The sequence below is a fragment of the Haliotis asinina genome, chromosome 3, assembly GCF_037392515.1.
Source record: "Haliotis asinina isolate JCU_RB_2024 chromosome 3, JCU_Hal_asi_v2, whole genome shotgun sequence".
NCBI classification, from domain to species: Eukaryota; Metazoa; Mollusca; class Gastropoda; order Lepetellida; family Haliotidae; genus Haliotis; species Haliotis asinina.
Window position 1 is genome coordinate 84,146,400 of NC_090282.1, and position 68,478 is coordinate 84,214,877.

The window sequence follows — 68,478 nt, forward strand, 5'->3', positions numbered from 1 at the left end:
ATGTACTGTGCAGAGTATCAGGGCTGTATGTCGAATGTCTGCTATAATATCGTATGTCTAGACAGAGGACCTAGGCTGTATGAATATGATGAAAGTCTGCTTTAATCATTTGTGTAGACAGAGGACCTTGCCTGTATGTGTATGTCGAAAGTCTACTTTAATCGTATGTCAGGACCGAGGACAGAGGGCGTATGCCGTGTATCTGCTGTATGTGTATGTCGTGTGTGTGCTGTAATCGTATGTCGGGGTAGAGGATATTAGGATGTGTGTGTATGTCGTGTGTGTGCTGTAATCGTATGTCGGGGTAGAGGATATTAGGATGTATGTGTATGTCGTGTGTGTGCTGTAATCGTATGTCAGGATAGAGGATATTAGGATGTATGTGTATGTCGTATGTGTGCTGTACTATTATGACAGAGTACCTAGCCTGAATGCATATGTCGTATGTTTGTTGTAATCGTATGTCGGGACAGACCGATAGTGGCTTGTGTCAAAGTAACAGTTGTTCTCTCTCTCTTGTTTCAGCACTTATCAAGTTCAGATGTTGTTTGTTGAAGTGCAGGTATTCCTTCACCGAACGATGATAGGCTTTGAATTAGCAATTAAAGAGTGTGCTCATTATAGACTCGTGTCCAACGTGCTTGTGCAGCTAGTGTGTATACAACCAACACGAGTTTGAGGGTGTACTGATCAGCAAAGGCAGTCCTTACACTTTCACGTCTAAGTGACGTTTGAGTTAAATCCCTTCTGTTAGAACTTAGTGACGTGCTGTTCCACCCCTATCCCACCAGCACACCTCCCGCATGTCTATAACCAGCTATCAGGTTACCGAAAAGTGCCACCCGACCCCCTCAAAACACTCCACGGTCTGGATACCGATATGCCACAACGCCGCTCAGACAACATAAGCCTTTGTATAGGACAGTCTTCACTCTCGACAAACACTTTAAAAGCCATATTTTCAACAACATTGTGATAGAAGCTTCTACCGGCTTCAAAGAAATTGAAATGGAAATACAAGGCGTCGTGGACGTAAAATTAGCCATATGACCTGAGCTTACGAACAGCGCTTAAATACTGAAATACTCAAGAACTTCTAATTTGCTCGTTGCTCCTAGGAACAACGGGCCATGCCAGTTGAGTATCGATCAACTGATTGTGTATTACACTCAGGTAGAAAGCAGGTACAACACAGGTAACAGAGGGGGGATTCCAGAAGAGCAGGAAGACATGCAACCGTGAGTAGAATTCTGACAGCATTTAGTGTATTTATGTAGATTTAGAAGTGCTAGACTACCTGTATTTGAATTGGTGTATATATATATATATATAAGTATTTGTTTAGAAGGACATTGATTGCCAGTTGGTTCATGATGTGGATTTATGAGATGAAAGAAGATTTATGAATCCTGTCCTTTGATATGGCAGTTACTGGCAAACACACATAACTGACACATAAACTGGTTTGTATGTGTTTCCGTATCAATTACATGGAACAATTTAGTATGTTAGATAAAATTTAGTTTGTTAATCAACATGCGGTCTTCGTTTATCGCAGGGCATAGTTTGGGTCATTCAGTTTCTTATTAGAATTACTTAGATGTAGTTATAAATCTTCCAATGCCTCTTGTGTTGTATCATATAGTCAAAGAGGAAAGGCAAGGAATGTATTGTCAAGGAAAAGCTATCGTCATGGAGACGGCTCAAATATTGAGTTGATAACGAACACTATGAGATTAAAATTGACACATCCAATAATGACTTGATGTATAAGACGTGTGGACACACCCGATATACGGGAGTTTAGCACAATCATAGATCCTTCACTAACTGATAGATACAAAATACCAACTCAAAAATAGTTTTATTGTTGGTGGTTATATAGCTGCACTATAGATCTGAGATGAACATCACCTCAGGGGAGTCCTCTTGGCTCGTTCAAGCGCCACTCATTGTATTATTTGAATTAAACTCTGTTACCTTACATTATGTATGAAATATCTCATGTCTCAGAAACTATCGACTAATAAATAAGTGCTTATTGTATTTATACTTCTGGCAACCGCATCACTGGAAGTCAAGTGAATAAAGCCCCTGTCTTGTGAACGGAGGACTCTGGGTATCCACCCTGTATGCGGCATGCCAAAAGGCGTTGATACATGTCAGCCTCTGTTATGTTGGGCCTCTGTGTGTGATGCCGATTAATGTTCGGTACGGTATCTCCGTGAGATAGCACTTTAAAAACGGTATCAGTTCGTAAAAGCTAAAGCACGTACACACATTCGAGCGCATGCACGCCAAACACACACATGAACGAGCGCCAAACAAACCACACACTAAAGAAACACAGACACACATCAAATGCAGACCGAAAACACACACAAACATGTATAAGACGCGCTCAAACGTGGACGTAGGAAACTAACGACAAAGTGACTTAGTTATGTTGTTAGTTTTTCCAAATCTTGAGATAATGAGGTAATCACCGATTGATTATCGGAGGTATGCTGGCGTCTGGAACAGAATGGCTGGCGTCGATCTGGTATTTCCGGCAGCTAATGGCTTGCTGTGGCAACATATCCGTTCTCGCAATGGTCGTCTCTCACACGGAAACCATTTCCTCTGTCGTGCTTATCTGTCAGTAAAACTTCTTATTCTTTTTTATTTGTTTTCCGATTCTTCAAATATTCATCTCCATATGTCTACGAGTAGACTGGCCAAATCCAGTCCTGATAACATGAATCCTACTGTTCCTGCCATGCATATCGACCGATGAAGCAAATCTCCGGTTACCTAACTGATCTGGACACGTTCATCTCTTGTACCTTTCCTACATTATATGTGGCAATAACAATTTGCAAACAAAAAAAAAAAAAAAAAACCAACATAAAAAACCCACATTATTTTGTTTTGGAGTTCCACACGGATCTGCAGGTGTTTGATAGTGTATTACATCAGAACAATCGTCTAATTATGTACAAGAATAACATTACTTCGTCCATGTTTTTATAATCTTGTTCATTAAGGTGCGTAATAAAAAAGTAACGTTGCCCTCAAAATATTCCCTTTAAACAGAGAATGTATTAAAAAATATATGTATATAGTTCTTGTGATATTCCATTTCCGGAATAATGCCATCGCCTTCAGTCTCGTGGTCGCGTTACTTAGCTCTGAAACTGGTGCGTCACATGCACCTCAGAGAACAGCTGCACTGCGCAAATGTCAATGTGACCCGTGCACTAGTGTACATCCTGTGGTGTGTATTGTTTATGTTTACACACTGTGTACCATGACGACATCGTTATGACAATGATTACAGTCATGCTGACACACCAAACAAAGCTGTCCTTAATGTGCCCGCGACAAATAATAAGGAAAAGATTATCTTATGGCTAAGGTAGTAAATACTTTGTGATATACTCCACAACCAGCATGATGAAACGTATCGATGTGTTTTTACTTTTATATGGTTCTTAACAAACTTATATCGAGGCCGGTGTGTGTGCGTGCTTGAGTGCGTGCGTGCGCGCGTGCGCCCGTGAGCCCGTGAGCGTGTGCTCGTAAATCTACCGTTCGAGATTTCACGCACTAAACTGCGTTGAACCTGCTTATTATCGTCAGAACAGGACGCATACAGACCTAGTTAGTCTGAAATGTACACAGATCTCCATGTTGACATTGTATATTCAGTGTTGTCAGCAGTGGTGAGTGATGACTGTTCCGTGATGTACAATCCCGGTTGTGGATTATACCTCGTCATGCGTGATGCACAGACAAAACCGGCTCAGTCGTAGTGGTTGTAGTGATGGGATGTACTGTTGACTGAAGACTGTGTCACTTTACCACCGACATTAAGGTGAGAGATACAATAGATATATAACTTAAATCAAAGTTGTGTACATGCTAAACAACGTCATTTCATACCTGACTCTCGCAGAATAATCTGTGGTCCATTGTTCGCGGCGGTTATGATTGGTGCAGTGATAATTATGTATTGTCACATCTGCCGGAAGGAAAGACATCTCCATACACGCGCATCTGGAGCGGCTCGCAGTGTGCTGTTGGTGGGGACTATAGTGGAATATCTGAGGTAGGACTAACCGGCCTGAACATTCTCATAAACTTCAGCATTTCAGCATTTGAAACCTCTGCCTCTTCCAGAAAGTAACTGTGAAGTCTTTGATTGTCGAGCATTTGAGAAGTGACAAGTCTTGACATGGATTATCACGATTGAGTAAATAGGGACTTACGATAGAGTAAATAGGGACTTACGATTGAGTAAATAGGGACTTACGATAGAGTAAATAGGGACTTACGATAGAGTAAATAGGGACTTACGATAGAGTAAATACGATAGAGTAAATAGGCACTTACGATAGAGTAAATAGGGACTTACGATAGAGTAAATACGATACAGTAAATAGGGACTTACGATAGAGTAAATAGGGACTTACAATAGAGTAAATAGGGACTTACGATGGAGTAAATACGATACAGTAAATAGGGACTTACGATACAGTAAATGTAACGACGCTGTGAAAACTAGTTTGAGTTACTAGTATATCGGCATGTGGTCTGATACAAATTTGTACGTGTATGGGCATTGTGTGAATCACAGTCTTGTCGAATCTGGGATAAGGACAGAGTTTACCGGATCAAGGTAGCTAAGGGGCGTAACTCCACACAGTTATTAGTAGTATCTACAACCACTGGATCACTCGTGTCCTGTGTGAGTGAAGAGTCTTGTGGAATACCTTGGTCTCCCTAATCCAGTGTATGGTAGTGGGCGCAGGGAAACAATAACTGGCAACAAGACCAAACTCTTGGAAGCCAGACAACAGTTCCACTCCAAAAACCGAGTCTCACGCGTCTGCCTCGCACATTCGCACACCCGTGAAGAGAAGACTATCAAATATTCAAGCAATGCACTTTTTTCCACACGCATGGAGATTGTTCATTCAGAAGTGGAATGACTACTGCGAGGTCTTGGAAGGAATAAAGACCATCCATAATCTCCATTCCTGATAATTCAAACACGAGGAGTTGCAATGAATAAACAACAACGGCGCGGACACAAATCAAACAATGCACTTTCAGCAAGGTTATTGCAAGTTTTATTGACGTAAAAGCTCTAAAACTTTGATGAATCCGTTTTTCGTCAGCAGTAATTAACGTCCAGATTTTTCATTATCGAGCAATGGCCCTCTAAAGCCGTGTTTGCGTCCCTCGTACAACAACGTACGTGTCTGTCAGATATAGTGTATAACATACTGAACATTGCAGATATTGATGAAATATGTTTCATGCTAAATGTTAATTTTGTTTTGTGCTTCCAATCTGTTTATATGACTCCAGTGGTATTTGTTGTGATGTAGGGTACGTTGACTTGTGGGGTTGTTGTGATGTAGGGGGTGTTGACATTAGTGGATACGGCCCTAGGCTGTGTTGTGTCAGGACTATGTTGTTCAAGTAAGTAGTAAAGATACTTTTAATACCTTTTTATTCATATTTCTGCCATTACAGGGGCTGTGGTGCCAGTTAATAGTCACAAAGACTACAGAAAACCAACGTCGGATAAAGATGGCTCGATATTTTAACAAATTGTTTCCTTTGTGCTGTTGGTAAGAGAAATATGGCCATCAGATTTATTAAGTACCGAGGGAAGTGTTGACTCAGTCGATATCTGTTATAGATCAGTGGATCGCCAATCGAATCCAAACCAGTGAGATGGGGATAAAATTCTGCCGGTCTAATGAAACTCGGGTGTATAGAGACTTCACGTGTAGATAAAAGGGAGGAACAGATCCATTGGACAACGCAGGAATATCGAGACAGACAATCCAATGTAGTAACACTTGAAGTAATGTCGGAGACAACAGGATTCGTCCACATACTAACTCAATCCAATCTCAATCCTGCCATTTCACTTGATATCATTTCCCCAATTCCCCCCTCTGACAAGTGTTTCGTGTCTTTTATCTACATGTATATGCGAGTAAACGTAATACTCTTGAGTTATCTAAATCCATTAAAACCTACTTCACTTGTACAGCGGATTAGAGACAGACAGGTATACAGGCGTGTATCCAACAGACAACAGCTGCAAAGCTTATCACAAACCTTGGTTACAGCAGCGAATTTGAGAGGTTAAAACAATAAGTTTTGTTCAGCATTGTCAGTTGCGGGCACGTACAAGTGCATGTACCTTGTCTGAAGAGGCACTGGAAGGAGAATTCAGGTGGATACTTGATGTCTGTCGTTTTAAGATGTATTGCCTTTGTTAGTTCTTGTCAGACACCACTTATCCAGGAGTTTGTTCCTCAAAGCGATCATGGAGTGACGACAGAGATGTCTGTGTTAAAGTATAAGAGTTACGGATCATCTTAGCGCTAAGATCGCTTTGAGGTATGGGACCCAGGGTCTAGATTTTCGAAGCTCTCTTAGCGCTAAGAAAATCTAGGCTCAGTACTGTAATTGTCATTGTAGAAAGTTCAAACTGAGGCGAGTCAGTCAGTGCCCATCAGATCAGATGGTCATATACTGATGTATGTGGTAATGTTCACTTTGGTGTATGTAACTGTATGGTGTTGAATGCAGAGGCATAAAGAATTCTAACGCAGGAACTATTTCGTTCTATATGGCTTTGAATGAGATGTAATATGGTAATGGTAGAATCATCAACTCCCCGCCATTGTTCTTCAGTCTATCATTTTTTAAGAATGTTTTTACCAATCAGGCGCTTAAAAGCCATTTTTTCGTGTCATCCCCACAGATAGAAAGCCTTATATTTAGACAGTAATAAAGGCTTGCTCAATCTTTTTTGCAACAATCATGTGTAAGCCCGTGCTTGTTTCCATAATGGCAGTTAACGACCCTGCCACTCACTTCCAGGAATGCAATAACTGTAGACGTGGATGCCACATAGCACTAATCAGTTGGAGGTTTTCTTTTTCTTTATGACATTTGGATTAATGCATAGAGGTTTTCCTAATTCTGGAATAGGATGAGAGGGTAAGGTTGATCGAACAAGTCTCGGAAAGATCTTACACAACAAGTCACGACATTCGCCCAGTGTAAGTGCTGGATTTGTGACTACATATGTCAAGATAGAGATGGAATTTTCTCACAAACCCGCACTCACTCATCTGGATCTCCAGTGTTGTGCAAATAACATTAAAAAACCCTTAAATATCCTTGTAGGCATTTGAGGTATTCTCTGAAACAGCCATCATTCAATCAATGTATTGTCTGCAAAAGACAGTATTTCATGAAGATATTCTAGAAAGTCTCTTTGTGACCGTTTGTGTCCTCGCTACAGCTAACATCATCTGACGTCATCAAGTTGGCCTGATCGTGTAAACTTCCTCCTGGCTTCAACGGGTTTTTGACATCTTTATATATATTGTAGCATACATGCGACTCCCGGGTATGCAATGTTTATTGTGTCTACACTACAGCTATTATGTCTAAATTATGGTAATTTTTTAGCAAGACGATACGCCTGTTATGGATCAGTGATACATCATCTACAAAACCCCCTGAATTGGGGGGTTACCTGGGCATGTTTCCAGCTTGCTTTGTCAGGAATCCGGGTGAGATCGGTACAGCCATTGATTCAATAATCACCTCCTGGTTTTTTAACGTTTCAAGTGGCTTGCAATGTCTATGTCACAGCCAGTACGGACATATATTATATCAACATAACGCCAGTGGTGGATGTTCTTTTTTCATCGCTGTGAAGTCTTTACTTTCTTAGTTACAACAGGATCCGCTGCTCGAGGATAACGAGGGAGTATGTATTGACTGGGTGGCAGCCTCCTTCCCCATGTTGGTCACCATCTTCCATCTGTCCTACTGATGACTTTCCTTCTACACTAAGACGGGGCGTCGTAGTGTGACTGAGAAGAGTTGGGGCCAGGGTAGGATCTGGGTCTGGTTAGACTGGGTCGTGAGGGCGACTAACGGGGTCGTGGGGTCGGGCTCTCTGACTGGGTTGATGATTGTCTCTATTTCACATGAATGCTAATGTCCAATACTGAATTGTCTTGTCTAGACACGATTATTACAAATCGCCCTTATATACGCTAGCGATCTGTCAGTGAAACACCACACACCGAGTAATGATCAACTGAAAAAAAATGTTTAAACAGTCGTTGAACCCAACTCCCTCACTCACTCGATCGCAAGATGATATCATTCCTATTCCCAGTGATATCATTCAACCTTCTAGGCACACTCAGCATTAAGAACACAGCAAAGAGTAATCGCAACACTTCTTTGATGTTAAAATCAATATCGATTTCGTTTCCAGATAAAACAAACGTATTTATTAGCGCTCTCCGGCCCTTAAAGGGTAGTGAAAGCGAAGTGACAATACCGTATACAATGACCGGCGTCACGGGAGGCCCAAGGAACAGCTAGGCAGAATAGCACCTTGTCAGCAAACACGGCTGTGATGGCGACGAGGAAATCCTTGTTGAGCCCAACAACACACAACAGGGTGCTCGGGCCTGTTGGGCGCTATTGATTATTGCTTAACGTCAGCGATATTTGATAGAGATGGACGATGTTATGGTGTGCACAGTGACCAGGTGCGCTAAGTGGCCAACTATGGGACGACAGGCAGTCACTCGGGCGTGCTCGGATAAATCATGGTGTATTCTTTGGAATGGGTTCAGTTCAAAAGGCATAAAGTAGAGGAAGGAAAGTCGATATGAACTGCTGTTGTCGATGTATTGCCCAGCACACAGCCTCCACTCTAAATAGTGTACTGAGCGAGGTTCACTTTCACGCTTTTCTGTAATGACTTGAGGATTCGATTCTTATCTCCGAACATACATGAAATCGTCTGGCAGACATATTAGAACATCTTGGGGGCAGACATATCGGGACATCTTGGGGGCAGATATGTCAGTACATCTTGGGGGCAGACATATCTGGACATCTTGGGGGCAGACATAAAGGGAAATGTTGGGGCTATCGCCAAGATATCAATGCATACAAAAGGGCACACGTCAACATTAACTACAGTTGTCTGTAGGGGTGGCACGATACAGGTGCCTCACCATACGATACGCATCTAGATATTGAGGTCATGATACTATATACTATCGCGATATTTCCGACATTTTGTGCAAAGCAAGGAGCCACTACCTTGATGGTAAGTTGCCTGATGTTGAAATTATAGTTCACTGAAGATCTGTATGCAACAAATCCACTTCATTTCTGTGACGGGTAGAGATTATTAGAGAAAGGACAACTTCCAGTCAACTCTCAGCAAGTCACGTTTGCGGTTTTGTGTAAAAAATACAAGAGACAAATGCATTAAGACTAAAAATATGCAATCGACAGACGTGAAAAAACCTCCGAGCCGATATAAAATCACATTTATCGTATCGCAAAAAGCTTGGCGACGATGCACCGGCGCATCGGTGAATCGTGACACCCCTGGCTGTTCCGGACGTCGCAGTCTCCGTCCACGTGTTTCAAGAGAAAATAAGTCGAAGTGAGAAAAAACTCGCGGAAAACATGACTGACAGAAAAATCTGTATGTATCATCGGACAAAGAAACAGAGTGGTCTACCCGGAATCGCTCATCGGCTGACTTTGTACAATGATGTTTGTGGACATAACCCCCTGGTGCCCCTGTTCCAATAAACTGATTGTGCCTGGTGTTTGTGTGTCGAAATAGTTGTATTGACATCCCATGTTACCCTTCCATGGAGAAAGAAATTACTTAATGATATTCCAAGTTGATCTTGAAACACCAGAACACTGATGTATGGAATACTGAGTATTTAGTCTTTGAATAGATAAAGCATACGTTTTCAGGTTGTTTGGGGTCAGTCATGAATATTCAACTGTTTCGAGAATTAACGTTCCTTGATATTTCATACCGCGTCATACCGTTGTAAGAGGATGCAAAGCTGTTAGGATTATTTCTTTCAATTTTATCATGTCCTTCTTCAATGTGTTATACGTTAAGACGTAGAACGACATTTCCCTATGAGATAATGACTGTAGTCATGTTTTTCCTTTTGTCAGGTATATCCCTGGTATAGGTATATCTATAAAAGAACTGTCAATACCGATACCGATACTCAATACATGATTAAACGACTCAATAAATGCTCAAAGGATTGTGTAACACAGAATTTGTTTAAATATGTAGTCCTTACAGGACACACCTTATCCTTATGACGAGGTTGTGAACTGAACAGGACAGATACTATGCCATATCAGGAAATGCTTGGTAACCTAACCATACATTCATTCAAACATTTGATTCTATCTCGCGTTACACATTATCGTTCCTTATTTCAGCGAGTTTGACACTTATTACTTCTATATTGTGTGCTTTTGATACACGACCTAACCCAGCACAATTGGCCAACACATTAAAATAAATTAAATCATACTAAGTGTGCATTGTACTGCGATCAACCTTATTCGGTGGGTCTGTTATGACGCCCTGAATTGAAATTATTACTTCGTGTGGGCTGCTGGTGGTGTATGACAACTGATCGGCGTCAGCGCTGGGGGTCTCGGGAATAAAGATGTGTCTTTGCTTCTCACAGCAAGAGATTTACTAGGATTTATGATCTCCCAGCGTTACCAACATCGAAAATAGGTGTACAACAAAAATACAAACATTCATGCGTTAATGTATGGAGGGGAAAGGTTGCATTAAGGTTACGGTCTGGTTTGAGTTATTCCACGCATAACGTACGAATCTGGAGATCAAGATCAATTCGCAATGCAGGGTTGCGTCCTTTGACCCTATCAGGATGCGCTGGTCGATATTTCGTATCGAATGTTGATTAGCTTTCACAGATGCCATATACCGATATTGTTTCTGTCTTTCAGAACCACACGGTATGAGTCAGCTATGTCTACAACCGTATTTCTTAGGCAGTTGTACTGCTGCGTCACGCTTTCATGGGGATGAAATAGTCAAACACTCGGCTGTAAGCATACACAACCGGGGTGAGCGATGGGCGAGCTGGCTAATGCACCTGGCTAGTGATCCAGGGAGGTGGAGATGTCGGGATCGAGCCCACCTGTGACCGGGTGTAAAAGCCCAGGAGTCAAATTTGTGTACAGACTCTTTCCGTGTTGTCACAACCCCTAGTGTAAAGTACACACCCCTGCACATTTGAAAGAACCCACGAACCCGTTGGTATGTTACCAGATGGTGGCGACATGAATACAGGCAAACGCCTAGTTCCGGGTACAGCAACGTGCAGTAAACTTGGACAAAGTCTTGTGACTATGTGTCCCAGTCCACCCAGCTGTGAATGGCTACCTCGTTAGCAAGAACAGTATGATGTTTATCATTTTCATTGGTGCCCTCTACACATGGTGAGTCACGCCATAGAAGAACCTTTAAGTCAAAACCAGAGACATGATGGTGACGGTAAGGATCGTGCCACGCTTGTCATTTAATCATGAGGTATTGGGCATGTATTTTAATTCACAGCATAATCTACTTTCAACAATGCAAAACCCTTTCGATGCATTGTATTGACGGTTTCGAGTGGGAAGTGACTTAACCTGAGCTTCATCCAAGCACAAAACTTAAAACTTGCGCTTCTTCTCAACGCTCTGCAAATACACTCGACGCTGCAGTCGTTCAGAGCCGTCAGTTTTGATATGGCACCCACTCTTCTTAACCTTCTCCACCGTTTGTAACAAGCATTCATACTGAGACTACAGACACACGGCGGTGAGGTTGTCTTCGTTCTTGTCATATCAGGTTATCTGTCTGTAGCAGGGCACTTGCAGAGACTGGTACTGTCAAATCAGGTTATCTATCTGTAGCAGGGCACTTGCAGAGACTGGTTTTGTCATATCAGGTTATCTGTCTGTAGCAGGGCACTTGTAGAGACTGGTACTGTCATATCAGGTTATCTATCTGTAGCAGGGCACTTGCAGAGACTGGTATTGTCATATCAGGTTATCTATCTGTAGGAGGGCACTTGCAGAGACTGGTATTGTCATATCAGGTTATCTATCTGTAGCAGGGCACTTGCAGAGACTGGTACTGTCATATCAGGTTATCTATCTGTAGCAGGGCACTTGCAGAGACTGGTACTGTCATATCAGGTTATCTGTCTGTAGCAGGGCACTTGCAGAGACTGGTACTGTCATATCAGGTTATCTATCTGTAGCAGGGCACTTGCAGAGACTGGTACTGTCATATCAGGTTATCTATCTGTAGCAGGGCACTTGCAGAGACTGGTACTGTCATATCAGGTTATCTATCTGTAGCAGGGCACTTGCAGAGACTGGTACTGTCATATCAGGTTATCTATCTGTAGCAGGGCACTTGCAGAGACTGGTACTGTCATATCAGGTTATCTATCTGTAGCAGGGCACTTGCAGAGACTGGTACTGTCATATCAGGTTATCTATCTGTAGCAGGGCACTTGCAGAGACTGGTTTTGTCATATGTGACCTGAAAAGGTCACGAAAGTCAATTTACAGATTATATGGACAAGTGACTGAGAATATACAATACATTCCCAAGGTATCAAATGACCAATTCTGTCGACACCAACGACATGGACACTGATCAACAAGCAAATCTAGTTCCGCCTCATCACACCCAGTGCCTCCTCTAGACCCCCACGATCGCTCCGCTGAGGAAGTAGTCGGTAGATTCGGAGAATGCCACAGACGAATGCTCAGTTACCGGGGTGTAGATGGTACCACACGAATTCTACAGTCGATGTGGGTGAATGGGTAGTTCAGTGGCACCAATTGTCAAGGACGATAAACGCTAAAAGAATAACTAGAAATCATATTGCATGCTGTCATTTCAAAGTATTGTTCATCGGATATGTCACTGAAATGCATTCTGTTGTGAATAAATGAAGTGTAGTCTTATCTGTCTTCCCAGTAGCGTGTAGCAATGTTTAGTTTGGGATTACGTACCTTTACAGCCCTGTAATCCATAAGGGATCCGTTTCGACATTTGACCTAGTACATTCCATACCTACTGTAGGTCACAGATCCAGTTAGACTACATAAATAAGGAATTGAACCCTTCTGATTTCATCGCCATGAAGAAATGGTCCTATAAAATGAAGGATGTGTTGAGGTTACTCTAACGTGTGTTGTACCGAGGCTGTTTCAAGTTTGTGAAGTTGTATCCTGTCTGAGAAGGGACTGGTATTTGAGAAAAACAAATGCAAATCACCTGCTTTAATGGTGACCTGACTTGGACTTCATACATGTTCCCGAAGATCCTGTCACGACGTTGTGAAGGTATGGGTTATATCCTTTGCCAAAATGGTCTATGTCCAACACTGAAGGCCGTTATTTTATAGTCTCATAATACACTTCTCGAAATCTGATAGGAATATTCTGCCCTGATGAATGTAAACTTGAAATTGATACTGTCGTTGAACTGTCGATTTGAATAACACTAAAAATATTTGCACGTATCGTTATGCTTTATAATATCTCACTCTTGAAACTTCGGGTTAGAATATTGGCACTCAGTAGCTCATGCTTGTTGCAAGAGTCAACTCACGGGATAGGGTGGTCAGGCTCGATGACTTGGTTGAAACACGTCATCGGTTCCTACTTGTGAAGATCGATGCTCATGCTGTTGGTCACCGGATTGTATGGTCCAGACACGATTATATACATAATGCCGCCATATGGCTGGAATATTGCTGAGTGCGTCGCAGAACTAACTCACTCACTCACTTATGCTATTTCAGTAGTTAGTAGTATATATTTAAGGTTTGTGGGTTTGTGGGTATCTTATATGTGTCAAAATGCAAACTATGTTTGGTTAAAAATATAGATGAAAGTCTGTAACGTTCCAGTTAAAGGCTCCTCCTGTCACTACCGTCCCTGTAAATCATGTGCCTTACAGTGTCTGTAAAAAGTAATCTGGAAATCCATTTGCTTGGTCTACACTGTAGGAATTTACAATGTGGTTGTGTGTTAACATACGTCCATTGTCAGGGTAAGCAAAGTATAAGATTAAGGAGACGGTCCCCGTTTTATTTGCAAGGTATGCTAAGACTGAATCGAGTAACCGCCACACCTGTATGTCGTAATCCGTTCGTGACATATTGTCGTAAATCAAACTCGAGACAAAAGAAGTCGTAAATTTGATAGAACTCGATGACCCGAAATAAATAAACTGTGAATCGTAGGGTTAACTCGTCTCCAAAACTGACATTACTCAGAAATATATTCATAAATCTGTCCCTGTACATCGAGAGACAAACACAACGCTCCACGGCTGATACAGCAACGCACGCGTGTAGTATTGTGATTGAGCTGTCAATTGGATCGATAAGTGTGGGTAAACAATACGTGTATTTTGTCCGCTGTTTTTTTTCAACTAATGTATTGAATATCGGACACAATGATTAATTTGCGTTGTGACACTCTGCAGAAGACATTTCGATAAACGTGAAGGTCTCCTTTTTCAGCAAGATCTCTATAACATCGTAGAGTGTGGCGCTACCTCAAATATAGACACATGAGTACTGACACGTGCATTGATGCACACATCCTCGATAGGGGCTGGTACGCACGAACGTTTGGACCATACCTACAATAAGAATATAGAAGCATGTAAACCTATTAAGTACGGCTGACCGGGCCTGTCTATGGGACATACCTGGTCGGATCAAGAGATGACGTTTTAAATCAACAGAGATTCAGATGGTAGTCGGGTTGATTTAGATGATGGTATAACGAATACTAAACCCCGTGTAATGTGATTCATTTAACTCATTTAGTGCTATACAACGTCTCTAACGTGATTACTGATCATATAGAGAATATCAAGCATAAAATATTGAAGATGTCCTCCTCATGCTTTCAATTCCGTATGTTGTACATTGAAATTCATAGAGTGTAATTTGTTTATTTCCAAACGAATACTTGTACAACATTGCCTTTGCTTTAATAATAATCATAATTATAATAATAAAAACCTTGTACAACAGCCCAAAAAACCCAGAATACTGAAGATAACACATTTAAGATCGAACGATGACAGAGAGGTTTATCTAACATTTGTCAACTTATGAAGCAGGTACTTCGAATCTGTGCACACAGTATTTTATATTATTCATAAACGAAAAAATAGCAGTATCTCTACAAGTGCAAATCAATTCGTCCGCCCTATAAGCGGTTTACGTACTTAAGTGGCTGACAGATGTCGAGATCCCGGACACAAACACTGCACAGACACTACTAAGTGTGGGCTCGTAATTGATGGATGGATTTCGACCGGCTTATATCGACAGGTCATTGGTAGTCAGAATATCTCCACAAATCGGAGAGTCAATCACAGACATTGTAGTCATGACTCTTCTATGTCTAGGTCTGTACTCCACAGCGTTTATCTTTCAAACAAATATGTTGCGATATTACCCTTTGTGTATGAGATTGATAGCGTCAACTTTCTGGTGATGTGTGGATTGTATATAAATGCAGTCTGACCACATAGCATAATATAGAAACACAAACTCCAGATCAGCAAACTGTAACAAAACAAGCAACATATACAATGCACTTCTGAAGAAACGCGGAGTCTTTGGCTGGCCGACTGGCTTGGTTTACCGCGGCAGGTAACAGACAAAAACTTACCATTTTTCATTGCAAGTTATGGGAGTGTGGAGTGCCAGTGGCAAAACATACCTGTGGGAGTCGTTAGTAAAGTTTATTTTTCAGTATAAGGAAAAGAAATCAAATGATTTTCAAACTATAAGCAAATGACCTTGTAAAGTGAATTTGACAAAAGCGACACCCCCTCGATCTCTTCGACTCACATAGCAATCTGGTTTGGTGTTTGTAAGACCATTCACCACTGATCAAAAAGAACAATGGTAATCCACAGTTATGGTCAGTCACTATTTTCAAAGCAATTCTAAACATCACAACAGCGTGATCTGATTCACTAGACATTCAGCGGGTGTTTTCATATTACATACAACAAAAACGGCACAGCCTCACTCAGTCCTGGGACCTACTGCTGCCCATGTTCCTGTGAGTATTTCTGCGAGTATTCCATATATACGTTTGATTTCTTCACACCTCCCGCACATGTCCCAGTTTGTCCCATCCAACTCCGTCCCACATCATGTCGCTTACTCATCACAACTGACTATCATCTGTGTCACCTAGACCCCTCAGCTCCACACTATTCCATTTAAGTCTAGCACTTTCCAAGGTCTCCTCCCATCTCATAAGTCAGATCCACAACCTAACCTATCCTATACAATATCATTAAAGTCAATGGCGAGGGACAACTGTTTATTGTTTACCGGTAAGCACGTCACAGACAAGTTGGGGGAAGATACTACTACTTACTACTACTACTACTACTACTACTACTACTACTACTACTACTACTACTACTACTACTACTACTACTACTACTACTACTACTACTTTCACCACATGCTGTCACTAAAGAGAGCTATATGTACGAGAAAGTATAGAGACGGCACAGCACATTTTAATAAATAAACAACTTTGTCGGCACAAGGGCGCGCGCTTCTCGAACGCCTCGCTGTCCTTTTTCTGCACTCCTCCCTGGTAACTTCAGTGAACTATGTCAATATTTTCATGATTGTTTGTTAAACAACTTTTTTAAGGAAACAATCTACACAAAACCTCAACAAACGAATACACAGAACGAACCAAGCAAATGATCTGTATCGACCGAACGCACCAGTTCTTGTATGGCTTATAACAATACTATTAGCCCCAGTAACCAGAACACAGCTTCAGTATTGGTAACACCTCAGGGCGAGTTGGAAGTGGTAGGGCAAATATTTGCACGTTGTAATGGTATGTTTTCTTTACATGCGAAATGGCCATTTCTCTTCAAGTGGAATCACATAATCCGAAGGGTCAATGCTTTAGCCACAGGTAGGCTGGTGTAGCCTTTGGATTAGCTGTATTGCATTGGAGACAGAATCACAGGGTGCTGATATTTTGGACGTTGTACGATGGCAATGCGGCTGTTTCATGGTTAATAACTCATGCTTTTGTCTCGATATAACACTGTGCTGAGTTCAGACAGTATTTTCATGTTGTTTCTATACAATCATATTACGTGAAGAGTTTCTTGTGTTTCTTGGTGAGGTTTCAATATGTGACAACGTATCGTGAACTCGGACAGTAGAGTGGTGATTCCAAGTTACCACTGTGACGTACACATTCTGACTGTACGTACGTCAGTTTGTTGTCACGTACGTCATAGTGCCATGGTGATGCGGCTGTGTGTAACCTATGACTATAACTAATTGGAAAGCAACAAATCATGTTGATGATACCACGAGGAACTCGGTGGTTCATCGGATACCATGACATACCGACGAGTGCCATTACGCACGATGTCGGAACCGTGACAACCTTCACTGTTCTGTGACATGTCGTCGAGGACCGTCACATAGCGTCGTGTGCTACAGTACCATCGCATACTGTTGAGTACCTACATCCAGTCGATTGACACATTACACGCCATCGAGTACCATCACATTTCATCATGTGTAGGGACGTGGCTATCATTATTTATAAAATAAGCCAGATCTTACACATGACTATTGTTAAATACTCAATACTATCTAAGTAAAAAGCCTTTCAACATTTTTGTGTGTTTATCTCTCTGTGTGTGTCTGTTTTTTCGGTGTTGTTGGTGTCCTTTTGAAGTAAACACTATTAATAATAATATATATCATTTTGCAGGCGGCTCGGTAGGTAACAAAAAAGTACTATGTCTGGCCGGAAGTACGGGAGCGATAAAGAAGTAGCGGCTGTGACCTTCAACATGAAGGAACAACGGTGTCTGGAAAAGTCCCTACAAACCCTGACTCTGGAGAAAACATACTCCCTAAAACTGCTCGACCTTGACCACAGAATCATCAAAGTCAACTACCGGCGTCTGAAGGACAAGGTGTCCAGAATCAAGTCCAACCTGTCAGCGGACGAAATTTCAGATCTACGACAACTCGAAGCAGACGGCAAACTGCGACCGGCGTACAATTCAGTGAACATCAGTGGAGCTTTAAAAATCGCAGCAGCATCCAGGAGACTTAAATTTCAGAGGCCTTTACGAGACAGGGCATCTAGTGCCCATCCTCGTCTGACAGGGCATAATGAAGGAACCTCTCAAACTACTCCCACTCTACCTGGTCTCCGCAGGAGCAACTCAGTAACCGGTGTATTCATCGATGCTCCAGCCTCTGACGTCACAAGGCGGAGATTGTCTGTAGACGTGATTCCTAACAATGACAAGCCGAGACCTTTCAGTGCTTTCACAATCGGACAATCGAACGCTCACGAAACAAATGGCGATGAAGTGAATAAAAGACCCGCTACATCGACATGTGTAGGTTTCGACAAGACGAAACTGATTGTGTCCCGACCCACGACTGGGGCGTCATATAACAACGTTTCTCACGGACACACACATTCCCCCTTTTCTTCTCACTCTCAGGCTGAAAAGGATGCACGCGCACCATCAGCTTCTCTCAACCGTCGTCAGAGTCGGGAGTTGAAATCCATGTACCCATCTGATGATTCAATAGACTCCAACTTGGGGGATGATTTGTATGAAGAGCGGAGACAGGAGCTTCTAGAGGAGGAGCTGGCCAGAGCGGAGGAGCTCGAGCTCCGGAAAGAGGAGTTCCTTCTGAAAATAGACGAGTATCTGAGACGAACGAGTCCCCTCGAAGAGGTGGACGAGGTGGCGATCACTAAGGCCGAATCTTTGAAAAGTCTCATTGTAGGTGAGAGGGTAAGTTCTGCCAAGATTGGAAAACGGCTCACAAAGAGGAGACAGGTGAAAGTGGATTTCGACCATACTCCGACGTTTCTTCACGAAGCAGATTATCGTCGGCGTTTGTTCAATTTATGGACAGATATGAATAAGTGTCGGTATCTTCGGGTACCAGAGGAACTGATAGACCTCTCCGGGATCCAAACTTTAGCTAAAGACCAGATGCTGTTGTTCGAGGTATTACGTAAAGCTGAACAAGAATCACTCACGGCGTCTGCTCAGTTGTGAATTAGTGTGGAGGTTTCAGCAAAATGTAGCCTTTATCTTGGTGCGGACACTGCGAATGGGATAAACACAGAGATGAATCACGAATTTAGAACGTAAATGTCAGCATTTGTGAGTGAGCCGATCTGGATTCCGCTGCTGGTTGCGAACTCGTTTTTGTGGTAGTTCCTGAAGTTCTGCCTGCTAAACACATTTATTGATGTCATGAAATAAGTCACGTTTAGTCAGTATCTCTCCAAAAGTCGAGAGGAATGTCATCTCCTGTATGTATTCTTGTACAGTGCAAGTTGCGCCAACCCTATACTTGTAGGTATGTTAACACCAATTTATGAATTTATTGCACTCAGTCACATTGCGTATAGATACAGGACATTGTCGGACGATGGGATTTTTGAACCCCTGAGATGATACGCATTCGTCCAGGTTAGGTCATGTTGCTTAAAGTATTACAAAATTTAAAACATATTTTATGTTAGAATACATAGAAATGATAATTCGGGTTTCTTGGAGTTTGTTTGTGCACAAGATTGGCAACGTGCGCTATATGAATAGACTGTCATTATTGGTATTTCATGGGAGTGCTTTTGTCCGTGCTGTCTGCATGCATTACCACAGAAGCAGCAAACCGCAATGTTAGCTGTTGCCGAGATACCTATGGGTGTTGGTGACATTACACGGGTGTAATGGGTCGTCCCTCATGGTGCTACTTCCAGTTGGTGCATATCACCGGCGTTATCATCGAGTCGCTGGGGTCCGAAGGGATCGATATTGAGCCAAACAAGTGAGATAGCGAGTGTTCAGACACTATTTCCTTCGGAATCTGTACAGTGCCCGCTCCTTGGGCGTCTACGCAAACAATCACTGTATTCACGACATAAGGGAACATCAAAGATCAAGACACCACACTATGTACAACGTGTGTAATATGATATCTGTCACGTATTTTAGATCAGCCTGAGTGTGCTTGTAACGAATGAATGACAACGTTATCCACCCTTACTGTTATTACATCTCCTTGGATTCTACACAGACTGTCATTAGGACTGCAACAGCTGACGGGTCCTCGACATCTCCACTGCAACAGCTGACAGTTCCGCGACATCTCCACTGCAACTGGAATGGTGGGGTAGCCTAGCAGTTAAAGCGTTCGCGGCGTAAAACAAACAAAAACTCACTCCCTCACTCACTCTTCTCTGTAACAACTTATCTAGGCATTGGCCAGTTCGTCTTTCTTCTCCTGTCCACCTCGAAAGAATTCTGTCGACTATGTTCTGTCATTGACAGACATCACCATCTGTCGAAATATTCGAATTTACCCGATTTCGAAAAGAAACCAACTATTGCTTTCTTAACAGGTACTATATTCCTATATCATAAGCTAACAGATATCGCTGAGCAGTTTAGTGGGGTTTTGTGTTGAATACAGGGAGCAATAAGGTTTGCTGTAAACAGATATATTCGGTTTGAGAGATTACATGTGAACTGAGTGTGTTCACACATGTACTGAGTGTGTTCACACATGTACTGACTGTGTTCACACATGTACTGACTGTGTTCACACATGTACTGACTGTGTTCACACATGTACTGAGTGTGTTCACACATGTATATGCTAGTATACAGAGTTGTGCTACTCTAGAACATGTTTGCGAGACTCGTAGTTTGTCACCACCTTCTCTTCCCTGATATTTTCAGTCAGTGAAGAACAAACTTAATGTCACAATGATCTATTGCTGAGAAACATCTGGTTACGTTTAGGTCGAACGGTGATCCGCCGTGCCACCAGCCGTACAAAGGGACATCGACTGATAACAAGAGGTAGACCAAAGACGGGCGTTCCTGGGGCAAAATGACAATCAGCAGGACACGTAGGTTTCTGTATTGTGAGAGTACAAAAGACGAAAGAACGTACAATAGATTATAAATGCTTGGGGTGCCTAGGTCGGCAGTATAACGAGCGTTAACATATTAACTTTTGAACCTTTACTGTGAATTACAGTTCAAGACTTTGATCATACTGGCTGCCTCTCCCCGTGTTGTTTGAACATTTTGAAACATGCAATAACTCATAGTCGTTCATATTCTCCTATATTCGTCCATTATTCTCTTTGAATCGTCTACAGAACTAACCGAGATTCCAGTACGTGGAAAATGTAATCCTACCGTATGTTGCTTTGTTATTCTCATATTACCACACCCCGTGCCCATCCCTTCTATCACAACATAGAAATGCATTTGACGAAAAAAGTCAAATATACTGAAATATTCTAAAGGCTCATTTCGGAAGCAAAATAAGCATAGAACTCATATGACGTTCTTTAGTGAATTTGGACCTGGGGAAAGCAAACGCAACAGCGTCTTCACTCGAGTTCGAATCTCATTCCATGATGCTCCATGGGTTTCGAGATAGAATCAAAAGCTACATTCTGTTTGAGTCAACGTAGTTACGTGCTGTCATCGTCCGGTTATAATTTCACGTTTTGCCAAACAAACAATAGACGTTTTCTTTTCATAATCAATGTAGTTATGGCCTAGCATTCTTCCTGCAATATGGATGTGATTGCGGGGTCTTCTGGTGGCGGGCGAGGAAACAATCAGTAGTTTCATGGAACTACTGTGCCTGCAGCATAACATGAAAGATGCTAAACAACATACACAATAGTACTAGAATCTGGACTCTAACACAATGTAATCACAAATGTACCCCACATAAAGTGTAATCCTAAAAAATTATAACATGTAGAAGCCGCGATGGTTATGCCGCTGACTCTGTGACCTTGAATCTGAGGGTGTGGGTCCGAACCCAGATGGGACGCAACAAAAGTACTAGAATCTGTACTTTCCGGAGAAAGTGTAATTCCGAATAAAAGATGTGAAAATAAGTTACTCACAAAGATATAATGAACATTGAATAAAAATTATCAATGAAGTGATATACTCGGTTTAGAGTTGATCATTTTCATATACAACCTGTGATAATCCGGGTTAGAATTGGAATTAAGCTGTCCAGCCTTCAGAGGTTACTAACGGGATCGGGTGGTCAGACTCGCTGACTTGGTGAACGCAGATATCTACATTATGTGTATAAGATGTCAATGATGTCCGTCAGTGACTCGCCCACTTACAGATTGTCGACGTCTAGCATATACAAGTTGCTAAATATGGCATTTATGAAACGGCAAACGAACATGCAAATTTACAAACTTGCCTGTTATAACTAAGTCCACAACTGACACATAATCAGCATTCGTGGCCTCATAGGCGTGTCCAGGAATATTCAAGCTTCCCCCTCGTTCACATCCACCTCCCACTTTCCCAGCTTTACCTCAAAGTGGTACGAGGGGATGTCAATATGTTTTGAGCCTTGAGCATTTTTCATACCCAGGTGTCACAGCCTATGGCACGGCATTGAACCTTGGGGTGTAGTTGATGTGATATATAAGTTTTGGTATCCTACTCTCAGAAGTTATTGAACAGCTCACATTGACAGAAAGAGACCCCCCTCACGGCAGTGAAAATGAATAAAATTGAGTATAGAGCAGTAATTAAGTTTTTAGTTCTTCAAGGAAACACGGCGATGAAAATTGAAGAAAGGCTTTCAGATGTTTACGGGAGGTCTTCCCCTTCATCTGCTACCATCAAACGATGGGTCAATGTATTTAAGCATGGTAGAGAGAGTCTTGAAGATGACCCCCGTCCAGGTCACCCAACAGCAAGCACTAGTCAGGAAAACATTGACAGAGTGCGTAGACTTGTGCTGGAAAATCGTCGAATCACACTCCGTGAGTTAGAGGAGACCACAGGCATTTCACACGGATCCATCGAGACAGTTCTTCATGAACATCTCGTCATGTCTAAGGTGTGCGCAAGATGGGTGCCAAGAATGCTTACAGATGAAATGAAGCAAACAAGGGTCACCATAAGCAACTCCATGCTAACCAGATACAACAAGAATCCAGAAGATTTTCACTTTAGGCTAGTAACCTGTGATAAAACCTGGATCCACCACTATGATCCTGAGAGCAAATAAGAATCCATGGAATGGAAACATGTCACTTCTCCCAGGACCAAAAAGTTCAAAGCCTCCAGATCAGTGCAGAAGGTAATGGCGACGGTCTTCTGGGATAGCAAAGGCGTCATCCACATAGATTACTTACCAAAAGGAAGAACAATGAATGGGGAATATTACGCTAACTTGTTGAGGCAAGTGCGACAGTCAATCGAGGAGAAGCGCCGGGGTAAGATCAGACGTGGTATTCTTCTACATCAAGGCAATGCTCCAGTACACACCTCTCGCGTTGCAGCCGCTGCTGTCCAGGAATGCGGGTACGAAATCTTGCCGCATCCCCCCTACTCTCCAGACCTGGCACCAAGTGATTACCATCTGTTCCCAAATCTCAAGAAACACTTGCGTGGTCGTAGATTTCAGGATGATAATGAGCTTATTGCTGCTACTGAGGCTTGGTTTGAGGACCAAAATGGCGCCTTCTACAGAGATGGCATCAGCGCCTGGCAGAAAAGATGGAACAAGTTTCTTGACTCACACGGGGACTATGTTGAAAAATACATGTGGTTCATACCAATATTTTGTGTTTTTCTATGCAAGGCTCAAAACTTATTGACATCCCCTCATATATCAGATCGACTACATCTGGTTCTTCCTGTTAAGTGAATTGCAGGTCAAAATAAAGTAGTTAGTGAAACATTTTTGTATTTCCATTATTGCTGTCGTTCCATGAAACGATTGATTGATGTCACTGACACATCTGTCAGTTGTGGTGGAAAAGAAATGCATCCTCATTGTATCTGTCAGCGAAGACATGAGTCATATGCTCACAATGTAACCACCTGTTGTCACTTTTGTGACTACCTCGAGTAGTAGGTTACGGGAAGATACGAGCAGTCACTAGTGAGTTCCTGTGAGACTGAGTGAAAAAGGGAGACAAAGTCCTAGACTAGCCTCTCATATTTTGACATTGTCATTACGACCCGACACTGAGCTACAAATAGTAGATGTATCTACAAAAGGCTTATACACGACCCATACTTCTTTCACAATTTCACCATCCATTTCAGAGCTCCGTATCACGACGGAGAGACAATACGCCAAGAACGGAACCTGTCCACATATACATACAGTATAGTTTGTACACAGAGTTGTGAGTGGATGAATTAAACGAAGAGAACGTAAAATGGCAGTGAGCTCAATCAATTTGAGGGTCATTCATTCAAAGGTACCTTTGCACAGAAGTGATAATCCCTGATAGAACTTACCTGTCAACATTATATCATTGTGTGATTGGTATGTTTCTAGCAGTACATAAACGGTTTTGAAATAGCATGTAGATACAACTGCAGTATTTTTACAAAATATTTTATCAATTTTAGGGTACTGGTTATTTAGAATGAGGACTATTTTCCATGGATATACAACTTCTTTATTCTGTATAGGCAACGTTTCGAGACAAATTTTAATGTTGCTGTCAAGCAAGTGATACAAGAGAAGTAACTTTGGGTGATGTGTGTGTGTGTGTGAGCGCACCCACTTATACATGAGAGGTTTAAATGGGATTGAGGCGAAAATGAGTTGTTTACACAACAGAATGGTTATGTGTTATGTGATACAAACGCTACAATTATCAAAATTGAGAGTTGTTTTAACCATCAGTCAGAAAACACGTAATGAAAGGGTATGTGTCATTTCCAGTAAAATACCACATGTATTCACCACTGAGGATTACGTACTGTTTTCGTTTACCTGTCCACTTTTGGTGGGTAAGTGAGTAAGTTTGGTTTTATGCCACTTTTAGCAATATTCCAGCATTATCACGGTGGGGGACACCGTGTTATTGGGGTTTTGGGGGTATTTGGGGTATTTGGGTTTTTTGTTTATATTGTTGTTGTTTTTTAGTGGTTGAGTAATGTTAGATACGCACCTGCATACATTGAAAAGAATGGCCAACATCCAAAGTATCACTGACTGATATATTTATTGGTTGGTTGCGTCGTGCACACACACGTACACACACGTACACACGCGTACACACACACGTACACACACATGCACATACACACGCACACACACACACGTACACACACATGCACATACACGCACACACACACGTGCACACGTACACACACGTACACACGCGTACACACACACGTACACACACACGCACATACACACGCACACACACGTACACACACATGCACATACACGCACACACACACGTGCACACGTACATACACGTACACACGCGTACACACACACGTACACACACATGCACATACACACGCACACACACACACGTACACACACATGCACATACACGCACACACACACGTGCACACGTACACACACGTACACACGCGTACACACACACGTACACACACACGCACATACACACGCACACGCACACACACGTACACACACATGCACATACACGCACACACACACGTGCACACGTACATACACGCACACTGTTTAAACCTTAGTGAAGAATGGAATGATGACCAGTATAACTATGGCCTGCATTTACTGCATTGACGTAACCCAAGAAAATCAAATCAAATCCCCGTTTGTACGGTCAGGAGATAACAACACATTCAGCAACAGTTTAGTAACGTTTCTGTGTCAACATTTATTGTCACCAACGGCAGTATGAATCAGAGCCTTCTATGACGCAATATTATAAAACATATTCTCTTTAAAAAAAATATAAAAAAATAAAACACCATAGACGGCATAAAGTCACATTTCCACTTGCATTTTATGCAGCAAGACAGCAAGATTTTGCAACAGATTAGTTAAAACGTGTTAAAACAAATAAAAGGAAATTTATTTTTGGAAGATTCTCGAGCAACTTGTTTAGTGGACGTTAAATAATGTAACACTTTAGAGTAGTGTCCCTTGAAATTGCACGCGTAGTGATATAAGCATTAGGTGCCCTTTAGTTGATGTTGAGAAACATCGTTACTGATGCTAAGGTTAAAAAATATATTACTTTGGTGTTTTAGTGCACAAAAATAGTAGCAAACGAATTGCAAGTCGCTTATAGCTAAGAACTATTTTATATTGCGAACGTACCACCGGTGGGTGTTGTTAGGCTATTTCACATGTTGAATCATAGTTTAGAATAATCCTTGACTCGGGGGAATTTAGCCTGGACGACGTCATCGTCAGTCAATATTTTCAACGCAGTCTTAACAGTGGCAGGTTTGAACGAATTTGCTTTGGTATGCTTTAGTGTTTTCTCACGTAATACTCAACTGTGATAAATGTTTATACTTCGGGTCGGTGTCAGCTATGTAAACAATGATAATATTTCCATAGTTACCGGCCGTGTTGTGACTTACATCGTCTTTGATAAATTGGGACAAGTAAAATATTTTATTTTGTAGACATGGCTAAACAAATTACACAGCAAACGTTTGATGATGTTGTCAAAGAGAACATGGAAGATTTTGACATGTCTGTGGAGGATGCTATTGAAGATGCAGTACAGCAGTTCCAGACACAGGTAGAATGGTTTCTTCCATTACCTTATTTATATTGATTAAGATGTATTTCATACCACCTATATCTACGTTCCTCCATGCTATCAAACAACTATGACCATACATCATATATTGTATAATTACAAACTAATACAAACCAGAGACCATATACTGATATGCAGTCGCTGAACAAATCATGTAGTATGGTCTCTGCATTGAGAACAGAGTATGTATTTGGACTCGTACATGTGCAGTTGTCTTTAACATAGGTGAAAGACTGTTTCGTACCTTCCCTACTTTATTTTGGACAATATTGATATATACTCCATGCTATCTAACCACTGTGTGTCTCTTGTGAAACAACTGGAAGCTGGAGCTTTGGAATCATCAATATCTGACATGTGTATTCACTGCATTCCTCTATGTAGGTATGCACAACCAGCAGAGGGTTTTATGTGAAAAAATGAAATTATACAGTACACACCTCAATGAAGTCAAAATAACCTAGTGTGAGTTGAGTAGAGCTACTGTGCAATAGACTGATTCAGCATTGAGACACATAAAGAAGAAGACAAAGCCATTTGTACGATGTACAATTTGAGCACTCGGTGGTCAAAGCATGAACACAAACCCATAAAAATGAGTCCTGTTATGATTCACTTGTATATTCAATGAACTGAACCATTTCACTTGATGAATTATTACTGATGTGTTGCTTTTTGAATTTCATGTAAATGTTTCAACTTGAGCAACTGCACGTCATATTAAATAATTCATAATGAATAAGTATTCATATTTGTTACTATACACTTGTGAATCATACAGTTTTTACAGCTCTAGTAAAAATAGTGATGATGTTGTTGACTGGACAGTTGCAAATTATTCTAATAGTATTGTAATTGTAATAGTGGCACATTACCTGCTCATGGCACTTCATACATTATTATTCCCGATCATCGGACACCATCATACTATCAGATACTTTTTCAACTCCTAGAGATCATACAGCTATGCTGCCTATTGGGTGCAATGAACTAATCTCTCGCATTTCTAGAACATCCTCACGGGTACCAATTTTGCAGCTGGGTGAATTAAGACAATGTGGATTTAAGTATCTTGTCCAAGGATACTATACAAATGTGCCTTCCGTGGGACCCGAACTTACCGGCAAACAAGGATAAGGAAGAGCACCAACCTAACAAACGACCAGTAGTGGCATGTATGAGTGCTGCCCCATGTTGCTTGCCATTGTGAGTAAAGGGCCCCTAGGTTTTCCGCGATCAAGTGTAGTGCCATGAGTGAAGTGTGTGAGAGTCTTATGATCAAGGCGTGTGCAACTATGCACGGAATCAATTTCATCGTCATGCATTGTGTGTGCACTAGCTTACATTTGCTCTCCCTTTAACAAACCAAATGAGTTTACTTGCTTCCATTCATGACCTATGCTCCAGTCCAGTTTATCTTTGTTTGCCAGCAGGTGCCTCCACCGAGGATCAAACCCGGATCTACAGTGTAATAGACAGGCCCTTACCACTATGGCGCTCCACATCATATGTCATCATATGTATTGAGTAATACCCTGATTTTGTTTCAGTGTAGCCAGTAGACATAATAGATAGATGATGACTGTCAACTATTGTTGAAATCTGAACATGGAATCATTTTGGATAATGAAAACTGATGTTTGTTCTCCAGGGTGTGTCTCTTGACAACATCGTAAAGGATGGGAGTTTATACAGTGCAGGGGGTGCAGGTGGCGATGATGTCATTCACCCCGTCATCAAAGCAGTTCAGGATCTGTCTCTTGTATCCAACAACACTGATGTTGAGCAAGTCATGTCGATGTTGTCAGTTGTTCAGTCAGAATGTGATGTAGATTTGTCTCGCAGGTGTTTGGCTGGAAGTAACAACGCCTATCCAGTCCTTTCGGAAATGTGTCGGAAACACGAAGAAAATCCTGTAATGCTAACAACAATTATGAGAACATTTTGTTCCCTTGTCAATGGACAACCAGACTTACTGGATGAAAATGGCTGTGCGATGTTCACAGAGTATTTAAGAAAGTATAAATCAAATGCTGATTTGCTGGAACTTATAATTCGTGCTATCAGGTTTATGTGCATTAAACATGAAGAGAATCGACAGAACTTTGTCAGCAAAGATATAATTGTTATCTTATCTGAATTACTTGATGAGTCTAAAAAGAGTCCCAGTGTTGTTAAAGAAACATGTACATTGTTTCGTGTACTTACCAATGATGACGATGTTCGAGTCCCATTTGGAAAAGCCCATGAACATGCCAAGATGATTGTGACAGAAGGAAACGCCTTGGAAAGAATTCTCAACATTTGTAGAGGTAACTAAATGAAATTCTAAGAGAAAGAGAAGTCTGTATATTATGTGATAAATATGGCTAAAATTGCTTATTCTTGATCATAATCATGTTTACAGAGTATGAAAATAACAGCAACATACAAAGTGAGCTGTTCTCAACACTTGCCCGCCTTGCTGTCAGAGACGAGTTCTGTAATCAGGTCAATGAACTAGGAGGTCTGAAGCTGATCCTGCAGGCATTTGAAAAGAATCTTGATGAAAGGGTATGTCACACATGTAGAGTGAATGGGTTTAGTTTTACATCGCAACCAAGTCAACAAGCCTGATCATCTGATCCAGTGAGTGGAGGGGAAAGGAAAGACTGATCAATGCAAGGACCAAGGGGCATAACTCATGTTGATATCTCCTACACTGAACATGTCAGCTGGCACGAAAGATAATCTTTGTGTTTTTATGTTATGTTTTAGTGATTACTGTTGCTGATGTGTTTGTCAGTGTTACTATGGTTACAGGGGCAAAGGTGGAGACTTACATGCATTACAATAAAAGAAACCACAAAATACTGATTTAAAAAAACAGACTGATAAAATTTTTGTTATTTCAGACCATTTCAAAACAAGCACTTGTGGTGCTAAAGGCCTTGGCAGGAAATGATAATGTGAAAACAGTGATTGTCAAATCAGGTGGAGTGGAGCTGATACTTGCAGCCATGACAAAACACCAAGCTAATGCCTCCATTGCGGAGTCTGCATGCTCGGCCCTGGCAACTGTGGTGCTGCGGAACCCAGGTCATGTTGCCAAGGTGATGGAATGTGCTGGATATCAGCAGATTGTCCAGGCCATGAAGATACACATGGATGAACAAAATGTTCAGGTGAGCCACATTGTTTACGTATTTCAAATAATTATGAAACCAGTAGGCTGAGTGCTGCCACATTCTATTTGCCATGCCATCATGGAACTGAGGCGAACACAGTAATGAACCATGTACACCATTATTGTGAGGTTACACCAACATGTTTGCAAAAAGTCGTATAAAGTAACCACCCAGTCTCCAGATTATTCCCAAAAGGCCAACAGAGGGAAGAAGTAACAAAGCTTTATTGATCCAAAAGACCAACAGAGGGAAGAAGTAACAAAGCTTTACTGATCCAAAAGACCAACAGAGGGAAGAAGTAACAAAGCTTTATTGATCCAAAAGGCCAACAGAGGGAAGAAGTAACAAAGCTTTATTCATCCAAAAGGCCAACAGAGGGAAGAAGTAACAAAGATTTGTTCATCCAAAAGGCCAACAGAGGGATGAAGTAACAAAGATTTGTTCATCCAAAAGGCCAACAGAGGGAAGAAGTAACAAAGCTTTATTCATCCAAAAGGCCAACAGAGGGAAGAAGTAACAAAGCTTTATTCATCCAAAAGGCCAACAGAGGGAAGAAGTAACAAAGCTTTATTCATCCAAAAGGCCAACAGAGGGAAGAAGTAACAAAGATTTGTTCATCCAAAAGGCCAACAGAGGGATGAAGTAACAAAGATTTGTTCATCCAAAAGGCCAACAGAGGGATGAAGTAACAAAGCTTTATTCATCCAAAAGGCCAACAGAGGGATGAAATAACAATCAAAATCTACTCACTTGACTAATTTTGATAAAGCAAGAGTGGGACTGGACTGACATTACTGCTCTGCTCTGTATGGAGGCTGTTCAACACCAGATTGTTAGTGGTAGACTGCTATCATATGGCCTGAATATTCTAAAGTGAAATATATGCTAACATTGCTGATCAAGTAACATACAACATGACTACATGTGTTTTTATAGGCTCAGGAAAGAAGGCACATTGTATTGATCACATGATACAGTCCATATTCTTCATGCAGTTCTTTGTTTAGTCTTTTCTTAGAAACATTAATCATACCATTGCAGAAACAAGCCTGCATGGCGATACGCAACCTTGTAGCTAGGACCCGGGAGAACTGTGACAAGATTCTGGAGCAAGGGGCAGAGGTTCTGATCAATGAGGCAAGGAGACGGCACACAGGGCTTGAAGATGAGGCAAAGGCCGCTCTACGCGATTTGGGCTGTAAGGTGGAGCTGCAGGAACGTTGGAAGGGCGAGAAAGGACAGATTGTTCACTGATATCAAACATCAACCTTGGGTGGAAGTAGCTATTTTTAATATTGCCCATTTGGAAATACTAAGTTTAATCACTCAGGTTTAGGCTTTGTGCACAGGACCAATGTGTCTTACACTGTGACAGTCCTTAACTATCACTCTGCTGGGTATTTTGGCAAAGATCTAAACATAGTACACCACATTATCTGGAACATTTTCATCCTTCGACGTTCACGTCATGAATGACCTCCATTTCTAAGACATCTGCAGAAACTTTTCTTATTAATGTCACAGGTCCATGTTGGGTATGTTATGAACAAGACATTTGAGACCATAATCTAAGCATTCTGCTTCAATTCGCATGTTTTCAATATGTTATTTTTTAATCAATGTTATGTAATTTTCAGATATTCATTAAAAACTGCAATGAAAATTCAGACTAAAATTTTGTTCTTTAACCTCACATTGTGAGCAGCACAGTAAAATGTGGCAGATTGCTTTGTATGGATCCAAGTAAAATGTGGCAGATTGGTTTGGCTGGATCCACGTAAAATGTGGCAGATTGTTTTTTTTGGATTCAAGTAAAATGTGGCAGATCGGTTTGGTTGGATCCAAGTAAAATGTGCCAGATTGGTTTGGTTGGATCCAAACAAAGTGTGCCAGATCGCTTTGTTTGGATCCAAGTAAAATGTGGCAGATTGGTTTGGTTGGATTCAAGTAAAATGTGTCAGATCGGTTTGTTTGAATCCAAGTAAAATGTGGTAGATCACTTTGTTTGAATCCAAGTAAACTGTGCCAGATCGCTTTGTTTGGATCCAAGAAAAAATGTGGCAGATCGCTTTGTTTGAATCCAAGTAAAATATGCAGATTGGTTTGTTTGGATCCAAGTGAAATGTGGCAGATTGGTTTGGTTGGATCCAAGTAAAATGTGCAGATCTCATTGTTTGGATCCAAGTAAAATGTGCAGATTGGTTTGGTTGGATTCAAGTAAAATGTGCCAGATCGCTTTGTTTGGATCCAAGTAAAATGTGCAGATTGGTTTGTATGGATCCAAGTAAAATGTGGCAGATTGGTTTGGTTGGATTCAAGTAAAATATGCCAGATCGCTTTGTTTGGATCCAAGTAAAATGTGCAGATTGGTTTGTTTGGATCCAAGTAAAATGTGGCAGATTGGTTTGGTTGGATTCAAGTAAAATGTGCCAGATCGCTTTGTTTGGATCCAAGTAAAATGTGGGGATTCCATGCAATAATAGGTCCCTAGAAACTGGTGCTGGTTCAAAGAGAGGTCACAACATATTTTGTAATATAAACCAGTTTAAGTTTTCTCAACCATATATTGCTTTTGTATTTTTACTCTTTGACAATTAAGAAGTAGACCAAATTTCCTCTTTTCAAAAGGAAGACAAAATGTGTCAACACATCTTACCCTTTTTAACTGGTTAATAACACTGCAGATGTTAATGTAACATATGCATATAATATAAAGCTCTTTATGGGAACCTAAACTGGTCTGACCAGCTGCCATGCAACCACATTTTACGCACAATAAAAAGTACCAGTTCAGCACTTACCAGTATCCTGTTTGTTTGGATAACATTATCCTTTCTGCAAGACATTTGGACAACACTGATTAATCGTCTAGTGTACCAGCACACTTGTTGAGCCATGTGTCAGCTTCACATAGAGGAAGGCATGCTGTGATGTATGCCAGAGATGTTTACCCCCTCAGTGAAACACATCAGTACTGACATCATCATAATGTTAATAACACCAAGCAGCCTGAGACGTGTCACACCAGTATTTGAAATAGCAGCCTGTCCCACCGCCAGAAATATGTTATTTTCAACACGGACTACCTGATTCTCAAATTCGCCTGCCTGACGGTCGGGTTAAAATTTAAACATTTATATAAAGATAATATGTGGGCAGGGAGGTTTTGGTCAGGGATGGCAAGTTTAAAATCTAATCAGCCTGGTGGTCTGGCTGCAATTTGTGGGAGTTTCATACCTCGGACACATCATCTCCACGGTGAAATACAACTGGTGGAATGAGATACCAAACATCGTGATATCATATCAACTGTTCGGGTTCAGTGTGATGTCCCTACTGCTTCTTATGATGAATTCAGGGTGTGCTGTCAACCTGGGTCACAAGAAATATTCAGTTGAGCACTGTTGTCAAGGTATTCATGGGACCAAACAGAAATGTTGAGTTAACCTCACTTCAAGACATCCAACAACATTATATATCACTATGACATCTATACATATCGATATAACGCAAACAATTTGATATCATTTAATAGCATGCTAGTCATGTGATTAAACAAAACCCACATTGGATTCTCAGTAGCTCTTGATTTGAAACTATAACCTGTTATCAGTACTGCTTATTTGTAACAGTGAGTTATCACAAGGTGCTCAACTGTATATTGTGCCAGTGTATCAAGGTGACTACTGTATATTGTGCCAGTGTATCAAGGTGACTACTGTATATTGTGCCGGTGTACCAAGGTGACTGCTGTATATTGTGCCAGTGTATCAAGGTGACTACTGTATATTGTGCCGGTGTATCAAGGTGACTACTGTATATTGTGCCAGTGTATCAAGGTGACTACTGTATATTGTGCCGGTGTACCAAGGTGACTGCTGTATATTGTGCCAGTGTATCAAGGTGACTGCTGTATTTTGTGCCAGTGTATCAAGGTGACTACTGTATATTGTGCCAGTGTATCAAGGTGACTGCTGTATATTGTGCCGGTGTATCAAGGTGACTGCTGTATTTTGTGCCAGTGTATCAAGGTGACTACTGTATATTGTGCCGGTGTATCAAGGTGACTACTGTATATTGTGCTGGTGTATCAAGGTGACTACTGTATATTGTGCCGGTGTATCAAGGTGACTACTGTATATTGTGCCAGTGTATCAAGGTGCTCAACTGTATATTGTGCCAGTGTATCAAGGTGCTCAACTGTATTTTGTGCCAGTGTATCAAGGTGACTACTGTATATTGTGCCAGTGTATCAAGGTGACTGCTGTATATTGTGCCGGTGTATCAAGGTGACTGCTGTATTTTGTGCCAGTGTATCAAGGTGACTACTGTATATTGTGCCGGTGTATCAAGGTGACTACTGTATATTGTGCTGGTGTATCAAGGTGACTACTGTATATTGTGCCAGTGTATCAAGGTGCTCAACTGTATATTGTGCGAGTGTATCAAGGTGCTCAACTGTATATTGTGCCAGTGTATCAAGGTGACTAGTGTATATCAACGCACTCCTAACAAATATAATTACTGAGCCCATGTCATCTAGCACATGCACATACACAAAGTTAACAATGTACATACATATAAAAAGTTTATTGCAATGTATTTAAATGAACAGTATATATATGTATATATGAATTATGGTAACTGTCATCAGAATATACTAGTAACATGTTACTTCGTACATACAGTCCAGTGTCTGCTCTCAAACCTCATCTCCCTCACCCCATTCTCAACCTCTGGAGCATCTCACTGAGCATGTTAAAACAGCCATAACTTCGTGAATCAGTTCCTGGCATTCTCAATATTGTTATGAGAACAGCAAACCATAAGGCTGGTTTATACTTCATACATACATTGTGCCACATGTTAAAGTACATGGCATCATGCACAGATATTCAAGGGCTTAAAGGAGGAAACGTACGAGTTGTACCTAATTCTATCTCAGTATGAACAGACAGTCTTAAGTATTATCGTACACACAATACAGACAAACACAAATGCTCCATTCACTTCTATCTTCATTTAGAAGAAAAAGAACATAAGATGTGAAAATGAGGGAGGTGGGGTGGGGGCAATTTGGGCAGCAGCAGTGCCAAGTCAAGTTCACAAAACCATGAAACACATATTTCACTTGTCTCAATACTCATCTCTGTTCTATTTTGAACAAATGAAAACAGATATTTTGAAATTTACTTCCATTTGATACACTTCCACAGTTTCACCAACCACTTAATATTCAGTGGTGAAAACAGAAATAAGTGTACATTTTAGACAACTGGACAAATCAATATACTATAAGGTATGTAAGCATCTGTTTCCATTTTTGTTCAATGCTCTGATGAAAAAATATATGAAAATTTCTCCAGTCTATTCACTACTATTTTGTGAGATTTCTGTCACTATTGCACAACATAAGAGATAGAGAACAGGTTTTAACTGCCAAACCACATGACAGTGTCCAACAATGTATACCACTCAAAAATAGTTAAGGAACACCTAATTAATTAACATGCATTAACATCAGTTAACCTGTCACACCTGTAATATTAATGAATCACACCTTTAACCTTCTTCGAGTGGTGCAAGTCCAACAACAAATCAACTAAAAACAAACCAACTACAATACCACGTAGGAACTAGGCAACAGATACCATCTGTTGACAACACAAATTATAACTGCCTTCCACATAATGAGTGTCATGTAACTGAAAACACAGGAAATCTGTGATACGCCACATAAGAATGAATCACAGTTAAGTCTGAACGTTTCACATACGACTTGTTGCCATGGCTACATGGAAAAATCAATATTGAAAAACGGAGGCACTTCACTACATTTGTCATTGTAAATATAAGTCTTGTATACATACATTTCTCTATAAACCAATGATCATTTCCACATGAGAAATTCCACACTTCTAAGATATTGCTGAAAAAAGGCTTTATGCTACACCTTTATACACTGACCAGATCAGCAGTATGACTGCACATGCATCTGTTGATTAAGTAAGTGGAATTGGTCTTAAACCATACTTGGCAATAATCCAGTAGGTGACACCGGAAAGGAACAAACTCAACACCAATGGGAAGGTATACCCAGATCTTTATCATGACATGCAAACATTCATCACTACTCACTGACCCAGATTTTCATGAATCAGTTAAAGCTTACCTCAGCATGAGAGACCTCAGCATGAGAGAACCAAGTCATGCATTATGGATAGTGGAGACCTGGTCACCTCACACCAGACACTGGATAGTGGAGGCCTGGTGACCTTCACACCAAACACTGGATAGTGGAGGCCTGGTCACCTTCACACCAGACAATGGACAGTGGAGACCTGGTAACCTCACACCAGACAATGGACAGTGGAGACCTGGTCACCTCACACCAGACAATGGATAGTGGAGACCTGGTTACCTTACACCAGACACTGGATAGTGTACGCCTGGTGACCTTCACATCAGACACAGGATAGTGGAGAAATGGTCACCTTCACACCATACACTGGATGGTAGAGACCTGGTCACCTTCACACCATACACTGGATAGTGGAGACCTGGTAACCTCCATCCAGACACTGGATAGTGGAGCCCTGGTCACCTTCACAACAGACAATGGATAGTGGAGGCCTGGTAACCTCACACCAGACACTGGATAGTGGAGACCTGGTCACCATCACACCAGACACTGGATAGTAGATGCCATCACCTTCACACCAGATAATGGATAGTGGAAGCCTGATCCCCTTCACACCAGACAATGGATAACTGAGACCTCGACCTTTTCACACCAGAGACTGGATGGTGGAGACCTGGTCACCTTCATACTGGATGGTGGAGACCTGCTCCCTTATTCTCAAAACATTCGTAACCCTAAGAATTCTTAACTCCGATCATAGCCATTGTATTAAGGATGGGCTTGCAATGTTCATAGGGCTACGAACGTTTCGAGAATAGCTAGCCTGGTCACCTTCACACCAGACACTGGATAGTGGACACCTGGTCACTTTCATATCACACACTAGAAATCATACAAAGAAGCTGACAGGAAACATTCTTATAAAAATGTTAAGAATTTACATCCTGCATTGGACAATCAGAATTAAGTACTCAAGCCTGCTAATGCCCTCGTAACATAACAAATAAAATTGTGTCAACAAAGTAGGTTCCATCAGTCTACTGGTAAATTTCAAAGCTACATGACCACATCCTGCCATGACTACATAGCCATGTAGCAGTGCTGACTCAGACACAAGACATCTGTGGGAATAAGAAAGCATTTCAACAGGTCATGCCAACCACGCCCACTGGCATGAAGTCCATGATCACCTCAGCCAGTAGTATGTGAAATACACTCAGCAGCTACCACAGTCAAGCATAAAGTGAACCAAAATACACCAACCATATTTTAAACCTGAAATCCCAATTCTTTGAGTCAGAAACATGTTATGTTGTTTGCAGATCACACAATATGTCAACAACAGATGCCAATGACAACAATGTACACATATGACATTGGGTTTAACAGTGTTGGTGTGGTGACACTCATGAACAAACAGGAAAACTATGCTGTCAGTCCACACACAGCATGCATTCAACTAGGACATATCTGAAGAACAACTTCACATTGGAACATAAGGCTGTCAATCCACAATCAGCATGCATTCAACTAGGATATGGGCTGGTGTTATCTGAAGATCCGCTTTAGCTGGTACTGAAGGGACTTTGAGTTAGCAAGTCCAATGGCCAGAAGAAGAAGCACATAGACAGACATCATCACCAGGAACTTGTTCTGCTGAAACCAGGTCAGGTGACCTCTGCTCACACCAATTCTGGAACAGAGTAACATCAGTCACTGGAACATTTGTTCCAAACCGTCAGTACAACATGAGGCATCACATTTGATGCAATACATGCTTACGTCTCTTTTGACTTTTGAAATATAAGGGTTAAAACATTCACAAGAAATATGTGAACAACAGTTAGCAGCAGTTCAAATGTCGTTGAAACTAAAATGATTGCAACACAACAAAAGTTCCTGGGCAGTTCTCCAACTTGTAAATAATGCCACTAAAAGAAGCTAATTGTTACAGTTCTTCTCTCACGGTGAGTCTGAGCTGTGCAGAATAGTGTTTGATCAGCATTCCAAGAGACAGTGAGTCAATAACAAAGAATACCACGTTTGATGGAATGTTTTCATTGCGTGCGCAATAAACAAGAAGTTACTATTTATATAAAGTTGTATAACCCTTTGTTATTGAGTAGAATATGGTGACTAATATTCGTGTCATGAGGCAATGCAGTTCACTGAGCAGAACACACCTTAGTCATTTCAGGACTTGGTTGTTGAGTGATCCAGGATTGTTACTTCTGGGACCTATATCCTTCGGTTTTATCATGTTTCTAGTGAGAAGATAAGCTGCATCCAGTGGAAACAGACGAGTTTTAGAATGCTGATCAAAACCCTACCCTAGCTTACCCTAACATTTGGTCAGTTACGAGAGAAAAAGAGACAGCTATGTCACCATCAGAGACTCTCCGTGTTCGTGTCCATCTTTCATTTACTCACTGTGTAGGTTTTGTCTTCTCAGCATACACCAACAGGTAACGAACACGCATGACCTCGTTGTTCCGGACCACATAGTACTTCTCCGGGACATCTCCTGCCATGCTGCCAGCGACACGTGCTCTGGACTTCTTTACACCATCCTCAGATCCTGCCGGGCACAATCAATACATGCATGAACAACCCTCCACATACAAACACATGACAAAATAGGCAAATACTGTTCATGTATAAATACAGTTCAAGTATGAATACGGTTAAGTATGAATACAGTTCAACTAATCTTCACAATTTACAAAGCTGGGCGCAAGAAACTGAATAAGCACCAAATAAATCCATATTGATATCAAAAATGATTGTTGACTGAAAACACCGTTTAAATGACATAAAGATCTGTTAGTTGAGTCAAAGAAAAGGTGATGTTTTTCCGCTGATTCAATGTTTTATGTGAAATGCATAGTATTTCTCCTCTGATGAGGCGATGATTTTCGTAGACAGGTTTTTGGCATACAAATGGAAAAGTTGTCTTTTCCCTGAGTTCCAAGCAACGTTACTCGGTACATGGTGCACCGATTTTGATAATTTTTGGATTTATTCGAAGGGGAATTTATCGGGCTTTGTCATAGTAAGAATTGCAGCTGCATATTCCACAATTTCCCACCCAGAATTCGCCCATTATCGAGAGTGGGGTGTACGCTTGTGGGATCCTAGACATATTATTCTCAGCAAAACAAGCCCCTGTGTCTGGAAATATGGGGTGTATGGACACTTGTAACAAACCTGTCTTCTCCTGACATTTAACACTGGGGTCGTCGATCATCTCGCACACAGCTACACATCCCAGTTTGTCTCCCAGTTCGCTGCTGTCCCAGGTTAAGCCCGTTGGGCTGTAGGTCATTGACACTGCCAGCTCACTAGACAAGTACGTACCCTCACCGAACATAGACACCTGGAAAAGTGTCAGCATAAGTTGTATACCATCATGCCAGTGCCACTGGTGGACCCCAATATGTACAGTGTAATGTACTGAGTTTGAAATTGAATTAAGAAATGATAACACAAATACTGTATGTTCATAATGCCAAGAAACAGCTCTCTTCTTCAGAAAATCAATGTCTCCCACCTGGCACTTGGGTAAATCAACGTGAGTAAGGTCTGTTTTCCTTCAAAATATTACTATATTTATGACTACTCTTGGCCAGAAGTACATACAGACTTACTTTATTCATATGAGATGCTAGACCATTATGCAGAATAGAATGGAAGTTTTCTATACGACTCCCATGATACGCAAAGAAAACTTTTCTGTTGTTGCGGACAAGTTGAAATTTGGCATCATTTGTTTCACTGGGTGTCACCTCGAAGATGAAGTTAGGAGATGGCACCTCTGTTGTGTGACCAGTCATTTTCTGGATCTCCGCAAACTGCAAGTGTGAGCATGCACATGTTTACTATTACTTAGAACACAACAATTTGCTCCAATCAGTAATATTATCAGTGCTGTTAGGGGGTCACTAAAAATGGGTGTTTGATCTGTAAAGCAAGAACACATCTCTCTTCCTATATGTTAACTTCACCAGTAAAGATATTGTGCTGACTAATCAAACATCATTATCAAAGATTTCAACCAAAGACCCCCGGGTCCTTGAATTGGTACAACTATTGTTCTAAAGTGTACAACAGCAACATAACCCAGAAAAGTGTTTGCCTATTGAACTGATTATATCATAATACATAGCACCATTACTAACAGCTACAACAAACAGCTGGGAAAGTCTAAACAAGAAAACAAAGTCATCAATATCCCCCACAACGACAAAATATTCTTCATGAATATATCTACAAGTTATGATTATGTCAAATATTTTGGTGTGTATATAGAAAAGTGGAAGCAGGGTCATTAAAGGTTTAAACATTTCTGCTCCTCAAAGGAGCTCAACCACCAATTTCTGTCTATGTCAAAATGCCAAACTATTTTAATTCCAAGACTACCAAAAGGCACCAGTACAACAGTAGACCACGCTATGTACCAAGTTTACTGAAGAAACGGGGAACAGTTTTAGAGTTCTGCTTTGGAAAAGAACACAGTCTCCAGTTTCAGTCGAAATCAAACTTGTTGCCTTGGAAATGCAAAGATTATTTTATTCAGAATTCGAAAACTACCAAATGGCACCAGTACACCACCAGATCTATCAATGTGCCAAGTTAGGTGAAGAAACATTGAACAGTTTTAGAGTTTTGCTCTGAGAAAGAGCACTACCACTAATTTCAGCCAAAGTAAAACTTGTTGCCAAGGAAACGCTAAAAATATTTAATTCAAAATACCAAAAGCCACCAGTACACCAATGTATGTGCCATGTATGGTGAAGAAAATAGTGAACAGTTTGAGAGTTCTGCTCCAGAAAAGAGCACTACTACCAATTTCAATCTAGGCCATACTTGTTTCCATGGAAATGCCAAAAATATTTTATTCAGAATATCCAAACTACCAAAAGGCACCAGTACAATACCATACCTATCTATGTGCTGAGTTTGCTGGAGAAATACTGAACGGTTTTAAAGTTCTGCTCTCGTAAAGATAAATGTGCATGGATGAACGCACAGAAGGATGGAGCACATTATAGTACCCCCTGCAAAACATGTTGCAGGGGATAAAAATGATGCGGAATTACCAAAGTTCTATATTTTTTTTACTTTCATGGACGATACACTTACTTTTGATCTGACATATTGGAAGTTCTTAAAGGGCCTGGTTTCACGAACCTCTTGCTGAAGTAGCAGGCCGGTATATGACTCTGCCACAAAGGTGTGTTGATGCCTCAGGTTATCTTTACAGTCTGCACGAAATATGTCAAAAATATGATATAAGCATACAGTTGGTGCCTACCTGAGCCTTGTCAAGGGATGTGAGAGTGAATGACTTTGAGTCTAACACCCAGTGAATCAAGTCAATGGTCTTGCTGGGAAGTGATGGTAATGAAGAACCCACTCTCTGCACATTTGGAATATCCCGCATTGCCCGCTCCTATAAGTGAAGTAACATGAACGAGAATGTCAAGGATACAATTGCTTTACAGCATGCTACTCACTGTTTTCCAACACTAATGAACTCAGGGTGATTTCTAAGTCTCAATTCCAACACATCAGCTTTATCCAGGCAGGGTGAAACTGCATGGATGTCATTTTCCCCAATATATGTGAAACAAAGTTAGGTGACTTTAAGTCTTAACTCATATGCTCACGGTCTTGAACAAAATGTGCAGAAGTTAACATACATGAATACCATTCAAAGACCATATCCATGACATGCCAGGGTGCTGCAAAGCAACAACAAATGCAACACAATGATTGCAAAACAAAAAGGGTCTTGTTAAGGGTCAAAACTTATCAGCAAAGAGCTGTCAAGATAGTTACAAGTGTGAGGACCTTTCCTATAAGTGAGAAAATCCACAATGATCTGATAAAACTGATAAAGTAAAGGGGCCTTCGTCCACAATGATTCATGTTTCATGCCAAAGTTATAATTATGTCATGCAGCTGTCAGAAGGCTCCCTCTACTGTGGACATGGGACTGGGCAGTAGTTCACCTCGACACAATTTCTACAACCTCAACATCGATTACAAAGGATGCCATTCAAATGTCATTATCTATAAGCATCCCTGCCATGTTACTCTGATTGCAATAAAGTATCCCAGCTCAGTAAGCTTTTCAGGTTTTCTGATCCAATTTGATCCTATTTATGTGGGCTTGTTTTGACATTTTTACCTTGAAATTTAATCATGTCATGTAACAATGTGATGTCTGTATTGACCTATGATATTGAAAAAAACATTTGATTGTTTGAATCTATACCTTCAAAATGTTTTCATTTTTCATCATGACAATGAAAATGTGACTATTAATGGTTTTCCAGTTTATTTCAAGGCGAAACTTCTTTATTTCATCTTTGATCAATATGAGGATACACCCTTATACAATCCCAAAACGAGCTGAATTCAACTTTCTCGTGATGCTCGCACTATATTGAGGGAGTACTCGCGTGATTGGAATTTGGAGTGCACAAGCAAAGCCATCGGTAGGGTGGATAACCACTTGCTATCAGGAGAAGTTGGCAATGGAAAGGCGGACGTTTAGTTATATAAAAGAAAAACAAACGTCCATATCCTTTAACCGAGATTGCTAATTGCTAAACTTTGACAAGATTAGTGTCCCATTAAATAGGCTGAAACTCTTCCTAAAATGAATTAAAACAAACCCAAAACACGCGATTAGCAAAGAGAAATACGATAACAAAATTGATTTACCAGTGATTTCGTATCTTTATCGTTGAAAGAGTTCATGAACATTGGAGGGAACGGTCGAAGGACGGTGTCAAATCGGTAACTGTTTGCTGCCGACGAAAACAAGCTCCATTGCACATCGACAGCAAGTGGGTCAAGTTTTATCCTTTCTCTTATGAATTGTATTTTACTTGTCTGACCATCGTCCATGGTGATTTTAATTTGATAGCAAGCTTCAAATGAGCCTTAACTCCAAATGGTCACTGACACAGGCCTGACCCATTCATCTCTGAACATTACCAACAACTAACTTTACTACGTTTGCTTCCTTCAAAGTGCGCATGACAAGCGGATGTTTTGATCTATCAAGTTCCACACAGCGATGATTTATAGAAGACATCTCTAGCACGCACTGTCACTGAGCGTAGACAAGTGTATGTTCCTCACAACATCCTCCGGTAATGTGTTCAGTGTGTATTGCACCCCTTGGTCCTCGTTCCATGCACATCCGTTCGTTAGGAAATGGTTATGCATTGATATCCTCTGTGACATGAAAGATCGCATACCCTTCTTGGCAAGACGGCTGACTGCTCATGCTATAAGTCACATTTTGACAACTGATGTACATGCCGCGATGCGGATGGTACATTGTTGAGTACAGTACTGCTGCAAATCATCCCGTGACAGTGTGCAGAGAAACCAGTCTTAGGGGTACTGCACTTAACTGAGCACAGTGTTTCGGATTAATTAGCGCTCATTAAAGATCTGAAAGGGTACCAGATGCCTAACCATAACCTTAAGGATCGTAAAGGGTGCCGAGTCCTAACCCCAAACCCTACCTGAAGGATTGTAAAGGGTGCCAAACCATAATCCTAAGGATCGTAAAGGGTGACTAACCCCAACCCCAAACGCTAAGCATCATAAGAGGTGTCTAATTGAAGTCACCTGTGATCGAAGCCACCTGTGACCGGGTGTAAAAACCTGGGAGTCAGCTATGTGTGCAGGCACTTTCCGTGTTGTCACAGCCCTTGGTGTACAGACTCTTTCCGTGTTGTCACAGCCCCTAGTGTACAGACTCTTTCCGTGTTGTCACACTCCGTTGGTATATGGTCCAATAGTGGCCACATGAATACCTCTAGTTGCGGGTATAGCAACGTGCAGTAAGCCTTCACAAAGTTCTGTGATTGTGTGTGTCCCAGTCCACCCACCTGTGAACTGGGTTTCTCGTTAGGATGATAGAGTCACAATAAAACCGGTTGTATACTCCCCTGGGAGTTGAGTTCATAATGTGATGTAGAGATTGACATCCAATAATCGAGGGACACTAATACCAGCGCCTTGTGCAAGCACTAGTTGCATGGATGTGTGCGCTATATCCTATAGTAAATAATATAATATTATATAGTTACTACATACGTAGACTGTAATATTCCTGATAAATGTTCACATGATCACTAAAGATTACCTCTTAGCCTTCACTTCACTAGCAAAAAACATTCCTGCAGCTAGTGGTCATTTTGTCATTGGGAAGAAACAAAAGAATTACCCTTAGTCCAACATCAATTTATGCAAGGAGTTCAAATGTTCATGCTCACACTACTCTAATCAGTTTACTAGTGGAATATTTATCAAAAATATTTCTATATCATATTACAGGAAGAATATAATCTTGGAATTGACAAAAACCATGCATCTATGGCACATATTTGATATCTTTATATTATTTGTGACATTTTGACCATATTTGCTGGGAGTATTTTGTAGCTGGGCCAACTAAAAACACATAAAGTAATCAACTCCGTATTACAAGTATTTATGGCGATAATAACCACTCTGAAATGTTGTTCAACTAGCAGTACGTATCGCAATGTTACCAACTCCACTACATCGCGTGTTTCTTCCGCAACATCACTGTGAAGAGTTTTACTCTACATGTGAAAGGAAATAAAATGGCAGAGGGCAGACCACGTGGCCCTAATATTTTGATAACAGGTTGTTTATTCGTAGCAGTAACGTTTATATGTACAAGGCATGATAAGATTCGTAATATGATATATCATACACAATCATTATAAAACGCATACTGATTAGTGCTTTGCTGGAGTTCAAACCTGCCGATAATTTGTTTGCATTCTTCTAATTTGTAAGTTTAAACTCGTTTGGTGGCAGGTGTTTTACTTGTTGTTTGATGATATAATTGTATATACATGTGTCCTCGATTCTGCATTATGACAAGGCGACATTACGGTAAGCTCGTCCCATCAACAAAACAAAACTCCAATTTTCAAGGACTAGAGCACTGTAACTTTAACGCTCTAGTGTTTAAACGACAAACACAAATCCCGAGTGCAGCGTTGAAAACGACATACGCCCTAAATGCTGGTGTTACAGCCTGCTGTACAAGTAGTACACGGTGTTGATACAGTGGAATGATCTGATTAAATGAGTACATTATGTTAAATATCTTGTATGGACGAAGACAGATTTTCATATATGATGTGTTAAGTATTGATGTGCTGAAACTTAGAAAGTGCTTGACAATTTGCCCTTCCCCCCAAAAAGTAGTTACAACTTTGTATTTATGTTATATTTCAATTACAGAAGAGTGACACACAACATTATTCAAAACAGGAAATAATCTGATGAGGCATTGTTCATGCTGATCAGACAATTATTTTTGGAAGTCTGTCATACCTTGATGGCACAAAATGGTACTTTAACAGTATGTCCAGGGAAAATGTTTTTTTGCAAGCTTCCCTGGTATACTGCATAGTGAAATATTTGTATATATGGTGCAGTATGTTTATTTAAAATTCAGAGATATGTGTTTGTGTGTACAGGCACTCCAGGGACAGGCAAGACTACCCTGGGGTCTGAGGTGTCACAGAGGGTTGGTTTCAACTACATCAATGTTGGCGATGTCGCCAAGCAGCATGACTTATATGATGGTTGGGATGACAAGTACCAGTGCCCTGTCTTGGATGAGGACAGGGTATATACAATGTTCAGCTTCATTATTTTTGTGAAATGAATACCATTTTCATGCTTATTGTTTATTCACAAGTACAAGTCCTAGCATTTGAATTGTTAAGTCACTAATGTTTCCATACAGTTTCAAACCATTCAAGGTTATGGTTAAGCAACCGCTCACCAGGGTGCCATCAGTTCTCTTAGACAAACATATTGAGTAGGGATGCATCGATACTTTTTCTAATACAGTACAATTTCAATACATTCAAAACTGTATCAGTGTTGAGTTTTGAAAGTATTGGTTTAAATGTTTAAACGTTTACATTTTGTAATTGTATCATGTTTTTTATGTCATGAGATATATTTCATAGATATTTGTGTCATAGATATTTATGTTATAATTGATTATTTTTGTTGCACAAAGAAATGAAAACTTTTAAATCTCTTAGAATTCAGAATGTTGATCTTTTTTCATGGATAGTTATGAATTATGACATGTTAATGTTGAAAATGTAATACACAGTATTTCTGCAAAAAAGGGTATCATTATGCATATCAAATTATGACATGGGTATCATAATGTATTTTGATTTATGAAACTTATGCATTGTGACATCCCTACCATTGATTGTCCTGTCACTATGAGAAGCTTGCATAGATCTTGTTTAAGTCACCCTTTAAGAACAATGTATGGAGAGTGACTGGTATCACTGTATTATTTCAAATGAAATATTCTTTCTATCACTTGCTGACGATACAGGGAATGTCAGAGACATAAGTTCGATTTGGAAAACGCTTAATCTCTTTAATCTCACTCACTCCAGGGTATGAACTCGTAAAAAGGCTGGTTAGATGTAGAACTTGTCAGCCCTGAAGAAAATGTACCTACCCAACACCTACCCAACACCTGCCCAACCCTCAAAATATCTTCTTATACATGTCTGAATAGTAACCCAACTGTCAGGCAGGTGAATTTGAGAATCTGTTAGTCAGTTTTGAAAATAACCTTGGCACTCAGACAGGCAAGTATGCTGCTCACTCATGAATAACTATCAGGAGAGCACCTGAACCTAATTTAGATGCAGGCCATAATAAAGAACTAACTATGTTTATCCTAAAAGTTTCTGTATGATGCCATGATCTTTTGTAATTCTTCCAGTCAAAGAAATTTCCAATTATCAGTCTTTTTAGCTAGCTGAACATGTCTAAAACTGCAACACTTGTGTCCTTGTCAGGTGATTGATGAACTGGAGGAGGTGATGTCGTCAGGTGGTAATGTTGTTGACTATCATGGCTGTGACTTCTTCCCAGAGCGCTGGTTTGATATTGTCTTTGTACTGCGGACAAACAACAACGAACTGTATGAAAGACTGGAGAAAAGGTTTGTGAAATGATGGAAATAATTGTACAAATAATCTCAACATTGCAACCACTACTTGTAGGCAAGAGTCATGAGCTCATGTCTTCATGGGAGTTTCTTCCCTTTGACCAAGCAGAGAGTCAAATGTGATGAAAGTTGATACCATCTTCACCAAATCTACCTTGACTAGTTTGGATATGCCATGTACAAACATGCAGTGGTATAGGAGATCCAGTTGTCAAAGGTGCTGTTAGAAATCTATCATCAAGGAGTTTGAATCCCAGTTAATGTTCCTGCATTTGTCAGCTCCGTGCCTGTTCTCTTGGTGATACCTACGTCACCGAGTGCTTTCATCCTACAAAAAGGTGACTGGAATCAAGTTCAACACAGATCACAGTCATGCATCATGATTTTTTTATTTTTAATTCTGACATTTGCAGTAAGTTATACCGATCATGGACCTGGCTACCTGACATATTTTGTATGATTTTTTATCATTAAATCCCATATAGCTTATTTTAAACCAATCAAGTTATGTTCATCAAAAGATAGTTTCATTCCACACTGTAGTTCAACTTTACATATTAACCATTTTTAAGAACATCCTTTTCTGTTCTTCCAACATTGTTTATCCCTGCCATGAACATGCATACCGGAGTCCTACCGGTATATACTAACTGCTTATGAATGGCAACAGCATAGCTCACCAAGCTAAATTATTTTCCATGTCATTATGAGATTTTACACTTTTACACCTCAAAATACACTTATAGCATTCCTACAGCACAAATACACTTTGATGGTAAGTAGGTGGTCTGGTCTGCTTTCAGTTCGTTTTCAGGTTTTTACATTTCTAAGGGAGCTGTCAAGTTTTATTTTGTTTTCCCAGGAATATACAAGTTGACCAGTGCTTGTTGTGATACAATAGAATTCTTCCTGGTGTTATACAAGTGGATGGATGTGTAATATAAGAATTATCTGTCAGTGGAGGATAGAAAGTTGTGCTGCAGCTTCTGTGGACTGGGATTTTGTAAATTTTCAAATTGTTCTTTTGCAGAGGTTACAGTGGAAAGAAGTTGGAAGATAATATTCAGTGTGAGATTTTTCAAACCATTTTGGATGAGGCTCGTGAAGCCTACAAACCGCAGATAGTTCATGAGCTGCCAAGTGACACTCCTGACCAAATGGAAGATAACCTGGACAAAATACTAGCATGGATTCAACAGTGGACAATTTCCCACTAGCACATAAGGAGGTGGCTGGCTGAGAGCTGGCCATGATTTGTCTGATGTGCTGTAAACATCTCCACAGACCTTTCTAGTCTGTCTGAAAACCAACAGCCTTGATGGAACATGTAGCTCATCTTGCTTCTTTGTACATGCAGGACCAGGAACACAGTAGTGGCTGTCTGTTCATCATGTGCTCAGTTTCAGCCCTCAGTCTTCAGATCTCTTTAGGGCATATACAAATGTGACTGTTAGGCAGACATGTAATGTAAAGCCTAAAGGAAGTGATGTTTGCTGAGTAATAAGGCAGAGGCCATGATGGTGTTGATGATGAAGTAATGTTGTTTCATGTGACTGTACGAACCCAATCATTGCATGGAAGAAGTTGCTAGTTCATCCTGCTTTCTGCCTGGAAACTGAATAATTCTTGTTCTGGAATGTCTGCTTTCACCAGGAGAGGCATTTTATAGGTGTTAGTGTGGCTAAAATGTCTGTTGTAAATTTCAGATGCAAAAAGATTGGGATTCATGTTTTCAAAATGCCTTGTTCAACAGAGACAGTAGGGGTGGTGAAGGATTAATATGTTATGTTTACTAAGCATGGTTGCAGCTTTTCATGCCTCTGTGTCCGAGTGAAGTGTTCTGTCTAAAGAATACCCCAGGGTACAAGTATGGAGGGGGTGTAGTAATCATCTACAGACTGCCAGTATGAAACTATAATTATAATTACAGTCCTATGAACACATGAAGATCAGACTTACGGAAGGTGTGATTGTTCCAGATAGTCTCAGAATATGGACATAGGGTTATCATTGTTATTATCTGCATTATAACCTAATTATCATATAGTTACAACAAAAAGAACCAGGTCGAATGCGGACAGATGATAAGAGTCATGTCTAACGCCATGATTGTTTCCTTTATAGAATTCACCATTATTATCCTTCTGTCAGTTTCCAAGCCAACATTTGGGCTGGTTTAGTGTTTCATGATTTAAGCATTTGAACAAATATGACAAGTTGTGTACTGAAGAGGGCCTCAGTAAATATCACATTTTAAGGCTCTTAAATTCTTTGAAATTGTGAAAATGTTGAGACAAGTTAAGATGACTTGATGACTGTTTTTGTTCTTTCTCTCACGTTCATGTTATGTACTTGTGGCATTATCATATACACTGAGATGACGTACACCCAGATGTTTAGGTAGACTGTATATACAGGTGTCTATCCTGAAATATGAAGACATCATCCCTGTGATATATTAGCTTTCTCTGGACATTTATTGTTATGAGTATGCAAACTGTAGTATAAATCTTAATTAATGTTACTTCCTGTCACACTTCATACTGATTATGATTTAATCATAGGTAGGGCCATTTCTGTAATTACCTGTCCACATATGCTTAGTCTGAACCTTGTCTTCAGTCCTATTGGTTTACATCTGCTAACATCTTTCCTGAAGTAAGTTTGGTTTGTTGAGGGGGTTGTTGAATTGTGATATAATGTTTATATTAAAGAATAAATAGAATGAAAGTGTATATATTCCATGCCTCTATCGGGCCCAGTTCTGTGAGGAAATCATCACTGCTGTGATGTGCTGTTTCTCTCAGTGGCTGAAATGTTGAATGGTTTGCTCGTCAGCTTGTATGTTTTCCACAGTGAGGGAGCCCGTTTCTTGCATGGCTGGCACTTCAAGAAAAGCCCTACCTACCAATCAGACACCTAACTACTAAGATGAAAGGAGCAGTGGAACAGGACACACAAGTGTGGAGGGTTTAAATAGGCAGAGTTTCTGTCCTTTTCTTGAGTAGATACTTTACCCAATCAAGCGCACATATACACATGAGCAATAATTAAGCACCCTCTGAAGGACAAGGACAAGCTTTTGAAAAGTTGCTCAAGACTGGTGGTTATGCCTGGCATCAGAAAATTATCCATATCACGTGTTGCACACAGTATCTCAAAGGGTGTCACATGCTGCAAAGGCCCCTGGGACACCAATCAAGAGTGTGAAAGTTAATAACTGTATGTTAACTACATTTTTCCTAACTGATTGTAAGAAACCGTCAGTACAGAACATTACTTTTCTTGAGGCGTAGACTGTCAGAAGTGGCCAGACTCACTATGGTATGTTTCTGGTATGCATGATGCAACCTCGGTATTAACTGGATGATAAACTACACGGCTGTATGTCGCTTCATGAAAGGAACACATGGGCACCGATGAAGTAATGGATCTTCCAAGACCTGGTTCAAGACAGAGGAATACCAGTGACCGAGTCGGGCAATGCGCAAAACCATGTCTGAAGAACAGATGGTAATGGAGAGACTCAGACCTGTCTTGTTCGCGGGTAGGCACAGACAGGAACGACCCGTGATTCTGGCTCCCAGAAAAACTTTAACTTGACAGCATGACATATGGTTCACAGGGCCGATGTTAACATTACCGACCGCAGTTTTCGCGTATGGAGACTTGTTAAAGGTCACATACAACGTAAAACACAACTTTGCAGATTCCGATACCTTTTGTTATTCACTTACCAAAACAAATCATCAAAAATGCCAATTCAAGCTATAAAGTTGAACAAAAAACGCGATGAAAAAAAAAGCCTGCGAAATCGGACTTAGAACGATTCGCTGAATTTCCCCCAGCGATGGGGGAAAAAGTGGTTTCAACATCTGTGCTGCGCTGCGCGCATGACGCATGCGCAGTGAACAGCTTCTCGGAGCTTGAAACTGTGCATGCCCGGTGTAGGAGGTCGTGAGCAGTAGTCTAATCTTGGTTGTGTACACAAACAAGTAAATAATCTATTCGTTACATAAAAAAAGCTTGTTGATTGTGGTCAGCAGCCTCTACATGCATGTCGTCAATGATTGAAACTGAGTATTGCATATTGTCATGAGCAGACACGCAGGCAGACATGTAGGTGTCAATAAACCAGACATTGAGCTTTCTCTGTGGTAGAGGCTGCTTACCACAATCAAATAAACAGGAAACGAGAGACATGTCTCCGGAGACATACTATTTAAAAGAAATGTTCATAAATGACCATGAAAAGGGAGGTTTGAAAATGCTAGATATATCTTTTTACATCTATATAAAGATTAAATGATCAGCAGACTAGTCACTATTGGCAGACCGACGGGATTATGGCAGCACTTACTACTTCAAACACTATCGCCGTTTGAGGACATCGATCTCTTTAACTTTCAAAGAGATTAACTTTTATCCTACTCCAAAAATATTAAAAATTTGGTTTGAAAAGATGTTGTAGTACGCTATATTTGTATCAGTAAAACACATACTGAATGCATGAGAGACTTTATACGCCTACCAATATTGAATGTTTTACCATATACTGATACAGGTCTGTTCGTTTCATGGTATAAAAAAGCTATGTGGCAATCACACAATACTATAGGATAATCTTCAACTCAAGTGGGAATCTAAGCTTGATACTGTTCTACCAGATACTTATCTTGCTCATGTTGCTGACTGTTTTACAATGGTTAACGTTGTTACCATAGAGAATAAAGCTAAGAACTTGCAATTCAGAGTAATGCACAGAATAGTCTCGAAGTCATTTCTCTGTAAAATGGGTATTAATCAGGATGACACATGTACTTTATGTGGCAGAGAGATAGAAACACTCGAGCACTTATTCTTCCTATGTTTGCAAACTGGTACAATTTGAAAACTGGCACTTGCCACTGTATAGGTTTGTATTGGGGTATCCTGAGGCAAGTGTATAAGTAAACCACATTTTAATCCTTACCAAGTAATACATCAATAAAAAGGATACACCTCTGAGGAATTATATTTCGATCAACTTTTCTATTTCATAAAACTTTAATACGATTTGGGAAAAAAAATTGATGAAGATCATTCAGATTTCAAAAGAAAATGTTATGTCTCTTTCAAAATGACTAACCCAACAAATTGAAATAGTGAGTTTCTCTGTTCTGCAACCTGCTCTCTCTCATCTTTCCTTCTTTCTCTCTCTCTCTCTCTCTCCATCTTTGTAAAAACAAAGTTACTTATGTTGTGTATGGAATGCGACGTAGAGAAAGAAAGTAAAACAGCATGCAGGCTTCCAGCATATATCTGGAAAATGTGTATTTCAACTTGTCGGTTCTGTAACATTTGACGGAATAAAATAAAAATTATTAGTAGAAGTCGAACTTGTTGCCATGGAAACATTAAGTATTTTACTTAGAATTTCAAAACTGCCTAAGGGCACCACTACACCACCAGACTTATCCATGTGCCAAGTTCGGTAAAGAAATAGGAAAACGGTTTTAATGTTCTGCTAGGGAAAAGAGCACTACCACTTGTTGCCATGGAAACACAAAATAGTTCAGTGTAATGAATTATACTGAGATTTACTTAGACCGGGTACTACTTGACGTTTTGAGGAAGCATTGTTTTCACTGATCCATACATGCATTTGTCAAAGATGTTTTGATTTTTAATTCATTAAATAGTAACTGGTGCCGAGAATGATCTATTTCTGGACGTGATGGGCGTGATACATCAGCGAAACGATCATACTGGGTGTATTTCAACACTATTATTAACAACTGCTCTACATGTGGGAATGCTCAGTGATCAATAGTTCCAGTCTCAGTGCATCTCTTGGCTGAAACAATATTTGAAAATTTGTATTTAACACGGAAATGTATCAGGATGTATTCAATGTAGTGTATAATATATAAAGACTACACAAACATATGTCTACCCAAAACACCTCAATTATGTGACGGGATAACACGCTAATGGCTCCTTTGGTCTGCTAATGTTTGTCATAATGTGTTTCTTCTGATGCTTTCCAGACTAACAATTAGTCTCTGAAATTATTTACTGAAAAAAGTTCATAGTTAAAAAGTAATGATACAATGGAATGGGCCGGAAGCTAAGGGAATCTAGACTTGCCACATTTTCTAGACTTATATTGGCTCTCTTGGATATATTGTATGACAGACTAGATGCGTTCATTAGAATCACCAAACCGTGAATTTATTTTCCGTATTCGAGAAACATTTCTAATTTAGTATGAATTTGCGGCCGTTTTATCAAGATCAACGATGTGGGATTCAGGTTTGGGCTTTTGAACTCCAACTTTCTAGTGGCACTTACAGAAACACGGGAAATAAGCTAGGGGAGAAACCCGAAAGAGAAGAAACCCCGTCTCAAAGGATTTAAACTGACGTAAGAAGGAATTCAAGCTGTTTGATTGCAGACGAGTAAACGCGACATTGCAATCAGAAATGAGCCTAGGATTCGAGTCCTGGACTTCTATTAACAATAGTTACTACATGTCCTGGAAGCAACTAAAACAACTTTAGTGTTTAAAACAACACTAAGTTACAGCACTGACGTCTCCGATCCACAGAGAACAAAAGACCGTATAAAATAATTACAAATATTTATTCATTCATAAAATGAGCAAAAACAGATGCAATTCACTCAATCCAACATTCGAAAGACTTCGCATGTACACAAGGGCATGGGAAGTGTAACAGAGGTGACTAGATGGCACTCATGGTGCGTGGAAACTCCGGGCACCGCCACGCACAGCTTCGTACACAGAACACGTGACAGGATGAAACATGACACTGTATGGAAAACGTCCGTTAGGTATTAGGCAGCAATTAACAACAGTGACAATTTCAAGTACGTTTGAACCTGTCGTAGAAGGTAGTAGGCTGTTTATCAAAATCAAGCGATATTTTAGGTCACCATGCTGATCCCGTTAACAATTGCTCTTTGGGGGCTTCGATAAATGTGTGATCAAGAGGTTTGCGGTGAACTTTCAAAAATGAGACAGAAACAAAATGATTGGCGATCACGAATATCGCCAACCAATCAGGAGACAGACGCCATGATGGCAGTTAGAAGGGTCCCTTCCCGTCACAGTCGACAGCGGAATGCCATTCGCATTTCCTTGCGGTTGGGGAGAAGGAGGTACCGTGAGGGCACTGGATTCTCTGTGTGCGCCGACCATGCTGGCACAGGATGAAGTGTTTGCAACTCTCGGGGTCGGGAACTTGACCGTCATGGGCACACAGGGGGTCCTCCTCTCCTGAAATTACACGTCAGTATTCGTCAGCCCTTTTCACAATACCACGGGCATTCCATATAGAAAGATATAGATTTTCGGTTGGGTTTTACATTTTGTCTAACTTTGTGGTCTCCACATGGCTTTACTTTGTGAAACTTAGATCGACTCCCTATGCCATTTGGATATAAATATATATTTTACCTCATCGGCTTCAGACCAGTGTCCGCGATCTTCGATAAGCTAATGCACAGGCAAACTGTAGCGCAAATGGGGTTGCGCAGCATAGATAATATGACAAGTCTTCAGGTATGCGAGCGAAGCGAGCAAAGGTTGGCGACGTACTTTCCTCGCTTCGGATCGAAAAATATTTTTCATCTCAAAATAAAATATCTCCACCACATTTCCTACCCCATGTTTAATAATTACTCCACTGAAATATGTTTTATTCAACATTTTAAGCGCCACTCGTGGTATTCGCGTCCATTACCCCTTCCAGCTTCCGGTTGAACGGAGTGACGGAACAAGCATAAGCAAAAATTTAAAAAAAATACCATTTTGCCTAATTTTATCATGAATCTGTTTGGGTTTATTGGTCTTATCTGTCGTCGTTATTGTAGAATTTTCGTAACATTTATTCTACATAAAAACACTTCTGGCGTAATGGGCAAATGAAGCAGGGGAGGTAACTGGAAGTATCCCATATGGAATAATACCCTTGTGTTCCTTCACTCCTTTGAACCGGAAGCTGGAAGGGGGAATGGAGGCGAAGGACGGTCTGACCCAACGCGAATTGCGCGTAGAATGTTGAATAAATAATATTTCACGTGAGTAAGTTTTCATCATTGAGTTGGAAATGTGAAGAAATAGGTGTATACTTTTGATGATGTCGATATTTAATTTTGACATGAAAAATATTTGTCGAACTAAAGCGAGGAAAGTACGTTGCCAACCTTTGCTCGCTTCGCCCGCATGTAAAAATACTGGTAATTTTCTCTATGCTGCGCAACCCATTTGCGCTACAGTTTGCCTGTGGCTTATGTCACAGCGTGGAAGTAACTATCACATTAGTACTGAGGTGCCTTTATTACATCGGACTCGATACGAATGATCTGTAAAAACTTCCAGAGTTAAACCGTTGTCCAACTAAATTAATATTTTATAAATTATTTACTTCACAAAGCAAACAAGTCCAAATAACAAACTGACATTATGAGCCGACCAAGGGTAGTTACCGAAGTTGAGGATCGGACGGAAAGGACTTCAACCATTCACACTGCTAGACTTATCGCGCCATCTATGTTATGTTGAAGGAGACTTACTGATGACGATGGTCTCGGGTACTTTCCTTGGTCCGCATTCATTCACGACGTTGTGGGCAAACTCGCATGTGTTGTTCCTAGGCAGGTACAGCGTGCCATCACCGCAACGCTGGATAGCGATCAAAGTGCCGTTTGCGCATGACACAAACTTGGAGCAGTCCTCGGGGTCGGGGTTATTTCCGGTTTGCTTCTTGCATCGGGGGTCGTCTGTGAAGTGAAACAGAGAATGCTGAACTACATGGCTGAACTTCATTAAAAGTCACTACACTTTCGCTAAATTGCAAAAACGAGGAAACCATGGTGTGGATACATATAGTTAGTGTGTGATTTAATGAAAAAAGAGATGTGAAAAGTTATATAACCTAAAGCGAATGTGTGGACATTTGCAGCTATCCATACATACCGTATCTCTGTGATGTACTATTTCTCAAAACAGTCCTAAGTCTGAATTATGAAATTTGAGAAAACGCAGGGAAATGCATTTCCCAAATGAACTTAAATCGATATTAAACTCAAACTTAGTTGGCAGTTTGAGTTTGGTTGATGGATTACGTAAGTTGTTTGGTCTTTTGGATTAAAAAAACAAAAACAGTTGAGCTGAAAATACATCTGTTCTGTATTGTCACACTTAGTTTCAAATTTGAGTACTAACTTACGCTTGTTCAGTGAAATTGGGACCTGGAAGGTATTGTTATTTTCAATTATCCTTAGGGTCTGTTGTATAGCGAGGGTGTCACACGGCGTGACACGCCCACCCCGCCCCTACCAACCCCCATTCCCGAATCGAATTGCAGAACGCTGGCTGCCTTTAAACGGTTTCTAGGATGTGCATATGGAAATTCCCCGGGGTTAAATGCACTGTACCAGCTGTGTACAGATATGGCTGAAGATTTCCTGTTGGATGTCGGGACAGACTAAATGGTATGTCAGAACTGTGCGTTGGTACCGTACTAGTGGAGTTTTTTTGACCAAGGGTTGACCAAGACAGTACTTTCTATAACACTTTCTATGGCATATTCTATAATATGTTCGCGGGCGCACGTGTCTAGGTTGTAATAGTCAACACAGAGCGGTATTGTGGCCACTATCGCCGACCGCTATATGCTGGACGAAAACTTTCCCGATTCGTGTTACAAATTGATAAGTAAATATATTGTTGGACTTTCTAAAATATAATTACTCTTACTTCTGCGTAAATGTCCTGGAAGTGAATCATGTGGTATTGCCACTATACTACGACGAATGATCCATGTAGAATTAAAGGTTCGATGCAGATTTGGGTCGTAATTTGGTAAAGGAACCGCAATGGGTCAAGATGCATTAAATCCACAATCGTTTACACAGATACCACAAAGATCTGATTATCCAGATAAAATCGTCCATGAAACCCATTTACACTGTATTAGCTTGTATCGGTGGGAAAATAAGCATTCTAGTTTTGCACAGACACGTGTCATTAAATGGCTTCTTTGAATACACAATTAGAAAGGGATCAAATGAAATATTTGGGATTACACTTTCTCACTAAAACTACAAATTCTGGTACTTTGTGAGGACCCTACGGCTGAAAGCTATACATTGCCATTTAGAAAGTAGTCAAGTGTAACTTTTTATGCTCTGAACATTTAATCGCATTGTCCCAAACACCTGCGAGGTAAGGAATCACTAACTTGCCAGTGATAACTTCCAGCGATTTCTGGAGATATGACAGTAACGTCACGGTAAACCCCACAAAGATGGCTTTAAATTTAAAGAACCTTAGTAATTTCATTAAAATCCAGCTTTTGCCAAAGTCTGACTTTCAATTATTTATGAGTTTCGTCAGGTGACAAGACATCATGCATATTTTGTCCTTATATTTCAGCGTTTTAAACATGCCCAAGTCGCACAGCTTATTCACTGGTAAAATCACTGATTTAAATCAGTTTAAAAGAATCCAGCAGCCATCGTCGGCATCATGGTGTACTTACTGGCGATGGGCACTTGTGGTGAGCCGTTACAGTCGTCCCTGTCGGGGTCCCACTCCCAGACACAGGCTGAAGCCAGTTTCGACCACACCTGGCTGGCGTTGCATCTCACGGACTGAACAATTTCACCGTCGAAGCCGCACTGATGGGCGACCATGCAGTCGGTTTCGTCCCTCACCCAGAGGCCTGGTTGAATGTTGAGACATGTTCTCTCATCGGCGAAGTAGTCGGCGGCCAAGGCGCATGCGACGAAGACTACGACGAGCCCGAAAAGTCTACTTCCTACCATCTTGCTCGTTGTCAGGGAACAGCTTGGAGGTCTGAGGAAACCAGCTGATTTTATGCTTGGACGGCGAACGTGTTTTGTCTCAATTCGTTGCCCCTCCTCAAGCTCTTGTCAAATATCCCCCCTGTCTGTTGAGGTAGAAGGACGCGTGGTTCATCTTATTTATGATAGTCTGTGTTTAATCAGGATCTGTTGTGTGCCGAACTCACACGTCGGTGCCTCCCTGCACATGTCCCCCGGGCCCTTGGCACGATACAGGGGTTCAGATGTGGCAAGGGGATTTTTAGTTAAATTTGCGATTGGCTAAGACAACATACCGTTTCCGGCCGATCGGTCAGCGCTGACGCAGGGGTACTGGGGACACAGAGAACTTTCAGTAGCATCCCCAAACATGCTGACCACATGATGATTAAGTACTGTTGGCGAGGATTTGAAGAGATTAGGTTCAACGTCTCAAACGCAGTGGCACAAACCCTTGCTGGTACGCCAAATGCGCAGATAACTCTTCGCAATACGGATAGGTTTGGATATGGATTAAATCCTGGCTCTCACAAACACAGCCACCAAATTAAGCATTGCATGAGAGAAGCGTTCATGTTGTAGACGTCGTGAAGCGTCATCACGGGCACGGGATATGGCATGGGGGTTGTTACATCATGGCGCCTCAAGCTAACACTGTTGACAAAATCATATGTATGTTTTTCAAAGAGTAACATCATTACCACATGAATTATTGGAATAATTTATTTCATGCATTAAATCTTGACAGCAGACAAGGGCATCAGTCTCACATGCGGTATCGGATGTTCACAATCGATCCCAGCCTTCAGTGACACGAGTCGTTTTAAACTGAGGTTATAGGGTTGTTTAAGTGTGAAGTAGCGGATGATTTTCAAGTGATTATTCAGTATATGAATGTGATTCAAAACAGGTGGGGATATAGTTTTAGGGCGACTTGGACCAGACGTAGGATCTATTTGCGCCCAACACATTAATTGAAGTTGAACTATGTATTCAGTATTTGGATATTTTGATGAAATGACAGGATGTTCTGCTTAATGATATACATTAGCACATCAAGCAACCAATTTTTGTTTTGTAGAAAAACCTGAGAACCTAAAACAATATGATGCTTGTTCTACTAAAAGACAGAAACTCAAGCTGAAAAAGAAATGTTATAGCGATTTAAGAGCAATACTTATGTTTGGTTTGATATTTCTACTGGACGACATTTGCTTAGATTGTCACATATTAGCATTTGCCTGATGCAGTGACGTACTCTAATATAGACCTCCAGATTGACACGTGTAGGGTGTTGGGCCCCAACGTTGCAGTAAGTAAGAATGTATCGCTTTTCTCGAGTACGGCACCCCTAAGATTGTGTCTAATGTTGATATAACGGCTACACTCCAGTTGTCAGTGTGGAGCTGCTTGAGGAGTGTTATCACTGCATTGGTCGCAAAGAGAGCATACTTCTTTATCAACAATACTTTTACGCGCAGTGACCAAAGCGAAACCTAGTTAAAACAACTTCATGACGCCTGTTACGACGGCGAATTTTACACATTTGTTTGACAACTTTGTGTTACTGAAGGACAGAGTCTGTACATATGACATCCAGAGATCCAACATCACACAAGTTTTGCCACTGAATGGGGACCCGCTTCACAATGGCACATTCAAGATTTTAAGTTATAAGTCACAACATCAGAGTAATCTCCCTTTCAATGTACCGAAGCTATATTTCTGTCTGGCAAAACGCAAATCATTCTAGCATATTCTTTTCATGCACATATGTAAGGCTTGTTTTCATTGGCCGATCGTAAACCTCCCTGTGGATGAGTAATGGATCTGCTTAAAAGCTCCACAGATTAGCTCCGAGTGCATGGGAGAAGCCTCACAGAGGTGAATCCACTCGCTTGTATTGTGAAGATATGAAGCTGTACCTCAGGGTTGTTTCTGATAGTGTGTTGGTGCAATGCTGGACTAAAACTGGAAATTGCAGAATTTAATCTGGTCTTCATGTATTGACTGCATTGGAGTCGGTAGTATGACGTGTATGATACTAGTAGCACGATCACTGTACTTAAGATGAGGCATCCCAACATGGCGGCAGGTAGATCGCTTGGCGATTATTTCCCCAAAATTAGCAGTCACCCACGTGTATGCAATCAAGATTATGTATTACACTGATAAACCTGGATGGTGCAAATACATTGAATGCACTGAATGTGCTGATAAATGTCTATGTGTTGAAGAATAAGCATTGTAACATCGCGTGAGGATGTTCGTAACTCAAAGTCTTGATGTCGGTTAAGTTACCAACCTCAGGGATTTACCTTGAGTCCCTGTGTTTGAGGGTCCCTGGGATTCATGCTTTTAATTTTCAGGGGTCCTGGACTACGAACTGAGGGTCAAAGACACTTAAATACCTATTTATCATTATACTCTTCTTGCATTGTGTATCATGATCTACACATTAATTGTTACAGTAACGAAACTGTAAATGATACTACAACCGAGCCTGTAGCAAACTCAGTGATAACTTATTCTTACTTGACTGGAAGTTTTGCAAAAGTATTTGGACTTTTTCGGCTTCCCTGTGTGTGTGGTGATACATTTTGTTGCTTCCACTGTCAATTTACATGCGTATAGGACGCAGGAATTCGCGTCCTGTAAATTCATGTGACATCCTCGCGCCATTAACAGCATCACTTTAGGTACAGTGACTATTCCAGTAGCAAATTCCAACAATGTAGGGAATCGAAATCGGACCTTCGGTGTTGTGATCCAAAGCCTTAACCTCTACACCACCAACCATTTCATTAGATGTACGAGTGCTATCTTGTCGGGTTTTAATACGTAACAGAGGCGTCACAAACACAAATATGTTCTCCACAGTTTATTACTAATCTCGCACATGCAAATGTGAATAGCTGAATAATTACAGTCGAAGAATAATTTTGAATAAGTAAAATCAGTCTTTCAGAATGCACTACTAGTAAACTGGTTTTCTTCCTGTCTAACATAGAAGCGCCATGGTCTCACATTTGTTTAGTTGGTCACTGCTAGCTGCGCTGTATTCCCTAGACATTCAGCCCACAGTATTCCCGGTCTTCATCGGGGAGATCTCGTTCGTAGTCACACCCCAGTTTACTGTTGGAGAACACTGCCCCCTCACCGCATTGAAACATCACGAGTTCGCCGTTGGAACATTGTGTGTAGTTCTTGCAGAAGCCAGGAACAGCTCTCATCTTGCAGTCTGAAAATAATTTATGTGAACAGTTAAGACACCCATTATGTTTACTGATACCTATATGTTCACACTGTAAACACCGCGCGGAATCGCTGGGTTCCAAATATAAACATAATATGCCTCATCACCTGTCAAACATAACTCCATACACAGGGGGCGCAGTTCCCACTTAAACGACGAATTCAGACATACTCCAGTTATATGACGACCTTGATCAGACAGCCAATTTTGTCGTCATGGGAAAACCCGGATTCGATTTTCGACATGAGTAAAATATGTGAATCCCAATAAAGCTAAAAGCGACATATTTTTGAACTCACTCTTACAACATGTCTGGCTTGTAATATGTAATGTCGTCGACAAATGTGTCATCTGTAAATAGGGTTATGCAAACACAAAGCTGTAATATAGTCAGACCATACAGACCGGAATGGGTAACGGTGCTATTGTGATTTATCGAGTATTTCAATTCTCTGTGCTGGATAAACAAACTGTGATCGTGATTCCCGGTCTGTCGGCACCGTTCCTCGACTCAATGGCTTCATCAAGTGATACAAGTGCACGGCCTTGTAGGAAAATGGCTTAGACAGGATAAGGACAATAGCTGAGTTAGGAAAAAGTTAGTATTGAGGACGATGACGGCGTCTGCACTTTTTTTCTTAAGGACAATGGTACTTTACGGGCAATTGTTAAGTTAGGACACGATTCAGTCAATACTTTTGTTGTGAGAACAAAGCTCGAGTTAGGACGGCGGGTGATGTATGGCGGACTCACCCGGTTCCCCCAAGAGTCTTGGTGACGTATCGACACATGGCACCTTTATTTCGTCATCGCATCTCAGGGTATCCATGCTGAACCTGGTCCTCGGGGGACACTGGAGAGGACCGTGCATGTACTCCTTGTCACAAATTACGAACAACAGGCATCCCTCCCCGGGCACTATCACGTACTTCATGTCCTCCGTGTTCCCGCTGCACAGATCTGCATCTATAATGAGAATGATGATAATAATAATAATAATGATAATTACATTCATTCAGGTTATTGAACATGTTGGAGAAGGTCTGATGTCAAAACCATACGAGCCCTCTCTCCCAACAAACTAAAGAATGCCCATAGGAAAAGCAAACCGGCCCCCGCGGGAAGATGTATACCTAACACAATCTGTGGTTCAGCACTAAATTCTCGCAAAATAGTCATAGCCACATGCTTCTGTTAGACCTTCTACAAGAAATTCGGAGTTCTGATACCCTCACACGATAACCGTGTAAAACAAGTGATTTCATCACCCTCGCATATATTTATCAATTTTAATCGGGGGTGGTTGCTTGATTAACATGGAGGTTCTTCAAGAGAGAATCATCCTCTTATGTTCATCTCCAGCTGGGTGATGTTCAACATTGCTTGTCTGTTTATGAAAAGTAAGAAATACCATATCTTCATCATCGACACATAAATGTATGGAAAGGTGCACATTATGATTCAAATACGCGATTAACCCGTTGAGAAACACACCATGCATAAAACTTTCCTCACAACCAAATTCACAAACGGAATTAACGGACAAAGAACACATATATCCAGGATAAAGTAACGAGCTGTCACTGAAAACACACGAAAATGTTTTGGACACAAATAATGCATTTGAGAAACCTACATACCGCTATCGCGGAATTCTTGATTCTTTGAAAGCAACAGAAAGAAAAAGAAAGTGTAATTTTATAGCACAAAACTGACAGTCTAAGATTCATGAAAAACAAACACAATAAAATTCAATAAATGGCGTTGATGAGGTAAGTCCCTACATGGACCTCCAACAGACGTGGCCCTCGAGTTCCTTATTTAAGTGTCCCCATGGAACAGCTGTGGGAGTCGAGGATGAGCGTGCTGGACAACAGCCACATTCTCCTGACATCCGACTAATCCAGGCTCTCTGACGTTAATAGCGACGCCATCAAACGACTGACGTTTTGTGGGGGCCAGAAAGATCTGTAGCATATGTGAATTGGGTGGTCATACACGCTATTTATGATGCGATGTGTCTATTTTAGATGTGCCCATTGTCATTTTCGGTTTAGCTTGGCTTTGCTGCTCTACCTCCATTCGAGCACCTGTCATGACAGTGTCGACTACTGCAGTGGTGCAGTAAGGTCGATTTCATGGAGATTTCATAGACATATTCTTTTCCAAACATAATCCTTCGTGTATTTATCTTTTGTGGTCTTTAAACTAGCTTTTAAAGGTTCTAAAGAGGATTCTTAAAGAGGACAAGGCGTATAAGCGTAGCCTCTCAGTAAGGTTCTGTTCGGCCCTAACGATGCTGAGGGACAGAGCAACACTGTAGATCACCATATCTTGTCGTGACTTTTCCCCACTCTTCTTTGACCTATACTTGACCACTTAAGTATTGTGGTGGGTTCTCTGGACAGCTCCACGACCATTCTTAAACTGAAATAAGTATCGCACCGTTCTACTGCGCCATAACTGCCCCGCTCTACTGCACCATGACTGCACCACTCTACTGCACCATGACTGCATCTCTACTGCACCGCTCTACTGCACCATGACTGCACCACTCTACTGCACCATGACTGCATCTCTGCTGCACCGCTCTACTGAACCATGACTGCACCGCTCTGTTGCACCATGACTGCATCTCTCTACTGCACCATGATTGCATCGCTCTACTGCACCGCTCTACTGCACCATGACTGCATCGTTCTACTGCACCGCTCTACTGCACCATGACTGCACCACTCTACTGCATCATGACTGCATCATTCTACTGCACCGCTCTACTGCACCATGACTGTATCGCTCTACTGCGTCGTGGTCACTAATTTTCTACTGGGAGTCTAGAACCAGCAATCTGTCGGAATAATGATATAACCATATGGATGTATGTTGTCATGGTAACAATTGCCTGAATGTCACTACCTCGAGACGCAACCACTAGGATCTAACAGGCGCGTGGGCTTAAGCATTATTTCAGTGTAAACAAGCGAGTCTTTAAATCTATAGATTAAGAAATCTTCGCAAATCATTGGGGATATAATATGTTTGATATAGTCTGTCATAAGAGAGCATACACCTAAACATCCTGGTTCACGAAAAAACGTTAACATTCTGGCAAAGATCTTCAGACCACCTCAAACACAATGCGTTGGCAACACGGAATGCTTCACCACATCCAGTTTGTTTCTGTTTCTATTAATATCAAATACTGTAAAATACATTTATTCCTTTTCAAAAAAGGTGTTCCACATCTTGTAACATGTGATCATGATCACATCGGAGACAGGACTTGCTACTTTAACAAAGTAACCGCAGACATTATTTGATTATCCTTGTCGTGTTAAAAAAACCTTGTAATGACAATTTTTGTGACTCTTATCATACAGAGTTTGGGGTTACTGGATAATCGGATCACTTACATGCACATTGCGGCCTAAACTATATTTGTATATTTCCCTGTGGGTGCTTGAAAGACATCCGAGAGCAAACGACCCGAGCAAAAATGTCATTTGAACTTCAGTCCAATAGTTTGCTCGCCTTCTGGGAACCACAAATCACCAGAATTAGAACCAGAAATAAAGACCAGAAATGTACTAAGTAAAACCTCTTAAACTATTCATAAAAAAGAAAATGCTACACCGTTTCGTATTCGCTCATCTATTTGCCTTTTCATACAGTACAATACAATGTATGTTCCGTACGTTATGCATCGTAGACTGTTGCCCGGTGATTTGGGTAGGATACTGCCACAGTCAGGATGTCCTTCATACATACAATAGCTATACTGAACAGCGAAATATACGCAATTTTCGAAAAATTGAAATGTCATAAAAGTAAGCGGTCGTGATTTAGATTTAGTCTTCTTGTTATAAACTTGACAAGAAGACAGAGTAGCGGGTTTTTAGCTGTTCAGTATTATAAAATGGGCAGGATATTTGACATTCTTGATGACACAATACCCGGTTAAAAACATTAACAAACCCCGAGACTGGATGTCGACATAAGACATTTCAATTATGGTAACCATAAATAGGGTCATTGGATGACAGTACAATGAGATTTTGTTTTAAATAGTCAAAAATAAGTCATCGACTCACCCTTCTTTACAGTTACCTCCTCTTGGCCGTACACAACGGTGGTGAGGACACACATGAGGATGGTGCCACTGTTGATGATGGAGAACATTGTCGATTCGTCAGCAGGCAGCCAAGAGGTATCCGAAAAAATCTGAATGTAGGTCCAAGGGTCACTTGAACAGTAAGACCAGACATGGGGTATTTAAGCACCCTATCAAGCGTCAACACCCCTTATGTCAATTGTTAATTAACAAGGTCCTGAGTTGTCGCACATCTTCAAGGGTCAATCACATGTCCGAATGACATCAAGAGTGTTTAACACTTTGAGGTCCTGGCCACGTGTCCTGATTAGAGGCGAGGCGACTGATGCTTCTATTTGCTGTCGTTGACGTCGTGATTACAATGGCTGATGAATATATCGGCCAGATAATGACATATCACAAAGGGGAAGACCAATGGTAATCCTTTCACTTGTTTAAACATGACCATGTCACGTATATCTACACGTCAGTACATATCTAAGACAGGTTAGCACCAGGGTGCTACCAGTATGTACACTGCCACTCTGTCCTCTACTGGACCTTAAACAAAGGGAGGTATGCGTTAGTAGACGTGTTTTGTAACCCTGGCTATAACGAGGGGATCATCTGACTTGCTTGACATGCATGTTAGAATTCCTCATTGATGTTCAAATGACGTATACATTGCAGAAACGGTTCAAAGTGTACCGGAGTAGTATTGGCAGTAGTGCTGCCTCTCTTGATCTTAATGTATATCTTCCATCGTCGTTTTCGTTTCACTCAAAAGTCGGGTTGTTGCAGTGTGTCGTACTTCGGTTATTATGGCACGTTTTGCTTGTTATTTGTGTTACAGCGAACTCGGGACAGTGCGATAAGGTGACTCTGTCCGTTGTAGGATTCCATAACCACCCGGTACAAGCGTGCCTATCTTGACCCCCAAGCCGCGGGGAATTCACAGTGTCTTTCAGAACAACCCCCTCCCTTCCTTCATTTTAGTACGGAACTATTGGCATATGGACGTAAGGTTTGCCCAAATTAAAACATGACCTGTTTTAAATAATTTTCGTATAAATATTGTTTGAGTTAGATAATCTGCCATCAAAATATGTTTCAATCGAATTTGAATTGACTTTATTATCTTGAACAATGATAATGAATCATAAAACGTTTTTGACAAACTCGCACTTGGTCAATCAATTTTCATGATTGTTTTGCCTATAAAAACGACACAAACCATTGCAATGAGCACGGCAATTCCTTTAAATTTGTGTGCCTATATATTTCATGAAATGTACAAATCATTTTCATTAATATTACCAGTTTAACATATAAGGTTGAATTAAATCGCTGTTTATTATCTGTTCACCTGAAACTGCAATATTTGTCCCAGTGTGTTGAATATTGTACATCACAGGAACTAAAGCACATGTTGCAGTAATGGCTACGTTGTGATATTCTAACACTTGTGTAGTGCCTTAAAATGTGGTATAGTACACTTACTGAGTCAATTTCCCATGTAAATTTTATTCAAACAATCAAAAGCTTTCATAGAATAAAAACGCATACCCTATATCCACATATGATATGATGTTGAACAAGGATATATGTAGATACTGAAATCAGTTTCATGAAAAAATATCTGAACGATACGCAAATACTGAAAATGCATTTGCAATGATAGGGCCATTGTGTATACTCTTGGTAAACCGACCTTCACCTCAAAGAAATTGCCTAATATGTAAAACAATGCTGACATCACTACTTGCTAGCCACCAGTTATCACCGCGTACCACTTATCGGCAACACCTGGCTGTAGCGCTTGCGCAGACAGTATTTTACATTGTAGACGTTACAAATATGAATGTGGCAGACACCATTCCTGAATAATTTGTTGTAAATAGTTTTATCTAATTCAGGTGTTGTTATGTTGTGGTATTTTAGAGTTGTCAGGATAGTACTTTTCTTTAACTTCTCCTTACTCTTCTTTTGGACCAGCCTATTAATGTAAAGGGGTTTCAGCTTACTCCATGTTGGTCATTATGTCTTTGTTTTAACCCAAGCCTTGCTTTCATTGGTCAATTTTAACTGTTCACTTTTCATCCACCTTGACAAGACTTTGACGTACAGACTAGTCATAGTCACTACTTGGGATAGAAGATCGGTATTGTTGAAGGTTAGTAGTATGTATCATTGCTAACTAGTCTATATGTATATATGTAGGTAGGCTTAGCTATGTTTAAAACACATTTCAATGTATTTAATATATATATTATGGGTATGGTATAATCATGTAAACATATGTATTATCTCAGTGGGGATAAAACATTCTGATCTGTTCTAATCTCCCTCTGTGGGTCTTCCTGCGTGGATGTTCAGCGAGTGAATGTGTTATATATATTGACAATGTGAAACGCTTCCCTCACTGATCATTAGAGACACATGTCTTTAGTGTAGTATTGTGTATGCATGGGTATCCATTATGTATCTGGGTGTCATATATTTGTATTTCAATGTGTTCCTGTGCAGGTGAATACAGTCACTCAACGTGTAAGGGGGCTGTCCAGGGCGATTTACACCCCGGTATCACCCACAGGGTATGGGTAATTTCAGCATTATTGTTCTTTGTATACATTGTAAATATTGTGACAACTATGTACCTCTGATTACATTTTATATCATTGGTATCACAATGTGGTAATCAGTTTTACTATTAAGAACATGTAATATAATCTATAACCATATTATTAAATGTTTATTGTATGCCTCATGTATATGAACACATATATTGGGTTATCACCCTTGATAAACCACTTGCGTAATCTAAATAATGATTTTATGTCTCTTGCCCGAGAAAATCACCTGTATATGAAGGATGAACCATGTTTCTGAGACGGAACGTTGATTTTTATGATATTGTCTTATTGACCCAAATGAATTTCACAATTTCATCCACCATCTTTGCAAGTACTCTGCACGAAAATGGGACATCTCAACGAAATCAGAAACTGGACGATTGCAAGCTGGCGAACCAAAGAGTGGGGTAGCAAGGATCATCAACGTTCATCCCAGTACAATAACTCGATTGTGGGATCGATTTTGTAAAAAAAAATCGACAAATGACTGTATAAGATCAGGAAGGCCTAGTGTCACCACAACTGTCCAAGAAACATCCGGGTAACCCACCTACGTGACCGCCATCGTACCACCCGGGACACAGCACAAGAACAATTTGGAGCCCGAAAAGTGTCCTATCAGACAACCAGGAACCGTCTCCGAGAAGTAGGAATACGTGCCAAACGTCCAAACGTTGCCCCCACC

General features: G+C 40.7%; 5 protein-coding genes across 12 annotated transcripts; 3 read left to right on the top strand and 2 right to left on the bottom strand.

Annotated features, from left to right (window-relative positions):
- The first annotated feature begins 822 nt into the window (after nucleotides 1–822).
- LOC137278626 (armadillo repeat-containing protein 6-like) lies at nucleotides 823–31,423 on the top strand. Of its 3 annotated transcripts, none has more exons than XM_067811105.1 (6): nucleotides 823–1,238; nucleotides 26,450–26,568; nucleotides 28,241–28,901; nucleotides 28,997–29,142; nucleotides 29,484–29,753; nucleotides 30,798–31,423. In XM_067811105.1, the coding sequence occupies exons 2-6, from the start codon at nucleotides 26,452–26,454 to the stop codon at nucleotides 31,008–31,010; spliced, it is 1,407 nt and encodes a 468-aa protein (XP_067667206.1). In that variant the 5' UTR covers nucleotides 823–1,238; nucleotides 26,450–26,451; the 3' UTR covers nucleotides 31,011–31,423. The 3 variants fall into 3 exon arrangements, with proteins under 3 accessions (XP_067667206.1, XP_067667203.1, XP_067667204.1); XM_067811102.1 differs by lacking the exon at nucleotides 823–1,238 and adding an exon at nucleotides 26,132–26,284; XM_067811103.1 differs by lacking the exon at nucleotides 823–1,238 and adding an exon at nucleotides 26,147–26,264.
- Nucleotides 3,787–19,543, top strand: LOC137278627 (uncharacterized). Of its 2 annotated transcripts, none has more exons than XM_067811106.1 (2): nucleotides 3,787–3,856; nucleotides 17,731–19,543. In XM_067811106.1, the coding sequence occupies exon 2, from the start codon at nucleotides 17,759–17,761 to the stop codon at nucleotides 19,049–19,051; it is 1,293 nt and encodes a 430-aa protein (XP_067667207.1). In that variant the 5' UTR covers nucleotides 3,787–3,856; nucleotides 17,731–17,758; the 3' UTR covers nucleotides 19,052–19,543. The 2 variants fall into 2 exon arrangements, with proteins under 2 accessions (XP_067667207.1, XP_067667208.1); XM_067811107.1 differs by lacking the exon at nucleotides 3,787–3,856 and adding an exon at nucleotides 13,031–13,269.
- Nucleotides 31,424–34,337: 2,914 nt separating the features above from the next.
- On the bottom strand, nucleotides 34,338–42,960 carry LOC137278628 (protein mono-ADP-ribosyltransferase PARP16-like). 5 transcript variants are annotated; one of them, XM_067811110.1, is made up of 8 exons: nucleotides 42,631–42,960; nucleotides 41,213–41,350; nucleotides 39,546–39,749; nucleotides 39,106–39,274; nucleotides 38,329–38,476; nucleotides 36,426–37,591; nucleotides 36,214–36,389; nucleotides 34,338–36,105 (listed from the first exon to the last, which is right to left on the bottom strand). In XM_067811110.1, exons 1-6 carry the CDS (start codon nucleotides 42,814–42,816, stop codon nucleotides 37,447–37,449), a joined length of 990 nt encoding a protein of 329 aa, XP_067667211.1. In that variant the 5' UTR covers nucleotides 42,817–42,960; the 3' UTR covers nucleotides 34,338–36,105; nucleotides 36,214–36,389; nucleotides 36,426–37,446. The 5 variants fall into 5 exon arrangements, with proteins under 5 accessions (XP_067667211.1, XP_067667212.1, XP_067667210.1 ...); XM_067811111.1 differs by lacking the exon at nucleotides 34,338–36,105 and adding an exon at nucleotides 36,107–36,141; XM_067811109.1 differs by lacking the exon at nucleotides 34,338–36,105 and adding an exon at nucleotides 36,107–36,177.
- A 1,486-nt stretch (nucleotides 42,961–44,446) lies between these two features.
- Nucleotides 44,447–49,698, top strand: LOC137278629 (adenylate kinase isoenzyme 6-like). The gene is made up of 4 exons (XM_067811113.1): nucleotides 44,447–44,598; nucleotides 45,447–45,598; nucleotides 46,812–46,957; nucleotides 47,994–49,698. Exons 1-4 carry the CDS (start codon nucleotides 44,556–44,558, stop codon nucleotides 48,178–48,180), a joined length of 528 nt encoding a protein of 175 aa, XP_067667214.1. The 5' UTR covers nucleotides 44,447–44,555; the 3' UTR covers nucleotides 48,181–49,698.
- Nucleotides 49,699–53,568: 3,870 nt separating this feature from the next.
- LOC137277163 (probable chitinase 10) lies at nucleotides 53,569–57,796 on the bottom strand. The gene is made up of 3 exons (XM_067808837.1): nucleotides 57,511–57,796; nucleotides 55,541–55,747; nucleotides 53,569–54,242 (listed from the first exon to the last, which is right to left on the bottom strand). The coding sequence occupies exons 1-3, from the start codon at nucleotides 57,794–57,796 to the stop codon at nucleotides 54,052–54,054; spliced, it is 684 nt and encodes a 227-aa protein (XP_067664938.1). The 3' UTR covers nucleotides 53,569–54,051.
- Between the last annotated feature and the right edge of the window lie 10,682 nt (nucleotides 57,797–68,478).

What these genes read in the sequence shown, in the direction of transcription:
- LOC137277163 (XM_067808837.1), bottom strand. Translation starts at nt 57,796, where the DNA reads ATGGTAGGAAGTAGACTTTTCGGGCTCGTCGTAGTCTTCGTCGCATGC. An exon ending in ACCACAAGTGCCCATCGCCA is followed by an intron (nt 55,748 to 57,510) that starts GTAAGTACACCA and finishes TTCACTTCACAG; the next exon opens with ACGACCCCCGATGCAAGAAG. An exon ending in ACCCGAGACCATCGTCATCA is followed by an intron (nt 54,243 to 55,540) that starts GTAAGTCTCCTT and finishes GTGTAATTTCAG; the next exon opens with GAGAGGAGGACCCCCTGTGT.
- LOC137278628 (XM_067811110.1), bottom strand. Translation starts at nt 42,816, where the DNA reads ATGGACGATGGTCAGACAAGTAAAATACAATTCATAAGAGAAAGGATA. An exon ending in ATAAAGATACGAAATCACTG is followed by an intron (nt 41,351 to 42,630) that starts GTAAATCAATTT and finishes CTTCACTTATAG; the next exon opens with GAGCGGGCAATGCGGGATAT. An exon ending in CATCCCTTGACAAGGCTCAG is followed by an intron (nt 39,750 to 41,212) that starts GTAGGCACCAAC and finishes TCACACTTGCAG; the next exon opens with TTTGCGGAGATCCAGAAAAT.
- LOC137278627 (XM_067811106.1), top strand. Translation starts at nt 17,759, where the DNA reads ATGTCTGGCCGGAAGTACGGGAGCGATAAAGAAGTAGCGGCTGTGACC.
- LOC137278629 (XM_067811113.1), top strand. Translation starts at nt 44,556, where the DNA reads ATGGCAGAGGGCAGACCACGTGGCCCTAATATTTTGATAACAG. An exon ending in CTGTCTTGGATGAGGACAGG is followed by an intron (nt 45,599 to 46,811) that starts GTATATACAATG and finishes TGTCCTTGTCAG; the next exon opens with GTGATTGATGAACTGGAGGA. An exon ending in TATGAAAGACTGGAGAAAAG is followed by an intron (nt 46,958 to 47,993) that starts GTTTGTGAAATG and finishes GTTCTTTTGCAG; the next exon opens with AGGTTACAGTGGAAAGAAGT.
- LOC137278626 (XM_067811105.1), top strand. Translation starts at nt 26,452, where the DNA reads ATGGCTAAACAAATTACACAGCAAACGTTTGATGATGTTGTCAAAGAG. An exon ending in AATTCTCAACATTTGTAGAG is followed by an intron (nt 28,902 to 28,996) that starts GTAACTAAATGA and finishes TCATGTTTACAG; the next exon opens with AGTATGAAAATAACAGCAAC. An exon ending in TGGATGAACAAAATGTTCAG is followed by an intron (nt 29,754 to 30,797) that starts GTGAGCCACATT and finishes ATACCATTGCAG; the next exon opens with AAACAAGCCTGCATGGCGAT.